Source organism: Amblyomma maculatum, chromosome 9 (genome assembly GCF_055883805.1).
Source record: "Amblyomma maculatum isolate TAMU_Amacu chromosome 9, ASM5588380v1, whole genome shotgun sequence".
In the NCBI taxonomy this organism is placed as follows: domain Eukaryota; kingdom Metazoa; phylum Arthropoda; class Arachnida; order Ixodida; family Ixodidae; genus Amblyomma; species Amblyomma maculatum.
The window spans coordinates 26,597,235-26,669,323 of NC_139352.1; the positions used below are offsets into that span (position 1 = coordinate 26,597,235).

Here is a 72,089-nt window from a genome sequence, read left to right on the forward strand (position 1 = left end):
AATCATTAATGCTATCGTGACTGTCCATAGGGTTTTCTTGGCAGGAAATACTGGAATGGGTTGCCATTACCTTCTCCAGTGAATCACATTTTGTCAGACCTCTCTGCCGTGAACTGTTTATCTTGGGTGGCCCTACACAGCAGAGCTCACGACTTCATCGAGTTTCGCAAGCCCCTCCGCCACGACAAGGCAGTGATCCAGGAAGGGGATATGAGATGGCATTTTTGGTGTGCCACGAGACGTGTCTTGAGATCCCTCCTATTATACGCACCTGCCAAATTTAAGGAATTTTAACGAGCATGAGGTCAATAAACATTACAAGAAACATTATAACATATTTACCTCTGTAGCCCAAATTGGAGCATATACATTTGATCATTTATATAACTATAGATTAGGCAGCAAAGTGCAAAATACGACCGCGTACATTTACATGTCAGCTGCACAACAATACTATTTAAGACGTGCAGTCAGATGTTACACTTACAAGTAAATTAGCCTGGCTGAAACACGCACGGGAAATGTCTACTGTTCCGCTTCGCAAAACTAATTCCTCAAGCGAAAGAGATGGACTGCTACTGCCCGAACTAAACATCTTTCATATTAAAAAACCCTAAGAGCTAAATTCTAGTAAGCGGCGACTGTATGCGGTCCACATAATGAAAAAAAAAACATCATGCAACTAGAGCATATGGAATATTCGGTTTACTTTGGCTTATATATATATATATATATATATATATATATATATATATATATATATATATATATATATATATATATATATATATATATATATATATATATATATATATATATATATATATATATAAGTAATGATTCAGCATCTATGGTAATTAAACAGCACTCCGTACACATAAACGGAGGTTGGTCGTTTATTTTTCCTTTACAACTAATTGCCCGGAAATATAATAATAAAATTGTTAAATCCGGCATAGCACATATTGTCATGTCCTTGCTTGCTGAGATTTGATTCTGTTTTCTATGCATCTTTTTATTTGTTCGCTTCTCATTGTTTTTTCTATCGTTTTCTGCTGTTAATAAGCTCTTTGTGTGCTTGTAAATTCTTGCATGTACAAAGATTTGTGTACACTGCTTGGTAGAAGTATACATGGCAAGGTGAATAATTCGAAAAACAAAAAAACTACTTTCCAGCTAGGTGGAAAAGTTGCGAATGATTGCTGGAATTTTCTGATAGAGTGCTTTGGTGATAGCTTGTTATCATGACTTGCTTTCTGTCGACCCGCACACTTAGACGACGCTTACGGGGCTAGCTAGGTCATGCTTGTAAATGGCTTTAGCATTCACTATATTTGGGTTTCGCCCGTAATTTCAAAGCCAAAAGTACTGCAATAACCTGAAATCTGAAGAATGCAGTTTTTTTTTTTTTTTTTTTTTGTCGCGGGCTCTTAGAAGGGAAAATACAACATCAAGTATGAATAATGAGTCGTTTTCGCGGAGAAGAAGCGAAAGCATTTTGTATAGACTAAAATAGCGTATGGGTCATGACATAAGGGTATGCATTTAGAGAAATATAAAATGTGTGCACAGCATTGTTAAAAACGCAACTGTTGTGCAAACTCTGGTTCACTTCTGATTTCAGTCAATGTGGCAAACTATCGGGTGATATCTGGCTGCTTACAGTATTTATTGTGGTGGTGCATGAAGGTCGTGATCACCCAGCATGTCAGAAAGACACATTTTAGGTCCACATTCCTTTACGTCGATATATTAAGGAGGCAACTACTTAATGACATCCAGACAAAAGCAGCCGTATGACTACAAAGGAAAAATAGCTTCCTTAGAAACTTCGTACTGCAAGAAAAATTCATCGTGATCCCCTGCCAAAAATAAAAAACCTGTATAGCTTTCCTTTGTAGCCGTACGGTTGCACTTGAGTGGATGTCAATTTGTATTTGCTCCCATGTTTCAAGTCGACTCCGCCTTGAGGGTCGCTCTAATATATTCGACCTACGTACATTGTGCAGCGAGGTGAAGGCATAAACAAAGGTAGCCTTGTACCTTTATGTTGACCTCCACAAGTATACGGAGCTGCTAGCACTTGCTTGTTATCAAAACAGCCCTCTTATTACTACCCGTCAAGAGCGAATAAGAAAAATATAGAATTTCCTCATAGCGGTGTGATGTTTCTTAATATTTATGCAAAGGCTATTATTCTCAACCTTTAAGTATCACTTCACCTCAAATATAGCTTCAATACAGCTATATCCATTGACGATGTTTTTTTTTTTACTTGATTACGAAAGTCTCCGATCAGTCGACATTTTAATATGAAATTAGATGAGCATATTCATGATGTGATATCTCTCTAATAATAGCTATTTGCAGTAAATTGAATCTCACGTGCTCCCACTTGCGATCTCTTGGATAATAGTTGGATAGCCGCCATGGAATCCGCTTTTAAAGAGACCGTCTTGCTGGCCTCGTTCAGCCAAGGTCATGGGCGCCGAGAATTTGGCCCTCGGTGCTACATGGGGAGCCATCACCGAGCTTCTACTTCACACACCAGCGTCTTCTTCTCATGCCTGGAAAACTTAATTAGTACCGCATCCTAGCTTCATAAATATACATAGCCTGGCACAGTGACAAGCAGAGTTCCAGACCCTTACATATATCCTTTCACGCCATCATGATCAGTAGTGATCTGATTCGCCTACTGCATCCACTCCCTCCAAATGGCCTCGAGCTCTTTATATCTTTCAGACCCGGATATGGTGTTGGTGAGGCTCGCAGACAGACATGGAGGAGACGCGCGCTGGAACAAGTATTTTGACTGCCTTTTCTTGACGACCGCAGACACCCAGGGCGGAATTAAACCACATCAAATCATACGTCACCATGTTTTGTAGAACAGAAAATGAGTTGAGGCTTTTCATTGATCTAATTATTAGCCTCACCCAAGTCTCTCATGTGTTGAAACTATTTCGGCACATGAAAGATCAGAGTCTACACGAGCATAAATCGCTGAAAGGCATTATCTGAATCGCCATTTCCTGTTTTCCTTCTGCGCTGTCAATATCGTCTCTGGTATCCGAAAAATATGCTCCCAAAAAGAAGAGGCTAAATTATTTGAAGATCTTCATAGTACTGGTGTTAGTTTTGAAGTGATGAAGCAATAGCAACTCCTTCATCGAACATTATGTACCACTTCTCTGCATGACTTTTGCAAGAAAGTCAGCTTTGTATCGACGCGGGCGTTTCGTTTTACGTTACTTATATTTTTCTCTGCTGTCAAATGATTGGCATGAAGCTATCTGCAAATTTCTTACTTCAGACACGCATTGAGCAATCCATATATGTAGAACTTCACACGGTCAAAACTAGGAAGCCTACATGTTTTGCCGCGGCGCCCGGCTTAGGGTGGTGCTATCCTTTGTGTGGGCACTTTCCGCCGCCCGCTAATGACCAGTGTTGCCGGATGAGCTAGCTGCGCCATTTTGGTCCCCAATGTAACCGGCGCGGCCATCGTTTGCGCGGCCGGGCGCTCTGCATGAAGGAGAGCTTTCGCGCTCGTACATTGCGGCGGTCTGATTTTTAACGCGATAGCGTTAAGAAGCTCGTGTCGCAGAAAAGCCGGTGTCGTCGGAGTCGGCGGCGTTGGCCGTGAGCGATAAATCCCGGCATGCACTTCACAAATAAAAAGCAACTTCCAAGATGAGCTGGGTGGGAATCAAACCAGGGTCTCCGGAGTGTGAGACGGAGACGCTACCACTCAGCCACGAGTTCGATGCTTGAAAGCGGTACAAAAGCGCTTCTAGTGAATGCGGTGTTGCCTTAGAAACGTGCCGTAGAACGTTATACTGCTGTGTATATCGGTAATTATGAGCATGTTACTTACAGAAGTCGCAGTTACACGAGTAGCGAAGTACGTTTCCGCTAAATTTCTTCTGCGCTCGGCGCACATGCAGAGCCATCTTGCGGCAAACACAGAAGAACCCCTCCTCGCAATGTGCGGCGCTGCTCTGACACGTGGCGCGCCATTCGCCCTGACGTTTCGCCGTGCACCCTCACGGGTTGTAGAATCAAGCGTCTTTCCTTTCTTTAGATCACCATCTTCGCTCACCCGCTTCTCCCCTCCGGGCCGCGCGGGTACCGGTGCGAGGATGCCCCAATACCCTTGCGTTTATAGAGTTTTCTCGCTCTCTCCCTTTCCAACATCCAGCGTGCGTCCCTCGAACAGTGGTGTTTAGGCAACGCGGCTCCTCTTTCCGCTCACAGCGCGATTGCTAGGTGCAGCGTCTGATGCCGGACGTCTCTGACGTGATCGCTGCGCCGTAGCGCTTCTGCTGGGAAAGCGTCCCCTGCGATGTGTGCCGAGCTGCTTCCGAGGAATCATGCTTCTGCGTGGTGCTCCTAGGCGAGATAGAGGACGATCCCATCAAGGCGTCAGCCCCATGATCGCGTCCGCCTTCATGGTGCGTCGCTGCCCGGCTTTCTCCCTCCGAGACACCGAGTTCTTTGGTTCGTTCCGCTTGCTCAGGCGCACGTTTCGTTGCTCGGCGATCACCGCGTGATTCGTGAGTGCAAAGTCCGACGCGGGGCGCCTCATCAGTGATTGCTGCACCGTAGCGCATTGTCTTACACTCCTTGGCAGGTCGACGGGTGTTGTATTGCAGGGCCTTGCGCGCTCGCTCTTGAGACGCGTGTGATGGAAGCGGCGCCGTCTACCAGTGCCGGTAGCGCTACAGTGTCTTTCTCATCAGTGTCTTTCTCGCCGGCGAGCACTGATGGACCATCTCCGTGAACTGGTGTTCGACCACGAGGAAGGCCACGCAAGACGGAGGCACAGAAGGCGGAGACAACTATGCCTTTGTGTGACTCAAGAGCATACCGAGCGAATGAGTGGGCGGTGCGAACGAGGTGCAATAACGCTATCGCGTTCCACTCTTGAAGGCGAAGCTTAAGCGTCCTCCAAATTTTATTTCTTCGCTGCTATCTGTACGAACTACTTGCGCACTGCGGTAAATTTTAAGTGGTGCATTTTATACAGCTTATTCGGTAGAAAAGCCGTCGGGTTAGTAGAAATAGTAGTAGTAGTTGTAATCTGAACCATGTGCTGGAAATAATCGGGGGTCGCGTAAAAAATCGTATCATGGTAATTTGTGGTTCTAGTGATTGATGATTGATTGATGTATGATAGGCAATGACGAGTTAATAAATTGTAATTAATTAATGGATTCTATATAAAAAGGAAAAATGGGGTTCAAAAGCGTCGAAATGCTCAGAATGTAAAGCCAATGCTTGATGTTAATTATAAAAGCCTAAGGTGCGAAATTGATGAATTATTCAACTACAATAATTTAAAGGAAACACAAAATTGGAAAAGGGGGCTTCAAAGGTGTCAAAATGCTCAGAACGTAAAGCCGATGCTTGATGATGCTAAATAAGTAAATTTAGGGCATGCAATGAATGATATAAATAATTTATTTAACGAAAAATGAGACACAGAAAAAGGGGTTTTAAGTTGTGAGAATGCTCATAATGAAAACCCAATGCTTGATGGGACTACTTAAGAGTCTAGACTTTCTGATTGAACAATTAGGTAATTGAAGTAATTGGAAAAATGAAAACTTGTCAAAGGGGGTCAAAGGTATGGAAGTGCTCCGAAAGAAAAGCCAATGCATGGTGAGGCTAAAATAAGAAAAAAGAAGTAGTTATATTCAACGAATTTATTATTTTCATTATTGATTGAGTTATTCTCAAAATAAAAATTAGTAAATGCGGTTAAAAAGATGTCAAAACGCGCAGAATGAAAATCGGATGCTTGTTGATGCTGAATAATAAATGTATAGCGTGTAACTGATCTATTAATTGAAATACTTTGAAAAATAAGACTTCAGAGAAGGAGGTTCAAAGGAGTCAAAGTGCTCAGAATGGAGAGCCAATGTTTGCTGATGCTAAGTATCGATGTAGAAAAGATAAAAACAAAAACTGCACTTAACGAATTTTATTAGTTACAATTCACTTTATTGGTGGTTATAGACAAAGGCCGCCAATGAGCGTACTGCATTCATACTTGACATAAGATACCCTGCGATATTACTTGGTGTAGCCAAAAGTGCCAATGTTAATCACAATTACCTAATTATCGGCTAATAATTAAGACATGAAATTAGTGTTCTGGAATATACCCCGTAAAAACTATGCTCTGATATATGACTTGACGTAGCTTAAAGTCCTAGCTTTAATCACAACTAGTTAACAGTTCTTAATTAAAGCCGGCAATTAGTATACTGCAAACATCCTCGTTATAAGCTGTTTAATGATATATAACTTCATGCTATAGCCTGAAGTTCAATCTTTAATCAAAGTTAATTAAATAACGAAATTTAACAAATACATGCAATTAGTGCATTGCGATCGTGCCACATATGAGCAGTCCTGTGATATATCCCTTGACATTGTAGCCTTAAGTTCAATTGGTAATCATATTTATCTAATTAAGGGCAATTACATAGACCGGTAATTGCGTATTGCAATTGTGATGAATATGAGCTGTCCTGTGATATATGAGCTGACATAGCCTAAATTGCAAGTGTTAATCCCAATTGTCTAATTAATTGTCTATTTTGGCGTGGAGCACGCGCCCGTCGATAGCCGTGGCCCGCCCACAAGCGTTCCTGCGCTTCTGCGGGCACGAGAATGTAATCTGTATTTATGAATAGAAATAAAATTATGTATGTATGTATGTAACGCTCATTAACTAATATTACTAAAATCACCTTTAACTAGTAACAGTTCTTAACTAAGCCGGCAGTCAGTGCAGTACAATCATGCTCTGCATAGGCTATCCAATGATATATGACGATGCTGTAATCTGAAGATAAATATTTAATCAGTGTTCATTGAATAGTGGTAATTAACAAAGACCGGCAATTAGTGTATTGCAGTGGGGATGGATATAAGCTATCCTGTGATATATGACTTGACGTAGCCTAAATTTCAAGTGTTCATCACAATTGTCTAATAACGGTGATTAACTACCATTAATTAAACTAAAGTTCAAATGTTAATCACCTTTACTAGTTAGTATATCTTAACTAAATCGACAATTAGTGTAGTGCAAACGTGCTCTGTATAAGCTATCTAATGATATATGACTTGATTCTATAGTCAGAAGTTCTATTTTTTATCGCACTCAATTAACGAATGGCAAGTAATTAACAATTGAAATAGTCAACGCAAGGTATTCAACGATATATTACTTGATATTGCAGCGCAAAGTTCATTTCTATTTACAATTACCTAATGAACTATTGTACCTAAAACAATTTTATTGTTATTATACTCGACATAAGCTTTCAATTTATACAGCAGATGAAGTATTGTAGTTAGAATAAACACAACTACACAGTGGCCGTGGACACTATCTATACATTAGGTACACGAAGCTCATCAACAAAATAATGATCCACATTGAAAAAATGCGACGGCTATCGATATTTTCTACTAAGTAATTTCATTTTGGTTTAATAGCCAAGCTGTCATTCCCCCAAAAATCCACGTAATATTCATTATCAGTTAATTCGGCCAGTTTCTCCTCTTAGCTCACCCTGGTTCTACATATACAAAGCGTGCTACTCCTACGCTGGGGACCACAATGGTTACCCACCAAGCTTGACGGTCGTTTTTGCCCAAAATCGGCAACCCTGGCAGGAGATGTCACCACCTCAAGCCGAGCGCCGCGACAAAACATGTAAGCTCCCTATTCAAAACACTTTTCATGTACATTGATATATGTTGGACAGCCACAGTAAATAAGATATGTAGCTGCTAAGCTTCTGCAAAGCCCTTGGTGGAGTTTCTTATAAAACTGTTTCTGCAACTTGAATATATTAGTTTTCCTCCAAGCACTTCCTACTGGATCAAAGCATATCTTAGTTATAGGGAACACTACCTCACCACGGGTCTGTTCTTCTCGGATATTAGATGGTATTTTTGGTGTGCTACGACACCTGTCATGAAACCGCTCCTGTTTTATTTTCTTCAGCGAATTGATAGACGCATTATTACCCAAGCACCTGCCAAATTTAAGCAATTTTAATGAGCATAAGATCAATAAACATTACAAGAAACATTATAAGATATTTTCCGCTGTAGCCCAAATTGGCGCATATAGAGTTGATCATTTATATAACGCTAGATTAGGCAGCAAAATTCAAGATACGAGCGTGTACATTTACATGTCAGCCGCACAACAATACTATTTAAGACGTGCAGTCAGATAAATACCTTGAGGTTACACTTACAAATAAATTAACCTGGTTGAAACACACACGGGAAATGTCCAGTGTTCCGCTTCGCAAAACTATAATTTCTCGAACGAAAGAGACAGACTGCTACTGCCCGAACAAAACATATTTCACATGAAAAAAACCTACGAGATAAATTCTAGTAAGCGGCGACTGCATGCGATCCACATAATAAAAGAAGCATCATGCAACTAGAGCATGTAGAATATTCGATTTACTATTGGCTAATATATATAAGGCATGATTCAGCATCTATGGTAATTAAACAGCACCACGTACACATAAACGAATGTTGGTCGTTTATTTTACATTTACAACTAACTACAAGAAAATATAATCATAAAATTGCTTGGATCCGTCAAAGCACATATTGTCAGTTCCTTGTTTGCTGAGATTTGGTTCTGTTTTTTATGCATCTTCATTTGTTCGCTTCTTATTGTTTCTTTTAACGTTTTCTGCGGTTAATTAGATACCCATGTGCTTGTAAATTCTTGCATATACAAAGCTTGTGTGCATTGCTTGCTAAAAGTATACATGGTAAAGCGAAAAATAAAAATAACACTTTCCACCTAGGTGGAGAAGTCGCTAATGATTGCTGGAATTTTCTGATAGAGTGCTTCGGTGATAGATTGTTATCATCATTTGCTTTCTGTCGATCCGCACACTAAGACGCCGTTTACGGAGCTAGCTAGGTTATGCTTGTAAATGACTTTAGCAGTCATCATATGTGGGTTTCGCCCGTCATTTCAAAGCCAAAAGCACTGCAATAATCTGAAAACTGAAGAATGCAGTTTTTTTGTATCGCGGGCTCTTAGAAGGGAAAACATACATCAAGTATGAATAATGAGTCGTTTTCGTGCAGAAGAAACGAAATCATTTTGTATGGACTAAAATAGCGTATGGGTCATGCCACAAAGGTATGCATTTGCAGAAATATAAAATGTGTGCACAACATTCTTAAAAGCTCAACTGTTGTGCAAAAACTGCTTGACTTCTCATTTCAGTCAATGTGGCAAACTATCGGCTTATATCTGGCTGCTTACAGTATTTATTGTGGTGGTGCATGGAGCTTGTGATCAAACTGCATATTAAAAAGACAAGTTTTAGCTCCACATTGCTTTAAGTCGATATATGAAGGAAGCAACTACTTAATGACGTCCAGACAAAAGCAGCCGTATGACTACAAAGGAAAAATAGCTTCCTTAGAAACTTCGTACTGCAAGAAAAATTCATTGTGGTCACTTGCCAAAAAAAAAAAAAATCTGTATAGCTTTCCTTTCTAGCCGTACTGTTGCACTAGAGTGGATGTCAATTTGTAATTTCTCCCTTGTCACAAGTCGACTCTGCCTTGACGGTCGCTCTAATATATTTGACCTATGTTCTTATTGTGCAGCTGGGTCAAGGCTTAAACAAAGGTGGCCTTGTACCTTTTTGTTGACCTCCGCACGTAGACGGAGCTGCTAGCATTTGCTTGTTATCAAAACAGCCCTCTTATCCCAACCCTTCAAGAGCGAATAATAAATATGAAATTCTCTCATAGCGTTGTGATTATTTTTAATATTTATGCAATGGCTATTATTCTCAACCTTTAAGTATGACTTCAACTCAAATATAGCTTCAATACAGCTATATCCACTGACGATGTTTTTTTACTTGATTACGAAAGACTCCGATCAGTCAAGATTTTAGTATGAAATTAGACGAGCATATTCATGATGTGATATCTGTCTAATAATAGTTATTTGCAGTAAATTGAATCTCACGTGCTCCCACTTGCGATCTCTTGGATAATAGTTGGATAGCCGCCATGGAATCCGCTTTTAAAGAGACCGTCTTGCTGGCCTCGTTCAGCCAAGGTCATGGGCGCCGAGAATTTGGCCCTCGGTGCTACATGGGGAGCCATCACCGAGCTTCTACTTCACACACCAGCGTCTTCTTCTCATGCCTGGAAAACTTAATTAGTACCGCATCCTAGCTTCATAAATATACATAGCCTGGCACAATGACAAGCAGAGTTCCAGACCCTTACATATATCCTTTCACGCCATCATGATCAGTGGTGATCTGATTCGCCTTCTGAATCCACTCCCTCCAAATGGCCTCGAGCCCTTTGTGTCTTTCAGATCCGGATGTGGTGTCGTTGACGCTAGCAGGCAGACGTGGAGAACACGCGCGCTGGAAAGTGTATTTTGACTACCTTTTCTCGACGACCGCAGACACCCAGGGCGGAATTAAACCACATCAAATCATACGTCACCATGTTTTGTAGAACAGAAAATGAGTTGAGGCTTTTCATTGATCTAATTATTAGCCTCACCAAAGTCTCTCATGTGTTGAAACTATTTCGGCACATGAAAGATCAGAATCTACACGAGCATAAATCGCTGAAAGGCATTATCTCAATCGCCATTTCCTGTTTTCCTTCTGCGCTGTCAATATCGTCTCTGGTATCCGAAAAATATGCTCCCAAAAAGAAGAGGCTAAATTATTTGAAGATATTCATAGTACTGGTGTTAGTTTTAAAGTGATGAACCAATAGCAGCTCTCTTCATCGAACATGATGAACCACTACTCTGCATGACTTCTGCAAGAAGAGTCAGCTCTGTATCGACGCGAGCGTTTCGTTTTTACGTTACTTATATTTTTCTCTGCGGTCAAATAATTGGCACGAAGCTACCTGCAAATTTCTTACTTCAGACACGCGTTGAGCAATCCTTATATGCAGACTTTCACTCCATTCAAAACACTTTTCATGTACTACATTTCTATATGTTGGACAGCCACAGTGAATAAGATATATGGTTGCTAAGCTTCCGCAAAGCCCTTGATCGAGTTTCATATAAAACTGTTTCTGTAACTTGAATATATTAGTCTTCCTTCGAGAACTTCCTACTGGATGAAAGCATATCTTAGTTTTAGGGAACACTACCTCACCATGGGTCTGTTCTTCTCGGATATTAGATGGTATTTTCGGTGTGCCACGAGGCCTGTCTTGAGACCGCTCCTGTTTTAATTTTCTTCAGCTAATTCATAGACGCATTATTACTCAAGCACATGACAAATTTAAGGAATTTCAATGAGCATAAGATCAATGAACATTACTAAAAACATACCATATTTTCCGCTGTAGCCCAAATTGGCGCATATTAAGTTTTTTGTATAATGCTAGATTAGGGAGCAAAATTAAAGATACGACCGTGTACATTTACATGTCAGCTGCACAACAATACTATTTAAGATGTACATTCACATAAATACGTTGAGGCTAATCTTACAAATAAATTAACCCAGTTGAAACACGTACGGGAAATGTCTACTTTTGCACTTCGCGAAACTGTAATTCCTCAAGCGAATGAGAGGGACTGCTACTGCTCGAAGTCACACCCGTCACAGGCGGGTGCGATTTCCGCGCCATCTATTAGCGATGGGAGAAAGCAATCTTCTGCCCTTTCTCGCAAAATTAGCAATAATGTCCTCGCCCTCGGCTCTCTTTTGAGCGGAGTGTGCCGTTCTTTTGTAGAGTGAGTGAGGTGGTTCTTTTCCTTTTGTTCTATAGATGGCGATCTTTTGAAAAGCCGGTTCTCCCTCGTTTATTTAGCCTTGTCTGTCGGAGCCGGGTGAGAGTTTTCAGAACGCACAGCGAAAAAGGAACTATACCGTCCTTCCTTGCAGTGTCACAACCAACCTATTGCCTTCGGATCTTCCCGCGGGCACCGCAGGTACACCGCTGCTGGTGACCGCACTTTTTTTTTTGTTTTGCATTTCTGTGGTTTCGTTCCATGCCGACGAGTGGGGACCGGTACCCGTACTCGTCCGCTGTGCAAAGTAGTCTGCGGCAATCCTTATGACTCTGCATGCGTAATATAGTGTGACACCCGATGCCACTGGTGGGGGGAGTAAAGAAGCCTTAATTGGCAAAGAATGGCGTCTTTCATCGCCATGCTGCAGTTCGAACGATGTCTCGTGACACTCATCGGTTGTGCATTGTTCGGTGCTGCAGCAACATCCTTTAAAGATGAAGTCTTTTGTGTCTCAAAAGACAATCGAACGTGCGGTTTACCCTTTTGATGAAATAGCGCGTTGGACGAGGACAAAGAGAGAAGAGGACATAGAGAGCATTGACTACAACAATTATACATCTGATCGGAAGAGAAGGGAAAGAAGTCAGTGGGAGGTATGAAGAGGGAAATAACAACCCTATGCCCGTCGCGCTTGTCGCACAACTGCCGTTCGCGGCAAACAAAAAGGAGCATCGCATCGGCAGAAACATGACAGTTGCTGTTCTGCCATCCAATGCCTCCTTACTAACGCACGCGAACAAGGCGATTCGCCGAAAAGCCAGCGTGCCGAAGCACAATGAAAAAAAAAAAAAAAAAAAAGAAGTGAGAGAGAAAATGCTAGCCAGTGTTTGTCCTATTGGAATTCTTGTCGGGACGATCGAATGTAACAGACTGTTATTCATTACTTCTAGATAAATAATACTATAAGAACGCGTAAAAAGAAAATGGGGTCCACGTGTCCTTCACGGCATTAAATGCGGAAGATACAGCTAGATCGCTGTGATGGCCTCTTTATCTTTCAGCATCGTCTTGTTTATACCATTTACACTTTTCCTCGCAACAAAAGAATCTCGTTTACTAGTCTCTCAGTGCATTCAAGAAATCGGTTTAATGCGTCGTGTTTTATCCATGAGTTGGCTCCGTCACGGGGTTCTAATGACGGAGCTAAGTATTGACAGCGTGCAAAAAGCGGAGAAGAATACTGGCATCTGAAAACACTGCGCTATATTTTTTAGGTTATGTGACAATGTCTGTATGTACTCAATAACAAAGGTCTTTCACTGCTTGTTATAGTTATTGGTAAGTTGGCTATGTCCGCATTTTCTTTTCCTGCCCAAGCACGGACGCAGTTAGAAATATATATGAATCGGGCAGCCTTGTTGGGCGAAACGTAGTCTGGTAGGTGCTCACATGCTTTCTTGAGTGAGTTCTTTAAATATGAATTCACTATGGTCTCTATGTCCCTCTTTATCAGTTTCCAATACAACGATTGAACTGGTCGTAGTCATTTCTTGGGCCAGATGAACAGCACACGTGGTTGCCAGAAAAGCCTATCTTTAACTGCAAAAAAAAAAAAAAAAAAAAAAAACAAAAAAAAAAAACCACGAATCAATCCACCTTCCAGAAGTTCGTGCGTGAAATTCAGTGTGTTTAGAAACACAAAGAAGTTGGGGAGTGTTTTAGGATCATCCTCACAAAATTCAGAGCTATTGTTTAAAATTGATAAGTAGCGGTCAACAAATATGAAAGCAAAAGGACACTACATCCCTCAAGGTTCCTCCATCAGTATAGATGGCCGTATTTAGCTAAACGTAAGTCACTAAGGATAGGAGTAATGCATGGGCCAATAAAAATGCCGTCTTTCTGACGATAAACGCTATCGCACCATTTGGCAAATGATGAATTCGGATAAAAAGGGTAAATCTGTAAAAATCCACTAGCCGTTATTTTTCCAAAATTCTAAAAGGCCAGCACTCCAAGTTTGTGGTGCGTTTCTCGACACACTCTTAAAGTCTTATTTTGAGTCTGAGGTTAATAGAAAGCTTTGATATCAATTGCCATAGCTTTCGTAAATAGCTTTCGTAGTACCTTCCTCAGTCGTCTCAACAGGCAGAAACCGCAACTGCAATCACAACCGCAGGCAGAAACTGATGCTAAATGCCACCGCTTGCTGTGTCACGTACGGGCCAAAATTGATTTTACTTTTTATTACTCATATTATATATATATATATATATATATATATATATATATATATATATATATATATATATATATATATATATATATATATATATATATATATATATATATATATATATATATATATATATATATATATATATATGTGTGTGTGTGTGAAGGAAAGAAGCCAACAGTCGGCGAGGCCAAGGAAAGCATTGGGGATTATGTTTTATGTCTTTTTTTTAATTTTTACTTGGATAATCACAGAAATGAGTAATGTAATCTGCTTAGGGGAAAGATAATTAAACACAAAGTACAAGAAAAAAACAACGTGCCGATGGTGGGGACCGAACCCACGACCTCCGAATATAGCGTCCGGTGCTCTTCCAACTGAGCTACATCGGCTTTTTTTTTCTTTATTGCCGGTCATCACCAACTTAAAACAAAACAAAACCAACAAAAACGCGCTACAAACAGAATGCTCACAGCAGAGCGGTTACCACAAGCATGACACTGTTAATACAGAAGCCGGCAGGCTCATACGAGTTGCCTTTGTCAAGTTAAAATTCTTTCAGCTCGCATAGTGGTTCGAGTCTTGAAATCCAGTCTGGCACAGTGGTCTTCAATTTGTGCATTTCAACCAATGCGAGTATACTATCGCGAAAGTAGAGCCTTGCAGGGCGGGCGTCAGGGTCACAGTGAAATCCCGCCATTCTGGACCGCCATAGACTGTGCAGGCCTATTAGCATAACCGTATCAAGTGGAATCCCATCATTATTTTCAGTTGGCAGGAATCTAATCCCGTATGAGTCTAATGGTAATTCTTTTTTAAAAGTTTGTTGCAGCACATCCCAAAAATAGACACCCTCCCAACAGTGTAAAAATACTCTGTCTATTGTGTCTGGCTGTTTGCATATTAAGCAAAGTGAACCTCATGGCAGATAAAAGCCCTTGCTTTCAAAAAACGTTTGTACCGATAATGTTCCGGTATGTAACTTAAAGAAAAATGTCTTTACCCCAGGAGAAACTGGCATTCTTTTGACACGCTTCAGTACGTCTTGACCTAGACGGCCGCTATACAAGGCTCTGTACACACGAACAGAGAAGTCATCACAAACAGCTTTATACAGGTTCTTCGTTTTCGCTGAACTTAAGTATTCTGTCGAGAAGCGAGCTGTCAGAATTCAAACACTGCTGACAGCCTCTGAAAAAACTAGAAAGACGTCCTGGCATGCTTTCCGTGGCAACAAAGAAATTCGGCAACGCCCGCGCGAGCCTCACTTGGCACACAGTGTGCAAAAAGGGGTCGGTAACGTCGCGAAAGAAAATAAATCTGTTTACAAGCTGGCGCACGAATAAGTGAGCAAGCACGAGACCTCCGTTTTTAATTGGCCGGAACAGGTTATCCCGACTACATCTTTCCCGCAGCTTGATGCCCATACAAACAGAGCAAAGATTCGGTGTATCTTTTGAACACTCAACCTAGAACAATGAAGTGCTTGCATGACGTACCACACCTTGGCAACAATAAATAGATTACACACAGTGGCTCGTGCAAAGATAGACAGCGGCACTCCTTTCCAGTTGTCAGCCTTCTCCCGTATTTCCTGATCTTGGGCGCGCCAAAATGGCTCGCTCTCTTCATAGAATTCTAGAGGTACGCCCAAATACTTCACGGGTGTTGTAACCCATGTAACGTTGGCAAAAAAGTCAGGCGTTGATGTCCAAGCCCCGTGCCAGAAGCCAAGGCACTTTCCCCAGTTTACTGGACTTCCTGTGGTCGCACTAAAATCTTTCACAACTTCAACTGCGGCGCGAATACTTTCTTTGTTCGCACAAAACACTGCTACATCATCAGCGTACGCCAAAAGTCTGACCTCAGACATATACAGTTGAAAGCCCTGAACAGATGGATTTTGTATAATAGACAGGCATAAAGTTTCGATATAAATGCAGAATAGAAGAGGGCTGAGGGGACAACCCTGACGTACCGAACGTCGCACATTTATGGGTTCCCCTAGTACTTTATTAACAATCAATCGCGTTGTGCAGTTTCGGTACGCCAGGGCTACGCCCTCTCTGATAATGAAACGAACATCGATAAAATTCAATATTGCAAACAATGCATCATGTGCAACACAGTCAAACGCCTTTTCTAGGTCGAGCTGAAGAAGCGCGACCCTCGCGCAACGTCACAACATTTCAGCACGCACCTCGCCTTATGAATATTTGTTGTAATGGACCGGTCCTTTATACCACACGTCTTGTGGGAGCCAACAATATGTTTTATCACAGTCTGTAGCCTGGCTGCCAGAACTTTCATCAGTATTTTGTAATCCACATTTTTTTAAAGAAATAGGCCTGTATGACGTCACAAATTTTAGTTTCTCTGTTTGGTTTGACTTAGGAATTAACACTGTGCGTGAGAATGCGAACGAAGGAGGGAGTGCACCAAGTTCATAGCCTTCGTTAAATACTGCAGCTAACAATGGGCACAGATCTAGCTTGAATGCTTTATAAAAGGCTGCGCTCAAACCATCCGGCCCAGGCGACTTTCCTGGGTTCAGATTATCAATGGCGCGTTCAACCTCGTCCTCGGAAATCGGCTGCTCTAACAATTTTCTTTTGTGGTGGCATCCAGTCGTGGCAAGGAGGAAAGAAACACCTGCTTAAACGTCTCCAACTTCATGTCCCGAAAAGCAAACAGCTCCTGATAATAGTCGAAGAACGCACGTGCAATGTCGTTCTTATCTGTCACGAGGCTTCCGTTCCATTCTACTTCGGTTATGTCATTTCGATGAGCCTGTGCTTTTTCAAGACCCAGAGACCGCTTAGTGGGCGTCTCGCCGGCGACCCATCTTTCTGCCCTGGCGCGAACGAGCGCTCCTCGATATCGGTCCTCGACTAAAATTTCTATTTTCTTTTTTTTTTCTTTCTGTTTTCCTCTTTGTATTCTACTTCCGGCCACCGGCGTGTTCGGACGCAGGATCATGGGCTCCACCGGAGCAGCGATAGCGGCCCAGGCTGGCCACGGTAACAGGTCCGATGTAAGTGAAGATAGTGAATATAAGATTGTTTTGCCGCAGCTGCCCACAGGACGTGTTGCTTTAAACACGGTTTTTTTTGCATGGTGACGTTCGAGCTAGGCCCTACCGCGTAGAAGACTTTCGGGATGCGCTAGCCGAGACCGACGCGCTCGCCGAGATTGTAGCCTTGGGGGCGTATCAGGTTATTCACGTGTGGGCTGTCACCTTCAAGACTGCTGAAGCCACGAAGCGTACTGTGGCTTTGAAAAAGCTGGAAGTGAAGGGCAGGCGGTGTGTTATTATCGACCCTCAAGACAGCAAGTCCGACTCAGACTACACTGGATGATACACGATGTCGCAGGTGAGGACATTCGCGCGGCTTTCGTCGCATTCGGGAATGTGACGGAGGTCACTCGAGAACGGTGGCGCGTCTAGGGCGTCAGCGAGAAAGGCTCGACAACGAGGTCAGTACTTCTCAAGTTGAAGGCCGGGATGAAGGCGGACGACCTGCCCCATCAAATAAGGGTAGCAGGTGAGCTGGCCCTCGTCGTCGTTCCCGGAAGGCCTATGCAGTGCCTATACGTTCCTTCCAACTGAGCTACATCGGCCGCTGTGAACACTCTCAAGGTTCGTATACAGACATTAATACCCGAGAAAGTAGTAGGGAGGACAGCGGCCGATGTAGCTCAGTTGGAAGAGCACCGGACGCGATATTCGGAGGTCGTGGGTTTGGTCCCCACCATCGGCACGTTGTTTTTTATTCTACTTTGGGTTTAATTATCTTTCCCCTAAGCAGATTACATTACTCATTTCTGTGATTATCCAAGTAAATATTAAAAAAAAGGCATAAAACAATCCCCAACGCTTTCCTTGGCCTCGCCGACTGTTGGCTTCTTTCCTTCATGTATTATAACGAGCACCCTCATTTCCCCTTCATTTATCTGCTTGTAGCTTACGGGGGTCTCGGTTCTGGCAGTCTTGAAGCCATAGGTAGCGTAAGAGGGTTCTAGCACAGCTTTCGCCCTCGCTCTTGATCACGTTCTATACGTGACGCTGGCGGTAACACAGGACGTTCCACGTCCGCCGCTGTGGTTGAGGGTGGCGCTGGTGAACTTTCTCAAGGTTCGTATACAGACAACATTAATACCCAAGAAAGTAGCAGGGGGGACAGCGGCCGATGTAGCTCAGTTGGAAGAGCACCGGACGCGATATTCGGAGGTCGTGGGTTTGGTCCCCACCATCGGCACGTTGTTTTTTATTCTACTTTGGGTTTAATTATCTTTCCCCTAAGCAGATTACATTACTCATTTCTGTGATTATCCAAGTAAATATTAAAAAAAAAGGCATAAAACAATCCCCAACGCTTTCCTTGGCCTCGCCGACTGTTGGCTTCTTTCCTTCATGTATTATAACGAGCACCCTCATTTCCCCTTCATTTATCTGCTTGTAGCTTACGGGGGTCTCGGTTCTGGCAGTCTTGAAGCCATAGGTAGCGTAAGAGGGTTCTAGCACAGCTTTCGCCCTCGCTCTTGATCACGTTCTACGTGACGCTGGCGGTAACACAGGACGTTCCACGTCCGCCGCTATGGTTGAGGATGGCGCGGTGAACACTCTCAAGGTTCGTATGCAGACAACAATAATACCCGAGAAAGTAGCAGGGGGACAGCGGCCGATGTAGCTCAGTTGGAAGAACACCGGACGTGATATTCGGAGGTCGCGGGTTCGGTCCCCACCATCGGCACGTTTTTTCTTCTACTTTGTGTTTAATTATCTTTCCCCTAAGCAGATTACATTACTCATTTCTGTGATTATTCAATCAAATAGAATTTTTTTATTTAGGATTTTAGTCTGGTATTAGATATATGTTTCTGTAGCTATTATATAGGGTAGCATAATAGATGTATTAAAGGCAGTTACATTTTGTAAATAACCAGGCAATTCATTTAATGCATAATAAAGAAAGCAATGGTGCACCGACTGAACCCTTTAGCCAGCTTGGTAAATAGATGAATGAATGAATGAATCACATTTTTATTAACTCTCACAAGGTTACATGAGTAACAAAGGAGGGAGGACGCAAGGCAAAAAGCTCCATTGTTGCAGCGTGAGAGCCACCCTGCGCCCTCTGCCGGCGTATATAGTCCAGCAGCTGATCACAACAGCAGTGGAAGAGCGCACTCGCAAGTACTAAAGAAATACATCCACAGAATATATACATTAACATTTGCATAAAGTTATGCCTCTATTACCAGTCGACATAATTTGACAAAAGAAACTACTCAACATTTTTATGTTCAGAAAACGCATTTATAATCAACCGAGATACAAATCAAGATACCAGAGATACCAGCTTTACCTTGATTTACTATTTTACTTTTGAACTCGATCAGTAAGAAAACTACGTGTGATTATCAATGTTTGGTCACTGGTTCCCAGAGACTCCACTTTCGAAAAAAGCATAGTGTGATTAATTGTGTCACAAGTTTTAGAAAACTCATTAAAAAATGCGCTCACAGAGAGTCCTCGAATCTGAATGGAATATCATTGAGATCATGCAGATCACTCAGTGATTTCACTGTTCAAGTGAATATGCGTTTTAAAACATATTCCCTAAGTAAGAAAGTAGACTTTGTGTGCATCACCATCAGAGCTGAGCACGGAAGCCAAAACCGGTTTCACACTATGCTCTCAAGGATGAGCTTAAGAGTTCCAATTTTTCATTAAAATTGAGTTATTTACGACGCAAAATACACGTCTGAAACAAAAAAGCCCCGTTGCTTTGACTCTCTACGCATTTGCATAATTTCAGCGCACTGCTAATAAGTTTATTATTGCAATTGCGCCAGTTTATGCTAAGAATCTTAATATTCATTTACTTCTTTCAGCGGCGTTAAAATTGGCAGTTTTCTTTCTGAACCACAGTTATTCCTCCCTAAAGGTTTTATCTGAAAAGAAAAACAAATCGAATAAAATGTGCTGATTTTTTTGTATGCCTCCAGCGCTCTTTTTCACTGTTGTCTAATAGCGTTAAAGGTTTCTTCACCGAACGGAGTGTGTTTTTTATCATGTCAAGCAGCTTTTAAATAAAACAGCGAGGTATTCGGTTTCCTATCATCCATTCTCCTCGGAAAATATTTAGGCAAAATGTGATAAATTCTGAGAGTTTTGAGCGTCTTTCTGTGAGCACATCCAGATTTGCGACTACTATTAAAAGACGTTAAACCAACTTTGCACCACATGTGGCTTATATATTTAGACATGATGTACAACAAAAAAGAAGTGCTTGAAATTTCTTTCGTTTGCTCTTTCCTGGAAAACACAAGGAGGTTACATAGCAGAACACATAGTGTGTTTCCTGAGTTTTTTTTTACAGCGATTTATAACTTTCATAACTTCTCTGAAATTCGGCTAAATGTGTTTTCTTCATAAGGCTCAGTTTTCTTGCGTTGCGGAATAGGCTTTAAACAAACGAGCAATAAAGCTATATTTCCTACATTTTCTCTTTTTTAGAAACTTGAAAAATACCTGTTTGATAAAAATCAAATTATCAGCAATATATGACTGTGTTTTTATTGCGTTCTCGCTTATCATTGTTCATCACTGATAAAGAAGGAGTTATATTATCTACAAGCTACAATAAGCTACTTTTCGAGTACAAAATAAACAACCGTTTATGTTTATATTTTTTATTTATTTTCAATATTATTTAGCACTTGTGAGCTCTTACAGACGGGAAAATGAAGATTTAATGTAGATTAAAAAATTCATTTGCAGCCTTTCCTAAATTTTTCAGTTCAGCACCACTCTATAAACACTAAGGAATCGCGTAAGTTCCAATCAGCAGTCGTTCGAACGATGCATGAAAATTTGAATGCATCAACCTTTGGTAAATAAAATCTGCAGGTGATTCGTATATGCGGATACTCGTACTGGATGCCGCAGATATAGATCTGGGTCTAACTCAAAGAGTTTATTATGAAGCTCGTTAATAAATTTAAGCGGCGGTATTTTTTTGTGAGATACAGAGCGGTAGATCGGCTTTCTTAAGGACATTTGTCACCGATTTCTTGCTATTCTATCTCGATAAAAAGAAAACACGGCTGTAACCTCTGGACCATACCTAATTTGCTAATGCTTGGTGTGACTGTCAGGATTTGAACCGATACCGGCATATTCTAGGAGTGGTCTTTCCACAGTATAATATGCCGGAATGTGTACATCAGGAGTAGCATTCCGTAGTCTCCTATTTGGGAAACCAAGCTTAGATTGGGTGGTTCCACGAATGTTTTCAATATGTTTATCCTGCGTGAAAATAACGGTGATTCTGACACTGAGGTATTTAAGATGATTACTGAGCACGAAGTCTTTCTTATTAATAGTATATCTGAATTGCAGTGAGGATGTGTTACTTGTACTGTCATAAATGTGATTTTTCTAAGTTAATTATCACACCCCATTAAGCAGGCCAGTCACTGGTAAATGTTAGATTTATTGACAATAATTCAGACCATAATATTGTTACGGACGACATCAAGGAAGAAGAAGCGGGCAGTGGCGTGGACAGGAGCGCTCGCGCTAGGCCCGGCAACATTTTCATAAAACGTCATCTCACTGTCATCGACCATCTCTCTGTCCTCTGTTCTCCTGTTTTTATCGGCTCGCCGTATCGTAATATTTTCGCATATAGCAAAACAACTTGCAATTATCCAAAAAAAGTCTCACGTCAACGAACATCAGTAGCAATATCATTGATAAAATCACAATAATACCTGTGCCGAACCTCACCCTTGTGGCATACCAGGTGACAAAGGCAACCTAAAGGAAAGGCTTGCAGACATTTAAAAAAATTGAATACGGGATACAAAACTAATTTTCGTTTGTTTATGTAGTTTAAAAATCATGTAATTTCGTTTTCACACATTGGTATTTCTAAAGAAAACAGCACGTATTGAGAATAAAAGACAAAATAATTTCGTAATGTCATAGTGACCGCGTGTTGGGGGAGGGGGGGTGGGATGGAAGCGAAACATTGGCAGCAAGGCTCTGTAAGAGACGCAAAATTATTGGACTAAGTTGACCCACACAGAAGAGTTGAATTTCGCAGGTATTGATAATATAGGGAGAGCTCGACGGTCGGAGAAGACAACCATACAATCTGCTTCGTCCCAGCTCTAAGTTTTAGGCTTATGACTGAATTTATTGACAAGGCACAATAATCGCCGAAAGCAATCCAAACAATAAGAAACTAATTTCGCGCTTACTTAAGGGTTCTCACCATATATAGTTCCACCGCACAGCCGCAACAAAATGTTTAGTTCTGTACTTGAGTCTTGCAACCTGGCGAAATTAGCAAGAGAGGATAAAGTACTGCAAAAATTACAAATTCATTTAGAAAGCAAGACAAGGTGTTGTAAGCAAAAAGCAATTCAAAGTCCAAAGCTGCACTAAGAACTCAAGCATATTGCGTCAACATGTCCGCTGTTGCATAGTCCTTGTCCTTGGGTCCTTGTGTGCGTAGTTTTTGTGTGCGTGTGTGTGCCTCTTGTGCTTTGTGTTGGTGTCACCTGCTCTGCTGCCTTCTTCCAAGAGATGTGTGACCAACTAGCTCATCGTTCGACTCTATTGCAGCATGAACCTTGTGCGAACTAGGAATTGTATCCTGGCCTTCAATTTGTGCATCAAAGCTCCAGAAAACGTTCCAATAATACTCAAAGGGAAAGCAAATGTTCCATGTGCATCGCTGTACGTACCGCCATTTTGAATTTCCAACAAATGTTTCGCCAAGAGAAATTGGCATTTCGTCACTGTGGGCCTCTCAAAATGATAGTTTGCAAAGAAACTTTACGGTTCTAGGCTTTATTAAGGCCCAATCAAAGCTTTCGGGTACAATCTAGAAGCAAAACCTAATTCAATGATGATTGGTTTTTCAGCATCGGCATCACATGTTGCATCCCTAGATTATGTAATTCCTTTACGATATACCTGTGCTCAGGAAAGTAATGCGCCATTGGGAATTTTTTTTTTTTTGCGAAATTGCTAGCATCTACATTCTTTGACTCCTGTTTGAAGAAACATTACTCTTGAAAGCCGGAGAGATTAATGCATGACCATGCGTGTTTTAAAGAAGTTGACGCAGCACGTTCAAACAGTTCAACTAAGAGTTGACCGTTTCTCATTTTCCACAGCTCCCATCACGTCTTGAGTGCGGGCCTACTGTACCTCTATCTGAGCTAACCGCATGCAGTGGTCGCTTCAGAATTTGCATAAATCCTGTCAAGTTTAGCACGAAAGAAAAATGAAATTGATTTAAAATGAATATTTTACTCGCCGCACGCGTGTCATATATCTTGCCTAGCGTTGATTTTGGAGGGCGCTGAGGAAGAAAGAAAAATAAAAACTGTACTGAAGTATGAGGTGTCTTAGGTCATCATCATCATCAGCAAGATGAGGATGAGAACGACGAAGTGCTGCTGCCCCTGCTATAGATCGCTTGTGTGCCAAGACTGACTTTGTTCTGTTTTGTGTTGTCCGTCGGGCAGCTCACGGATGACTATATTCCCAGTTGAAGTACTCAGTAAAACGACTTTCACTGGATGGGAGTGCGGGGTGTCGATTCCAGTACCTCTTGAATTAATAAATGCGAAAATATTATTGAGTAATATAAACCGGGAGTGAAATATAGCTCAAAATATCACGACGCGCCTTATATCGCAACAGCAGCAGCCGTGCTCACCTTTTTGCATTTCTGAAGGGAACATTATTCAATGCTATGAAAAATTTTCATCTGCCATTCCATATTACCTGCCACCCTCACGTTTTAGTCTGTGGTGTATATGTGAGACACGAAGGGCACACATTTTAGGATTAGTGATTAGTCGAGGAGCGAATTGCAAATGCAGACGGCAGATCCGCAAAAGGTAGATGCATGTGATTCTCTTATGTTGTTTGGTTTATGGAGTTCAATATTCCAAAGATACTCAGGTTGTGAGAAACGCCGTAGTGGAGGGCTCCGGAAATTTTCACCACATGGGGTTCTTCAGTGTGCGCTGTCACTGCACAGTACACGGGCGCCTTGCTTTTCACCTCAGCAGAAAAGTGGCCGCGACGACCGGGATTCGATCCCGCATTTTGGGCACAGTAGGCGTGCGCCTTAACAACTACGCCATCCCTTCGGGGCACAGTCGCATATGGAACCCATGCAAGCTGTCATGGGAATCTGTCAATGCCTGTCAACTCCTTCCAACATTTTTATGATATATTTCAAACATCAAAGAATATAAATATCTGCAAGAATGCTACCAGGTTTTTCTTAGTTCAAACGCTTCTTTTTGTTGTATGGATGACTATGGGCATAGCTACTAACATAGCTACTCACAAAGTTCAATCTAACTTATTTTTACCCCATCGGTTTTTTTTTGGAAACGGTTAAGTTCACCAAGGCTCTGGGAAAAGGCTCAAACAGAAAACCACCTTGTGTTGTTTATTGCACCCGCATGAACAATTGATATTTTTATCTCGTAAGCAATGCTGCGCCAGGTTTCGAGCCATCGCGTACACCCGGCGGACGCCACGCTTGACTGTTTTCGAATGGCGTAAGTAGATTCTCTTCAGACAACGCGTTTTTGAACCGAAAGAGTTCATTTTCATTAAACAATCTCTTGATATATCTACAAGGCATTGCGATTTTAACGAAAATGGTGGAAGGCAACGCGGTGGGATAAACGGAGAGAAATCAATGCATGAAGGAATCAAAGCACTAATATTTTCGTTAGAAAGTTCAATTTGATTAATTATAACCGTCAGTCTCTTTCTTTAGCAACATTTCGTAGAAAAGGTTCTGGAAAAAGGCTTAAACTGAAAACCAACTTTGTCCTTCTATCACACCATTCTTTAAGATCGGTATTTTTTCTTGAATGGCGTTGTATGTTTTCTGATTCAGGCGGCGCGTTTTTAAACACAGAGCCTACTTTAAATATACAGTCCTTTGATTAATCTTCAAGCTTTTTGATTTATCTACAAACTGTGGGATTCTCCGCGTTGCGATAAACGAAGGAAAATATAGATCATTGCACGGTGGTTTGCTTATTCTGCCAACATTTCAAGCTGTCATTACTGTCAGAATACGTTATGGGTTTCTATTTTGTAGTGGTGTATCTTGCTACTGGACGCACAATTAGTTCAGTTCAGTTCAGGCGTTCAGTCGTGTCCGACTCTTCGTGACCCTATGGACCATGTCACGCCAAGCTTTCCGGTCTCTCACTATCTTCTTAACATCACATAGCTTAATCTGCAATGCCTCGAGAATGCCATCTAACCATCGCGTTCGCTGCCTACCCCTTCTCCGGCGACCCTCAACCTTTCCCAACATCAAATCTTTCTCCAGCGAGTCCTCTCTTCTCATCAGATGACCAAAGTAGCTGAGCTTTAACTTTAGAATTTGACCCTCCAATGAGCAGTCAGGGTTTATGATCGACAATATCGACTGATTTGATCTTCTGGCAGTCCAAGGAACTCTTAAGAGTCTTCGCCAGCACCACCATTCAAACGCGTCAATTCTTCGGCGGTCAGCCTTTTTCACAGTCCAACTCTCGCATCCATACATCACAACTGGAAAGACCATAGCACGAATTATACGGATCTTGGTTGCCAGACTAATGTATCTGCTCTTTACTAGGCGGTCAAGGCTAACCATTGCTCTCTTTCCCAGAAGCAGGCGTCTCCTAATTTCATGGCTGCAGTCTCCTTCCGAGGTAATCTTGGCGTCCAAGAACAGAAAATCTGTCACAGCTTCCACTTCTTGTCCATTGATGCTCCAGGACTTGATAGGGCAAGACGCGATGATATTCGTCTTTTTAATGTTCAGTTTAAGCCCAAACTTCTCACTCTCTTCTTGTACGCGCATCAGAAGTCTCTTGAGTTCCACTTCACTTTCTGCCATTAAAGTGGTATCATCCGCATATCTAAGGTTGTTGATACGTTTTCCAGCGATCTTCACTCCAGCTGAAGACTCGTCCAGACCGGTCTTCCTCATGATGCACTCTGCATATAGGTTAAATAGGCAGGGCGACAGTATGCAGCCTTGCCTCACCCCTTTCTCAATCGGAAACCAATCAGTAAGACCATGCCCAGTTCTGACTGTGGCCTCTTGCCCTTCATAAAGGTTCCTGAGGAGACAGATGAGGTGAATTGGAACTCCCTATGAGGTGAATGACTGAAATAAAAGACCACAAACGATTTCTTTCTTTAATATGGATTTCACCGTGATTCTGTTGACACCAATCAACTATAATTATATATTTAGCATTTTAGTCTGTTATTATATCATATGTGTTTCTGTAGCTATTATTTAAGGTAGCATCATAGATGTATAAAAGGCTGTTACATTTTCTTAAATAACCAGGCAATTCATTTAATCTATAATAAAGAAAGCAATGGTCCACAGATTGAACCCTCTAGCCAGCTTGGTAAATAGATACTAACTATACCTTGATTTACTACTTTACTTTCGAACTCGATCAGTAAGAAAACTGGCTATGATTATCAAAGTTTGGTCGCTGGTTTTCAGAGACTCCACGTTCGAAAAGAGCACAGCGTGATTATTTCTATGACAAGTTTTAGAAAATTCATTAAAAACCGCGCTCCCCCAGAGTCTTCAAATCTCAATGGAATATCTTTCAGATCATGCAGATCACGCAGTAATTTTACTGTTCAAGTGAGTATGCGTTGGACAACACATTCACTAAGTAAGAATGTAGACTTTATGCGTGCAGCCCAGCGCATATACGAGAATGAGAATCGCCATCAGAAGCCAATAACGGTTTCTCATTACACTTTCAAGGATGGGCTTAAGAGTTACAATTTTTCATTACAATTCAGTTATTTACGACGCAAAATACACCATCTGCAAAAAAAAAAAAAAAATTACACGTTGCTGTGACTCTTCAGGCATTTGCATGATTTCAGCGCACTGCTAAAAAGTTTAATATTGCAATTGCGCCAGTTCATGCTAAGAATCTTAATATTTGTTCACTTCTTTTGAGTGGCGTTAAAATCAGCCATTTTCTTTCTGAATCACAGTTATTCCTCCTTAAAGTTTTTAACTGAAGAGAGAAACAAATCGAATAAAATGTGTTGATTTTTTTTTTTTATGCCTCAAGCGCTACTTATGAGTGTTGTCTAATAGCGTTAAAGGTTTCTTCTCCGAACGGAGTGTGTTCTTTATCATATCAAGTTGCTTTTAAATAAAACAGCGAGGTATTCGGTTTCCTATCATCCATTCTCCTCGGAAAATATTTAGGCAAAATGTGATAAATTCTGAGAGTTTTGAGCGTCTTTCTGTGAGCACATCTAGATTTGCGACTACTATTAAAAGACGTTAAACCAACTTTGCACCACATGTGGCTTATATATTTAGACATCATGTACAACAAGAAAGAAGAACTAGAAATTTCTTTCGTTTGTTCTTTCCTGGAAAACACAAGGAGGTTACATTGCAGAACACATAGTGTGTTTCCTGAGTTCTTTTTTACAGCTATTTTTAACTTTTATAACTTCTCTGGAATTCGGCTAAAAGTGTTTTCTTCATAGGGCTCAATTTTCTTGCGTTGCGGAATGAAATTTCAACAAACGACCAATAGAGCTATATTTCCTGCCTTTTCTCTTTTTTAGAAACTTAAAAAATACCTCTCTGTTTGATAAAAAATCAAATTATCAGCATATACGCCCGTGTTTTTTTTTTGCGTTCTCACTAATTATTGCTCATCACTGATAAAGAAGGAGTTATATTTTCTAGAAGCCACAATAAGGTACTTTTCAAGCACAAAATAAACAACCGTCTATATTTATATTTTATATTTATTTCCAATATTATTTAGCACTTGCGAGCTCTTACAGACGGGAAAATGAAGATTTAATGTATATTAAAAAATTCATCTGCAGCCTTTCCTAAATTTTCCAGTTCAGCACCACCCTGTAAACACTAAGGAATCACTAACTCCAATCACTAAGTTCCAATCAGCAGTCGTTCGAACGATGCATGAAAATTTGAATGCATCAACATTTGGTTGATGCATTCTAAGAAGCATAAACTAAGAAAGCTATGGAAGAAAAAATGGTAGGGGTAACATTAAGAGATTCGAAGCGTGCAGAGTGGTTCAGAGAAATAACTCAAGTTATCGACATTCTAGTGGAAATCAAGAAGAAATGGGTATGTTCAGGACGCAGTGCGAAAAGAGGGTAACCGATGGTCGCTTAGGGTAGCAAACTGGATTCCAAGGGAAGGAAAGCGTAGCAGGGGGCGGCAGAAATTTAAAGGAGAGGGGATGGGGGGGGGGGGGGGGGGGATTGAGGTTAGGTTCGCAGGGGTCAAGCGGATGCAGCTAGCACAAGACCGGATTAACTGATGATGAAATTTCTCCATGTTATAATTCATTAGGTAGGCCGCTTTAGGCTTATCTATTAGCTTTTTATCTCCATCATTCCTATTCTGTCTGTTGGACTGGAAGCTTGCAGACGTTTGACGATTCTTTACGAAATGATTCTTCTCCTTACACAGTTGACTGGTAGTCTATGTATCCTTTCACTTACTTCTAACGCGCACTTTGTAATGATATCTCTGAAATTATTGCTCATTGCTTCTAGGCTATAACGTCGTCATCCCCGGTCAGAGCTGAATACCTATTCTGTAACGAGATCCTGAACTCTTCTGCTCTCCCCTCACAGTTATTTCGTTGATGGACGTCTTTCATGCTAATCTGTTCCATTCCCTATTCATATTCAGATAAATTTGAGACCTTGCCGTCCTGCGGTCGCTGTATCGTAGCTTTCCGATTACCTCTACATCCTGCATAATACCGGGGTTGGAACACAGTATGAAGTCAATTTCATTTTTAGTCTCCCCGTTCGAGCTTTTACATGTCTACTTCGGGTTCTTCCGTTTGCTGAAAAAGGTATTCATAATTCTTAAGTTATATCCCTCTGTTAACTCTACTACTAACTCCTACTGCTATTCCTAGAACCATGCAATGCCATAGTCACCCACTGCCTAGTCTCTGCCTTGCTTTTTGCCTACCTTAACACTGAGGCCACCAATTAGTAAGGCATACTGCGTCTTGTCATTTCCCCATTGTTAATTCTATATCTTCGTAGAAGCTTTCGGCTGTCTGATCATCATGACTACATGTAGGCGCATAGGGCTGTACAACCTTCCGTTTATACCGCTTATTAGGCTTATTACGATGCCTGCCACCCTTGTATTCTTCTATATTCCTGGTTATACCCTTATTAACAAGGCACCCACTCCTAGCTTCCGTATTTCCGGCAAACATCGATAACAAAATATATGCCCTCCCTTCCGTATATTATACGAGTCATTTGGCCTCGTAACCTCACTAGGCCTTATCCTATCCCATTTGATTCCCTCAAATTCCTCTTACAGTTGTGATAAACTGCACTCACAAGCTATGGTTCTATCATTAAACGTTGCCAGGGATAGTTTACAATGGCGGTCTACTCAGAGCCAGAGACTCTTAGCACCCTTTCTAGCGTTGCAGGTCTGACGGCCACTGTGGTCAGTTGCTTCGCAGCCGCTGGGGACTGTGGGCCTGGGGTTTGTTAGAGTTTTCATATCAGGTTGTGGCCAATTACTACAACATGGTGGCGAAATCCTGTTCTGGTGTGGGAGTGCGCTTCCAGATGTGTCTCCGGATAGGTCGTGCCCCAAGCCTGTTTACGAAGTTCCATCGCCACGTGTATTTACGGATCCTAATCGCGGTCTTGCAAGAGAGGCGAACGTTTTACCAGTTCTACGCGTAATTTATAAGTAAACAGTTTACTATCTTCAAAAGTATGGCGTGCTCTCTAATCCTTTCATTGAGGCATCTTCCTGTTTGTCCAATATATTCCTTTCCACAATGCAAGGGAATCTCGTAAACAACCCCATGAATACACTTAGAGTACCTAGTCCAGTTCCAGTTTCCAGTTAATGTAGTTGTCAGTGCAGCGTAGTCCTTGTGTGCGTGTGTGTGCCTCTTGTGCTTTGTGTTGGTGTCACCTGCTCTGCTGCCTTCTTCCAAGAGATGTGTGACCAACTAGCTCATCGTTCGACTCTATTACAACACGAACCTTGTCGGAACCAGCAACTGTGTCCTGGCCTTCAATCTATGCACCCAAAGTCATAGAAAACTTTCCGATAATGCTCAAAGGAAAAGCATATGTTCCAGGTGTATCGCTGTACGTACCGCCATTTTGAATTTTTCAACAAGTTTTTCGCAAGAGAAACTGGCATTTTGTCACTGTGGGCCTTTTAAAATGATTGTTCGCAAAGAAACTTTACGGTTCGAGAGTTTATTAAGGCCCAATCAAAGCTTTCGGGTGCAATCTTGAAGCAAAACCTATTTCAATGATGATTGGTTTTTCAGTATCAGCATCACACGTTGCATCCCTAGCTTATGTAATTCCTTTACGATATACCTGTGCTCAGGAAAGTCATTTGTCTTTGGGAATTCGTCTTTTACAGAATTGTTAGTAGCTGCATTCTTTGTCTCCTGTTTGAAGAAACATTAATTTTGGAAGCCGGAGAGATCAATAGATGACCATGCGTGTTTTAAAGAAGTAGGCACAGCACGTTCAAACATTTCAACTAAGAGTTGACCGTTTCTCATTTTTCACAGCTCCCATCACGTCTTGAGTGCGGGCCTACTGTACCTCTATCTGAGCTAACCACATGCCGTGGTCGCTACAAAAATTGCATAAGTCCTGTCAAGTTGAGCACGAAAGAAAAATGAAATTGATTTAAAATGAATATTTTACTCGCCGCACGCGTGTCATATATCTTGCCTAGCGTTGATTTTGGAGGGCGCTGAGGAAGAAATAAAAATAAAAACTGTACTGAAGTATGAGGTGTCTTAGGTCATCATCATCATCAGCAAGATGACGATGAGAACGACGAAGTGCTGCTGCCCCTGCTATAGATCGCTTGCGTGCCAAGACTGGCTTTGTTCTGTATTGTGTTGTCCGTCGGGCAGCTCATGGATGACTATGTTCCCAGTTGAAGTACTCAATAAAACAACTTTCAATGGATGGAAGTGCGGGGTGTCGATTCCAGTACCTCTTGCATTAATAAATGCGAAAATATTGAGAAATGTAAACCGGGAATGTAATATAGTTCGAAAAATGACGACGAGCCTTATTTATTTATTTATTTATTTGAAATACCCTAAAGGCCCAATAGTGCATTATATAGGGGGGGGGGGGATGTTGAAGCAAATCAGGGTAGAACGAAAACAGGATAACAGATGATATGGTGGTATGTGAGGAAAGTATATAACTAGTCATAGTAATCTTTATACAAAACTAGGAAAACCTAGTCGGGCAAGCAATATTTCAACATAATAAGAGAACCGTAAAAAGATAAAAATGTGCGGCGATTTCAGCAAAAGGGAAAAACATGCATATCGCGCATGACAGACACTACAAAGCTGACCATGAATACAGAAAGTAAAACAGAAAAATAGATAATAAATGAAACAATGAAAAAAAAAGATATCGCAAGAGCAGCAGCCATGCTCAGCTTTTTGCATTTCTGAAGAGCCCAATATTCAATGCTATGGAAAATTTTCATCGACCATTCCATATTACCTGCCAGCCTCACTTTTTAGTCTATGGCGTACATGTGAGATACGAAGAGCACGCATTTTAGGATTTCTGATTAGTCGAGGAAAGAAATGCCAATGCAGACGGGCGATCCGCAAAAGTTGGACGCATATGATTCTCTTATGTTGTTTGGTTTATGGAGCTCAATGTTCCAAAGATACTCAGGTTAAGAGAAACTCCGTAGTGGAGGCCTTCGAAAATTACCACCACATGGGGTTCTTCAGTGTGCGCTGTCACTGCACGGTACACGGGCGCCTTGCTTTTCGCCTCAGCAGAAAAGTGGCCGCCACGACCGGGATTCGATCCCACATCATTGGGCACAGTAAGCGTGCGCCTTAACAACTACGCCATCCCTTCGGGGCACAGTCGCATATGGAACTCATGCAAGCTGTCATTTGAATCTGTCAATGCCTGTCAACTGCTTCCAAAACTTTTATGACATATTTCAGTCATCAAAGAATATAAATGTTTGCAAGAATGTTACCTTTTCTTAGTTCAGACGCTTCTTTTTGTTGTATGGATGACTATGGGCATAGCTACTAACTTATTTTTCCCCACAAAGTTCAATCTAACTTGTTTTTACCCCATCGGTTTTTTTCTGGAAACGTTTAAGTTCACCAGGGCTCTGGGAAAAGGCTCGAACAGAGACCCACCTTGTATTGTATATTGCGCCCGCCTTAACAAATGATGACATTTTTATTTCGTAAACAATACTGCGCCAGGTTTCGAGCCGTCGCGTATACCCGGCGGACGCCACGCTTGACTATTTTCGAATGGCATAAATAGATTTCCTTCAGACAGCGCGTTTTTGAACAGAAAGAGTCCATTTTCATTAAACAATGTCTTGATATATCTACAATGTATTGCGATTTTAACGAAAACGGTAGGAGGCACCACGGTAGGATACATGAAGAGAAATCAATGCATGAAGGAATCATTGCACTAATGTTTTCGCCAGAAACTTCAAATTGATTTAATTATAACCACCAGTTTCTTTCTTTAGCAACCTTTCGTAGAAAAGGTTCTGGAAAAAGGCTTAAACTGAAAACCAACTTTGTCCTTTTAATACACCATTCTTTAAGATTGATATTTTTTCTGGAATGGCGTTGTATGTTTTCTGATTCAGGCGGTGAGTTTTTAAACACAGAGCCTACTTTTATTATAGAGTCTTTTGATTATTCTTCAAGCTTTTTGATTTAACAGAAAACGGTGGGATTCTCCGCGTTGCGATAAACGAAGGGAAATATGGATCACTGCACGGTGGTTTGCTTATCCTGCCGACATTTCAAGCTGTCATTACTGTCAGAGTAAGTGATGAGTTTCTATTTTGTAGTGGTGTATTTTGATACTGGACGCAAAATTAGTGAGTTTATACGTAATTGGTGCCTGTGCCCTTTCTTCAAAAAGAATTAAAAATGAAGGTTACCGGGTTAATCGAGCTTCGTCGTAAGAGTTTTTACGGCTCTCGGCATAAAGAGGCTGAGCACCGACCAGATGTGTGGCCAAATGCAAAGTTCTTAATCTGCAGAAATGTCGGAGCGCGAATCCCTGAGATGGACATACTTGACAGCTCAAGTGCGAAATCTCTACAGGCCCGCGTGCTGCAATGAGGCGAAATTTCCCTAAACGCTCAGGCGAACCCCTTCGAACAAGGAACCGGAAAAAGCATAACAAAAGCACCATGTGTCTTGCAAAGACGCTCTGCAAACGAAAAAGCGAAAAACAGTGCTTCAACACCGAGGACCAAGTGAAATGAAATCAACATCACAGCGCGACCGTCAACCGCATCGCCTGCAGAAATAGGGCGCGACGTAATGAAGGACAGAGAATGAAACGAGATCATAGAGTACCATATATATAAAGAGAGGACACTCGACGCCATTTTCGGCCCAGCTCGAGGTTCAACGACTATGCCAGACGGCGTTGCACCTACAAAAAAAAGCTTAGCTTCAGTACTCTACGTAATTAAAAATAGACTGTAGACAGGTCGAAGAAACTGAATATAGAATATTTGCTTCCTAAAAGTAGGGCAAGAATAAGTGGAAATAGTACTAATTGTCCCGGCTAGGTAGCATGCGCCGCAGCCTGCCGAATCAAACGGTCCTGCTTTATCTATAGCCCTATATGCCCCTGAGAACACTTTTGCGTCCCTGTCGGGCAATATAAAAGGGCGCAAGAGTGGGTTGATGACGAGCAAGATCGTTCTGTATTGCTTCAAGTACTGCCTCCGCTTGTTTAAGCAATGGTGGTAACTACTTTGCGTAAGTGGCGCAAACACTTGTGTATCAAACTACGAGATGCACGCAAAACACCGAAACTGAAAGTAACATTCCAGTCTCCGAGATTTGGTATTTTGAAGCGCCCCGCCCTGAGGCTGACATGCTTCGCCGACTCCGCTGGGTGCACAGCGGGCCGCTGGGGCCCTATGGGAGTGTCCGCTCTCTATATATATCTTACTCTATGGCGAAATGTCTATCGCGGGATTAGCCCGATGCCACAGCAGAGGGTGGGCTGCTAAAGCAGCGTCCCCGCAGGGCTGCCTCCGTTACTGCAACAGTAAGGAACAAAGGATAACCGTTTTAGAAGAATGTAATTTCTTCAATCTTTTCAAAACGCAATGCCACGACGAATAATCAATATATAAAGCAAAGTGTTGGGAAAATGTCACCAGGAAAATGTCACCAGGATATTGCCTCGTTATACAAAGGCAATATCTTTGTTCAAAAGTAAATGAAAAGGTCATTCATGTCAATAAAACTATTCAGTGCCTGACATTATTCTTCTTGGAAAGTAGTCAAGCCTATGATAGAGAAATGGCAAACACAACAAATGGAATTACGTAAGTGCATATTCAGAACAGTTGAGTTCAGTTACTGTTGGTGAGAACCAAGAAGTATAAAAGCGGATGCTCAGGCTATACTCTTCACTTCAATCTGTGGTCCTGAAGTGTCTCAAGGCGTTTTTCACAGGTAATGAAAATTATTTTCTGAAACTTTTCAGCATAGACTGAAACTTTAACGCTATACTAGAAATGGTATTTCTAGTATAGGTGTGAAATGGTATTTCACAGCTGTAAAATGTCCTTATCTGTATGTTGTGTTAGTAAAATAGAAGCAAAGGTGGGCAAAACTATATTTTCAAAATGTGTGCTCAGGGAAAGAATCATGTAATATTTCTATAAGTAAACCTAATACGCCACTTCGGATAAGGAAACAATGCATTGATATCACAGCACCTGAATGAGAAAAGCATGCCGTGAGGACTCTTTTGCAAACATGGGAGGATTAGGAATCCAAATATCGCCAGTGCTTTGGCGAGTCTTATGCGAAGAAAAAATACACCTGAACCCCTCCCCGCAGGCAGAGCTCAGCTACCCGGAGAAATTTGCAAACCCTATAAAAAGATGTTCTTAGAGCATTGTAAAACAACAGTCCGTCACATTATCAAGGAAGATAAGTTTGCACATGTGCTGAAAGGCTTCGGTTATATGTTGACCCTTTCATGATAGAAAAAGATGTCCTGAACGCCAACTGTGATGTCATTCGCCGCTTCCCTACTTTTGTACCATTGTAGACTAGTCGCATGATGCCAAGGTGTGGGCTGTTTGCCAACACTACAACTATAGTTAGCATTGAAGAAAGCTTCAAGGGCTGTCATCGGCGATCCAGCAAACAGCTCGCAAGGAACTAAAGTGATTCGAGGCATCTGCACGATGTCCACAATCTATGGCAGCTGACATCGCAGTATCTCGAGAGGCTCCTGCCACGCATCCCTTCATACCCCGAATGAGTCCCGTCCATGGGGCCCACACTGACGCCTGATCTCTTAAAAGCATCGAGCGCTCATGGCTTACGAATCCCCACCCACTCCCAAAGAACTCGAAAGTTTTCTCGCGTTTACTGTCTATTTCCGTCGCTCCATCTGGAACGTTTCGAAGCGAAGCGGACCTTTGAAGCAAAACTGAATAAGAGCGCTGCTTGGAAATGGACATCAACCGAACAGCGCACTTTTCAGGCATCAAGAGTGCCTTCGTTCATCAGCCTCCTACCCTGGCCCATTACGATGAATCGGCCCCAGCTACTTTACCTACAGACGCGAGCCAAGATGGTGTAGAGGCAGTTCTCGGGCAGGAAGACGAGTCTGGTTACCAGAAGGTTCTCGCTTATGTCAGCCGGCAACTTTCGGACGCTGAACGCGTCCGCCAGTCTTAATCAGAATGTTTCGCCGTCGTCTGGGCCGTCGAAAGGTTCCGGGCCTCCCTATATGGGCGCCACTTCACTATCGTAACAGATACTAGCGCTTTTACTTGCTTCAGTCCTGCAAACACCTGAATGCGAAGATTGCCTGCTGGTCCCTAAAACTCCAGAAGTACGATTTCTCCATCGTGCATCGGCGCATTGCTGCTCATCAAGACGCCGACGTTTTTTTCTCGTCATCTTCGCTTGCGGACCGACTTGCGGGCTGCTTAAACTCGGGATGCAGCCATCGCTACCATAATCCGCTCTCTCCGTTCCAGTTATGAGCGAAGCAACTGGGAGCTGCGCCGGGTCTACCGGGTGGAGGATGGCCTCTTGTCCCATGTGAAGTAGCTTGATACCGTTCCTCACGCACTGCTGTTACTTAAACTACCTTGTCTCCTTATACACCGTGCAATATTGCATTAAACTAGAAATTACTTGTCTGAGTCAACACAGCATGTCTTAAACAGAACTAAACCACCACATGCCACCGTAACCTCTGGAATGCCCCAGATGTCAGTTTTGGGGTGTCTGCTATTTTTAATCGTTATAAATGGCATTGTGCAAAAACTGAATTGTGAAGTGCGATTATATGCGAATGATTATGCCATTTACAACAGGGTAGACAATGATAAAGATGTCAGCAGTTTGCAGAGTGATCTGAACAGACGTCATGCTTGGTGCGATACGTGGGGCTTGTATTTGAACAATTCCAAATCTCAAAATGTGTCATTCAACCGTAATCATTTTTCTCTGAAATCAGTATATAATTTGGATCAAACAAAGGTCCATCATTAAAAATGTCTCGGGGTCTATTTTTCGGAAAATGTAACACCGAACAAATATGTTGAATATTTCCCCTCAAAGTCGTTACGACTCTTAAGCCTCGTTAAATCTAATCTTTGTAAATCACCTCCTAAAGTAAAATAACTTCTTTACTTAACAAATGTTCGTCCGGTACTCGAGTAGGCTAGGGATCCTGAAAACTCTAACCTAATAAAAAAGCTCGAACACTTCCAAACCAACGCAGCAAGGCTTGTTCCTGGTAACTATAACTTCCATAAGAATATAATATCAATTTAAGGAAATTTTGGTTGTAAACCTCCAGCACACCACGGATTAATTGCATATCTAGTATATGCTCCGAATTTACTATGGCCTGTAAGGAATAAACAAGAACACGTACATTTCTTCTGCCCACTTCACCTGCAAACCCCGCTTTCACAAGATGATAATTCTTGATATGCGCTGTCGTACTGACTTGTATCTTAATTCAAATTGCCCATAATTACGCGCAATAGAACACGCGTTTGAAGAATATTTGTGAATGTAATATGTGTGGCGAGTTTTAGTCCTTTTTGTCGCACAGTCTGTCATCATTCCGTTTAGTTCACGCGTTCAGGCAGTGGCACTGCACGTGATATTATAGTGTACTGTCTACACTTAATATGATACGAATTCTTGAAGCACGTCACTTTGAAGATTATCAACTTGGAGATTATTTCAGTGTCCCGTATTTTATATTTTCGTTTTACAGCTCTGCTTAGCTGTTTTAATTTGCTTAAACATTATTCAATTAAAGCATTAGTTTCCTGCAGTTTTCCTTCATACAACAGTGTCATTGAGGCGGTGAAGGCACCTGTATAGAGAACCAAATAAATAAGTAGGAATTTGTGGTATTTTCGAATTGCTAGTAGACGCTGAAAAAGTCCTATTTACAACTAATGTATTGTTTCCCACAGGACGGTGGACGGTGTTTCGCCCGTCTTCTGTGCTTATTGTGATGCAAATATGATGTCTTTTTTCATAGCAAAATAATGATAAAAATGTTCCCTTTCATTTCTGTATTGAAGCCTAACAAAATGACATGTTCCGCGCCCTGAAAGCGTTGCGCAAATGGAATGCAGACTAGGCTGCAAATCAGTTACAAGGAATTTAGCAAGAAAATGAAGCACGGAGGTTCTGGAACGGAATTCTATGTCTTCATAAGAAAAATTCGCTTACAGCAGTCGGGAAAAGCGAAGAGGAACAAAATATATCTGCGTTCCCATATGCCGATCCCTAAACCTCTGTGAATACCAAGAAGACCTAAAATTTATATTGCGGGAAACAGATACAGCAGGAACTTAAGAACCCATCCAGTAACAAAAAGCAGACGACAGTAAAAGTATGGCGCCCCATTTTCAATTACCACTACAGTAGAGGAAAGGTAAATCAACGTCCGTGTCCATGCCCATTTTAAATAGTTAGAGCGGAGCTAAACAACATTGGGAGCATCGGAAGGTACTGCTTAGAGAAAAAAAGAATGATGGGTTATTGCATAAAAGTAAATTTTTTTAGGAGTTTAAGATTTGTTTCGGTATTGAACTGTAATTCCCTGTAACGAGACTTCATGCTTGTGCTCAAAACGTCTGCATTCTTTTATGTGGACCTGTGTTTATTGCGGCTGCAGGATTAGGTCACATAATCTAAGCAACTGACAAAAATATAACCGCGATGAAAAGCGCTACCCATAGCATCGAAAGTAGCCCGAGGAGCGTTCATTATTATAATATCTTTCCAAATTTTCAACATTTGTTGTGACCAAAGTAAACATTCTTTTCTGGCTATTTGTATAGGCTTGCTGTTTTTCGCAGACAATTTGAATTACCCGGATTTTACACTTTCTTTAGGGTGGGACAACACGATGAGGCCTGCAAAATTGAACACGACAATACTGCTACTAGCTTTCACATCTTTTGTGATGTGGTGTCCGACATGTGATGCTTCTCCACCGCAACCCAAACGTAAGCAGGAATTTTGTTTCTACATTGACGTCACAGCCTGAACACTTCATGAAATAATACAAAATCGTACCTGATGTATTTCAATATGCTCCAAAATTTCTCTCAAAAGCCTCTAAACATCTCCGTAGATGGAATATTTTCAGATGTAAAATGAGCACTGATGTTCGCTTTTTTTTTCTACTTCTGCCTCAGACGAATCTTCCTGAAGCTTGATAAATGAGCAGTAAACGATTGGTGTTATGTATTTGTTCGCCAGTGTATTTGCCAGAGTGGAGTTGAAGAGGCCGTTTCACAGAAAATTAGATTGCCGTACTCGACTCATCATCGAAAGTTAGAGAGAAAAGTTACAAACATTGCAATAGCATGGGGAGAGCTAAAAACCAGTGCACTGATTGACGGTCAGATTGCTTGACCACGGGAGACTGCATAACATCTCTTAAGTTTTCGCATTCACATACGAAGGTGAGATCCAAATATAAACACAATGCTTCAGTAAACTTGGATCCTCGGTTAGACACGGTGATCTTATGCCCACAACCGCATTCAAACGGCTTGTTTAAAGTGGCACTTAGGATATATGCTGTTTTTATATAAAGTTGCATTTTAGGAATTTGGGCTGCTGCTTTTGTGCTGGAATAAACAGGCCCAAGTAAATAGATTTCTGAATAACCTAGTAGCAAGCTGCATGCACACAAATTAGGATCTTCTCAGGAATGCGGTAATCGGAGCCGTATTTTACATTGTCGCTTCAGACCCTTAAATTTCCTATTTTAGTGCTTCCCCAATTTTTTCCTTCCACCTGTACTGAACTTAAATTCTAAAGACGCCATCGAACAATTAAATTATCGTTCGCCATAGCGATCACCGCCCTCTGAAAGACACGATACATATGTCCAGCTTTTCAAAAATATGCCTTTAAAAGACAACTGTATTATTGGCGACATTTTCAAAATATCTTTGAGACACGCACATCTCACACTTACGCTATATCACATTTCTGTGCATTCTACTATATCCACATTACTCGAAGTGATTTAAAAATGATAAATTCGTCCACCATCCAGAGTGGATCTGAGGAAGAAAAATTGAAAAATTCTTGCGGCAGTTATTTTGCGATTTTGTTGTTGTTATGGGTCGTGGTACCATATAAAAAACATTAGAAAAATACTTTTTGTGATTCAGTCGTTACGTAGACTACTGTTGCCGATTTTTACTTTAATAAGTTCTTCTGAACCTATTAGTGTTAAGATATTTTGTTCGCGGTGCTGTAGACTCTTCTTTCGGCTGCTTGTTCATATCAGGTGTGGAGGCCCACAGCTTTCGCCACCTGCCTAATCTGATTTCTATTCACAGGGCTAGGGCTATGCATGGCTACGGCTTTTGTGAAACAGTTAATTACGTTATTTCTAAAATACGAGCTAAACTGGTAGCGGCACGAATTCGCTTTCGACGTTGTGCACTATGTTTCTAATTTACTCAAAGGTCGATATTATGAAAATTTTTCTCCTTCAGCCTCTAGCAAACTCGGCCTATGAGCGGTTATAGTGAACACTATCATAAACGACTTCTTTAGTCTTAGAATGCCTTGAAAAAGTATTTCATAGTGATCCAGCTGGTATAAAAGCGTCGGTTGTCGCTTTAGATATTCAGTTTTCAATAAAAAAATGAGAACAATAAGACACGCATTTAAGCTAAATTCCTGTGCAAAAATATACCTTTAAAATTTCCTGTAAGCATACTGTGCGAAATTGCGAGCATTACGGATATCCTCAAGGAGTTCTGATAGGTGCGCAAAAAGTCCTATTAGTGTCATTGGAAGAGACTACCAAAGAATGAAAGATGAAATCGCAGCATCATTAATGGAGCATATATCTATTAGCTTTTTTGTTGTTTGCCTCAGCTGCATAACCGTTTGCTATTGATGTTAGGCTAAGCAGCGTGGCAGTGCAATCAAGGAAGCTGTAATCTTTCCTGTTATAGTACGACAAAAGTGCTTTGCTATCTAACAGAATGTTTACAGCGCCTGGACCAACAAAAGGACGATTCATCGGCCATTTTCGGTGTTCATGCTCGTTTTAGCGTGTTTCAAAATTTTTGCCTAAACTTTTATCTTCAAATGTTGTGCTAGGCAGGTGAAGGCTGGCTAATAGCAAAGGAAAACTCGGGTCAAAAGAGTGGTAATCGTCAGCTATTAGGAAAGTTTTAACCCATCTGGGTAGATTATTTGTTCCAGTGGCAAAGGTTTCCATTATTTGCCTTTTTTGACATTTGCACAGAAATTTATATTTTATTATCTTCCTGTCGGCACAGCTTTAAAGTGAATATTTATTGCTTAATTCAAAGTTACTGTAAAGATAACAAGGCCCATTTACATTTCTTGTGACAACCGAAAATGTGGTAACTGAGTGTACCGACTCAATCCACGCAGGATATAAGAGTCGTCACTCTTTAGGCTGCTGAATGGTGTGGCGAGGTACCTGATTCCTCGCGAGGTTTGACCATGAACTTTTTGTGTTGTGTAAGTTTTTTGTCAGTGCGAAATAGTGACATCATGAACTTGTGAGGGTTAAATGGGCTATCGCCTGAGCTTTTCCAGTATCGTAAGTAACCTGGCAATATTTTGAAACAGAACTTAGAAGGAGATACGCGTAGGAAGGGCAATATTATAAGCATAATGAATTAAGCACGAACGAGGTAAGAAAAATTACCGTGATGTTGAAATATATATATAGTGACCAAAGCCAATATATCTATAATTGTGACACAATCTTCGATCACCATAAATAAAAATGCATCATTGCAGAATGATCTCTACAAAAAACAACCTGAAAAACACGCTTGAAATTCACATAACAACAGGGAGGGTTAATACTATACATACGGCAAAAGAGGCTCTAATAACATGGAACATGTCGAGTCTCAACGGTACTCTCGACGAAGACGCGAGACCGGCTAAAAAGTTGCCGCGAAAACACGTATTTGAAGGAGGATTTATGTTCGAAACTCCATACATGCAGCATAACATGTTGCACTGGAAATATTTTTCTTAACTTAGGAGCAACAAAAGCGTTTGGTACTGGACGCTTTATTTCTACTGAATAGCATTGATAATGATAGTGAAGTGTGTAATAGTAGTATTTCAGGAGCGCGGAGCGAAACGTAGAGGTCTATTACCAATAGCGACGCATGAGTCTAATGCACTATTGTTCCATCGCTTCCTCAGCTACTTTCAAACTATTACACGATCAGCAAGAAGCATCCTTTACTGGATGGTGATGACGAGTGAATTCTGTTCGAAATATCCAGTAATATGCATATAGGTAGGCATTAAAAGCACAGAAGAAGCGAAGTACGCTTTATTGAGCGGTATCAAGCTTATATGGTCCAGTTTGGCATTGGTTTGCAAGATAATTCCTTTCAAGTTCTTTCCGCTGCGTCAGTTCTGGAGAGGGAAGGTAGTTCAGGAGTTCGTCAGATATATGTAATTTCGTGAACCACGTTGTTATACCACCTAAAAGCAGACATCACGTGGTGGAGTAACTTCAGTGCAGTTTATGAGCTTGGTACAAATTGTGCGCTCAAGGAGCGCTATGTTGTATGTGGTTTATTAGAAACCCTTTGCTGGAGGTCTTGGGCGTCATTTTCCATTCTGCAAGTCAACACACACCAGCATGCCACGTAAATATTATTTCGGCCTTGCCCGCTTCTCTAACCCGCTCGCGCTATCAAAATGCAGCGCCTGATAGTCGGAAGTTTTCCGGACAATTTGCCATTTTAATTTTTAATTTCTCGAGCGTATTCAATTATCATTGTCAATAATATGAAGATGCTGGATAGCAGCACCTATGCCGACACGAGCTTTCATCTAAATTCTCTCTACTAATCTGACTGATTTTGTGAAGCTGGTCGTGCATACCTCATTATGCAAGCGCGTCTCGGTACGGTCTTGTTCCGACGATGACGACCTTAAAGGCGAGTGCGAGCGTAGCTGGTTGCCCGGCGCTATGTGTAATCTATTCGAAGCGGCAGCCAAAAATAGCGTTTAAAATGTAAAACAGCGCTAATATGTTGGTACTATAATGGTCTGTGGTGTAAACCGCTCGGTGCATTGATCATTTATTGACATTTGTACAGTCTTTGCTATATCTGCATGAAAAACTTGGCGCTATAATCAAAAAAGCCGTATTTAAACCATCGCGCACACCAAATAAAGAATTTCAATGTCTCCCGACAACTTTAGGCTCGAGATGTTTAGGCTCTATGCCCTTTCCACATTTGCCCCACTAGGTATGAACCACATTAAAAGCAGACGTTAAAAAAACAGCTCATCTTCTCGCTGCAAGCAATGCATATTCTAAATGAATGTAAAAAGCATTCTGTTCCAACACTATATGTTCAGCTGGTGCCATAGGGGCAATTTGTTTTAAACTTGGTCAATGTTCACCGTTCACAAAACACAGGAGTATTAAATAATATTCAAGGCGCTTATCTTCTGTTGGTGGTGAACATGCGTGCTAGTTTTTTTTTATTTTTCGAAGGCTGAAATGAAATCGACATAGCACAGCACTTTAACCATCGAATTTTTTTTCTCTGTTTAATGAAAAGCTTCCTGTCTCCAGTTTTGTCTTCAGTAACGGTTTTGGTCAGAAACACTGTAGAAAAAATAACGGAGAATTATTTGTGCCGTGCATTATCCCGTTTTTATGTCGTATGAAGCTGAAACACGAGTATTCTCCGCAATGATGATTGCGGGTTATCAAAAACATCACCCTTCAGATAGTATTTACCATTTTTTAGCAAAGAGTAGCATGCATTTATGTCCGCACACAAAACTGCTGCGGCACAGGAACGTATGCCTTACGCACGGAAATTTAGTCCTACATAGTCGCCGTCTCATCCAGGGAATTAAAATAACTGTGTCGCCATCAAAGGACAAAGCGAAAGAACGTATAAGAGGCGATACGAAAGGAAAGTGGGTTTTGCTCACGCGCGCACCAGAGAGAGAACAAAATTTGATATTGTGGAATTGTAAAGAGGACCCGCCCCTGCAATCTGTAATACAAGTTCCTACTCTCGATCAATATGAGGCCGTGTTGGTAAGCTCAGACATGGGAGCTCAAACCCGGGTCATTCTAATGGGCAACTGAGGTCGCTGTCAGCCGGGCACTGATAGCAACTTAGCACTGACCATCTGCATTCTGCCTTTAATGTAGAAATAAATGTTTTCCAATCCAATGATAGAACAAGAAGGACGCTTCTCCAAGAATAGAATACAAAAACCATTAGAAAAACCGATTACGGAAACCAGTGACATTTTAATAAGATATAGTCACGTGGGTGACTACAGTAATATTTGCTGCATGTCGCCCCAAGGGGTCACTTCACTCGTTTTTACAGGATTACAAGCGCCAATTTAAACTTGCGTATCCTTGTTTTATTGAATATTGCATCGCTAAATCCATATTATACGAGGCAAGATCGGTTCATTTTAACCATAATTTCAAGGTCTGTTCTTTCCAACCATAAGCTCATTATTTATTGTAGTCAGTGTTCTGTACCTTTGAATTATTGTTAGCAATCATTTTTTTTTAAAGCCGCACTCATATATATGATTTGAAACAATATATTATTTACACCTTTCACTTACTTCTGCGAAATGTTTGTTTAAAATGTTGATTTGGTTTAGGGGATTTGTCAAGATGCGCATCTTCTGACGGAGCAAAGTTCGAGAACGGAACAGGAAGGTTTCTTGGACCAACCCCTTGTGAGTTTCATCGTTGCGATGCGCCAAACTGGAAAATTACAAAGTAAGCCGTACTGCTACTACCTTATGTTAACCGTAAATAGCAATGCTATCTTGGGTTGTACTCCCTGAGCACAAAATAAGGGCGTCAGGACTTCACCACGTTGTCACTTAGTCAGAAATGTTATTGATGAAGAATTTCCTGTGAAAACACTGCTCATGAGTGAAGGCGCGAAAATATTATGGCGGGGAAGTTCTCGCGATAGAGCTTGCCTCTATGGTTATGAGCTCTTAGAATATTTAGTGAAGTCAAATTTATCATTTAGCTACAATTGCTACGATATCTTGCACTTACAAAGCCTAATTTGTTTGCTGGTGAGGAAAAATTTGTGAATGAAGTAAAATCCATTTTGAAAACTTCGCAGGTTCTTTAATGCACTCGAGAAAAAATGAAACGATTAAATGCAGCCATCAATCAGCATGTTCAAATAGCTTAGCTGCCAAAACCTGCGAGGTTACTATGAATATTTCTGGCTGCTTAAGTTTCTTCCGCCATAGCCGGAAAGCGTGGTTTGTTATATTAATTTGATATGAGTTGGCAGTTCATTTATTAAACACAGTTGTATTGCATTTACATTTCGGCAACACTGTTGACGGCATACAGTAATTACGAACATGCTTATTTTAAAATCAAACTGTTTCCCAACTATATTCTGCCAAATTGTTGTTCCTCCACCCAAGCCATCTGACGATTTTGATGGGGGAAATAAATGCTTTAACAAGCAGGCCACTAAATATAGTAAGGAATCTGCTGAGGGAATAAACGAAGGGATTCGGTTCTTTTGCTCCGCACGTTCGAATATTCTCATTTTCAGAACTTGACATTTAAAAGGAGCGCGTCGAAAAACAATTGTTAATGTTTTCTAGCGATCATAGAGGATAAAAATGTAAGCATAACCTCCAATAGTATTTTATATAAATAAAGCAATGCCTCTTAACTTTTTTTTTATCATAGCTCTTTCTTTATTTTGTACAGCACTACGGCTGCTATCAAATTAAAAAAAAAAAAACTTCAAGCCGCATTGCACCCGAAAATCTTCAACATAAGCGCTTCTTTAGTCTCCTAATCATTTTAGTTCTAGAGGCGCACTATGGTGAGAAATAGGGCTAGGCGAAATAAAGTCTTCAAATTTATCTAATAACTTGTATTCGTCCTATTCTCTGGACTATACCTTTACGAGGAGGACAGCGAGAAAGGCTCGCTATTTTTTAAATAATTTAACGTACATAGCGGAGTACTCTTTTGAAATTCATAAATACTAGGATCGTGTGCTTGACGTCGAACAGAAAAGACGCAGTTAAACATATTTGTTGGGCGAATATTTAAACCATCTATTTATGAGGCGTTGGTGTTCACGAAGGCGCAGCTCCCATTACGTTAATTTACTAAGGTACGAATTGCATTGAGCTTTTAAGAATTTAAGCCTCGTAAATGAGCTGGATTGCTCCAAAGCGACAGATCTATTTGCCGGGAGGAACATTTAGACGTATAGATGCCTGTATTAAAGGCCGTACACTATGGTCTATAAAGCACTTGGGCACTATTGAACAACACGAGTTTCGAAAAATGCAATGCAGAGGGGGCTCAAAGTTACGCATATAATCACACTGCTGGTGTTTGACAGATATCATCAGAAGGCACAAAGTTATATTACTCACATCGATTTGATTTCATTCTCGCACTTTTGAACATCAGTGTTGAAAAAAGCAAACTATAAAAAAAATATGGGAGTATTGTGCCATGTAAACTATCCTCAAAATTCGAGAAACAGCGTTTCGTGCTTTTCTCGGTCTAATTGATCGCCTTCGAAAATCGAAGTGAAAGCACATTTGGTGGATTTAGATATTGTTTAAAAAATATTAGCAGGGAGGTCTGATTGATAGCCACTAAATCAATACTGTGACAACCCTGCTCAAGGGAAGTACAAGAAGGGTATTTTCGTGCTAGTACGGGTAATTATCTCATAATAGCAAAAAACATTTTTTGGCATGTTTATCGCCCGTAACGTGTTGCCTAATTGTTACAGATAGGATTGAGCGAACAGCAGTTTTTTCATAGTGGCTCCAATATGAACATCCACTTTAGATACAGAATAAAGTCTGAATAGTGAAGAAGAAATCGATCTATACCTCTGCCAATACTCCTAAAAACTTTGAAATCCTAACTAGCAGCGAAGATTAGCAGCCGCACAGTAGCACTTTGATGAATGAAATTTATGGTAATGTATGTGTACTAATGAAAGCTAAAAGTCGAAACCTTGTCATCATTCGACGAGGCGGTGCAGGTGTCATAAATTGGCTTCCCTAATTCATGACTGCCGAACTCTCTGTGTAATAGAATTTAACTATGATTTTAATGAGGGTAGAAAATGAACTAACTACTTATTGTAGCACATCAGAGGAGTGAAGGCTGCGCACAATCCAGAGTGCTCGGAGGGGTTTGCTAAGTGACCCGATAGACCCTAACATTCGAAAATAAATTTCATGGCATTGTGACCGACGCCACAATTAAGCATTTTGTCGCGCCAGAGAACCCTCCATCCCGCACATATTGATTTATTTTGGTGGGATTCTGCGCGGCGATATATTAGCGCTGCGTGTGGAATAGCCGCTGAGATGCAGGGTGCATCAGAAGATAAAGCTAGCACGCAAACGATTATCACTATAGTACTCTAATGCATACGATTGCTTACTTGACATATCAAAAATGTTTTAAATATGGCAATAAATAAAATTAAACACAAAGATTAGCGGTCAAGAAAGATCACAGAATTTAAACCCTGAAAACACGTTTAGGTTTTATGAAGGAATTTTACTCCTACCCCGAAAGTATTTCCAAAATTTACACCTGCAAACTATAAAAGTAGTGCGAAATCTATTGATACCGTCAAATATTGTTCACAATGTAGGCTGACACTAACTACATAATATTGATCCCTCTTTCATATCCACATACATAGGTGTGATAGCAAGGAGGCTCCGAAATGTCTTATTCGGCATTCGAATGACGGTCAAAAGTTCCCTCATTGCTGCAATGATATACCTGATTGCACGGAAGAGCAAATCAAGAAAAAGAATGAAGAATTAGCAGAGAAAGAGCGAGCATGGAGAGAAGCTCAGGAGAAGACTACCTCATAGAAATTCTACTGTTAGTGACAGGCAGTATAAATAAAATTTCAACTCTTCATTGCGTGTTCCCGTTATTTCTTGTCTTCCTAATAGACTATATGAAATGAATCTATTAAAGTCACCGTTCAATAAAATAATTGCGAACGGTCACAATTATAATAAAACGCATTAGAAGTATATATATATTCACCGGTAAGGAGCGAGCTATATATACTCTTCAAGATGCGTGAGGTAGTGCGGAAAAGGAAATTAGTGTTCAATAAAAAAAATCCGCAGATTGCAGCAGGCCTTATATTAAAATGATTTGTTGCATATGAGGGAAGTGTAATATGTAGCGCTTTCATTCATTCGTAAGTATTCTATACCGCTGCCGGGAATTCAAATATTACGTCACAAAATTTGATACCTTTACAAGAAGTTTGAATAATTAGCTCGAGCATTGAGTCCACAAGCTTCTGGTTAAGTATTTATGCTGCCGCGTGAGGATGTTATCGGAGGGAAAATCCAAATGACTAGGCGCCTGCTGCAAGTTTTTTCATGGAAGAGCAAGCGAAGCCCTGGCATAGAGGTTAGTAAAATGTGGAGAAAGGAAATCTCTTCCAGACGCCAGACGATTTCAGAAATTAAAAGGCATTTAACAATGTAGCCTCGATGGGGTATGCATTGTGTACGTGCATCGTGAACTGCGTACGTTTGTGCGGCAATGTGTGATATTTTATTGTGCGTGGCCGCGCACTGCGGCTAAGAACGCGGTTCTTGTAATTTCAAATCGCCTCATATTGTCACGTAGTGGTGACAAGGCCATACAAACCAAAAGAAGGCACAGGTGTGATGGTACTGAAATCAACTCTTTATTGGGCTCACTTGCACCCGCAAAGGAACATAGCAACTGAGCGGTGACGGTAGCAACGCACGTGCTCGTCGATCGTCGAACTAAGAATGCTGTCGCGCACATGAACGCTCAATGCAAAGGCTGCTCAGAACCATCTAGATAACATCACAAACTGTCACTAGCACAACCTCGATCATTGTAGAACCATAAGCGAGTGGCCGAAATCTTCGAGACAGATCTCGCGCATCTTTCGCGACCAAGAAACTGATAAAGGTGCGTCTCGCGACATCGAGCATTAACAAACAAAGAATACAGAATTGATACGCGCGCCGGAAACACAGTGATACGGCTGCATGCCGACGGCTGCTGAAAAACGACAAATACAGTTTTGAAGGTTTCGCGGCAAGATAATGTAATTTAGAGTTCTTCAGTATTTTCAAAACGAGGCAACGTTGAATGCTCCTTTATTAACAATATGTGGCATCGGTGGCAATAGGTGGCATTATGAGCAAATAGAAGCGTGCCTCTACAAGCCATGTGTGAACAGTTCTTGGCTGGCAGGACCACCGACCTTACGTTCTTCTTTTGAGATTCAATGTTGGAATGGGAATCGAATGCCAAAGCCGAACAACTACACTTTTGCCCTCGTACGGCCGGGGTAAAGTGTTTACTTGTACTAATGCTAGCGGGATGTTGAAAAGCGTGGCAGCTTATGACATTATTTAATTTTAAATATATGAATTACATACACGCCAGTTAAACCATCGTGAGAGTGGAATTAGCTGTGTCATTTCCTTAGTCCTGTGAGTAGCATTGTTTCACTGCATGTGAAAAAAATGGTTACGAGTGAGTGACAAAGAGTAGATACACGAAAGTATTTTCGCGAGAGGACTCCCGGGCATTCATTAAAAGCTTTGCGTCATACCGCTCAAGGCGGATCATATGCGTCACTGATAATGTTAAATATTTATAAGGTGTCGGATTAAATGTCTACCTCTAGCCACGTTATGATGTCCAGTCCTTTCGCTAGCGCGCGCCTATGACGCGATCTTTTGCGTATGAATGCATGCGAAAGCTAAGATGTTTCAGTTACTCTTACATTGACCGGCTGTTATACAAGTGCGTGTCCAGATATTTCTATGCAGTCTGTTTTTTCATTTGTCTATAATTTCCTGTTTTCGTGGAGCGAGATTTTCGTTAACCTCTCGGAGGTGCGGGCGTTTGTTCTATTTTATGTTACCACCTTAAAATCATCGATTTCGTAACGTTGCATTTGTGTTTGTCGCGTCAGCTGCACTTCACAAAGCGATTCTCGAAGGAACACTGTTCTGCCGTCTATGGCTCTGTGTTACTTTTACAAACCAATGCTCTCCTGACGGGGATGGCTGACAGCCCTGCTTGTGAACGATGTGGCTGCGAAGAGACAATCTAGCATCTCTAGTGTTAGTGCCCTGTTTTCTCTAGTAAAAGACAAACGCTATGTTCTGCTTTAAATAGCTTCGATCTATGCCATTTAACAGAGGATAAGATCCTAGGTCCGACTTCTCCTAAGACAAGACGCTGTTTTGTTATTGCTATTTGCTTGAATAACAAACTACGACTGCGTTTCTAGCCTCTCTTCCCCTTTTTGCTCTCCTCATTCCTCTTCCTTATTGCAGGGTAGGCAATCAGAACACCGTTCTGAGTAATATCTCTGCCTGCCATTCTCACCTTTATCTATCCATATATCTATAAATGTCCTCTCAGATGAAGTTTGTGCCTTTCTTAATGTTTATTCAATTACCTCTCAATGAAGGTGAAATTTTCTGTGCAACTTCATTTCTGCCACTGAAACAAATGCCAGGTGGATTGTATCAAACTTCTCATACTCTCAAAAGAGTAGATATCACAGGTAACACAAGTATAACTCTCTGCATCACTAGAACTAAGTATTTCAAGAGGTACGCCCAAGAGCAGCAAAGAATAATAAAAATAACGCGGCCGCGTAGGATAAAGCCGACTTCCAGGATGATCTCACTGCAATGACGCCACATAACCTTGCACAAGCCTTGTAGTAATCTCGGTGGTGTTGGTCAAGCCCACTATATTCCAGCTTTCTGTATGCAAAACATCGAATTCTTAGTTCTCACCAACAAAATGCTTAAACAGAGAATATACATTACTCGTGAATAAACTGAACTACCTGTAAAAACAGCGATTTTAGTGGCATACCTTTCTTAAACCACCTAAGAGAAAGCTTTTCTATCCCTGAACATGTTTTACGGTTCCTCACACAAAGAAGGGGGATCTATATCACATTCCTATTGCAGATCTGCCAGTACGTTTTATGATCGTGTTTAAATTAAAATATTGTGTATAAGCTCCGCGAAACCACCAAATCTAAACAAACCGGACCAATGCCATGACCTCACTTTGCGCCTCTTGATTGTTGTGCACCGCACATCTTGCATAAATACCATGCATCTAAAATGGAAGGTATATATTGCCGCCTGGTTTACCAGCTGGCAGAGAAAGAAGGCGCATGATATTTCTAACAATTAAAGCAAGAATACCTTTCACAGCAAGAGAAATATATCAACTCTGTGATACAATATATAACCACTCTCAGCAAAAGTACATGCAGTGAAGGGCAATTGCCTCTCCCGTAATCCTCCAGTCGACGGGTTTTGTGCATGCTGCGTCCACTTTACACCAGCAACATTCTCACCTTTTTCTCCAACCTAATTTTCTGTCGCCGCCCGTTAAGCTTTTCTTCACTTTGAATCAATTTTGTAACCCTTAGAGACAATCGGACTACATGTCCTGTCCAAGTCATTTTGATTTCAAGTAGAATATTTTTTACCAACCCACAAGCCAGCATGTGCACATGGGGGTGAGAGCTGTGCGAAAACTCATTTGCGCTACCTGTGGCGCCAGGGGCAGCAGATATGAAGGCTGCATTTGTCTAAGCAGCATTTAATATGTATTGCATAGTCGGCTTCAGTGTTACACGAGCATGGCGGGAACCGTGCACCGCGAAGAAGTGCTGAATGACTACCGACTAGCGGATTAGAAAACGGTGATCCCTCGGAAGGAGACATTACCTCCTCGCTGCTCGTTAGACACCTTAACGTTGTCAATGTTTTTACTGCAGCAGACGTCAGTAATCACGAAATGATTTGTGCTGGCGCTTTAGCTTATTGCTTTTTGATGTCGCTTCACATTGCTCATACAGAAAATACGATATTTGAGATGGCACATGTAGAAGCTGCATCGTCGCGGAGCAGGACAGAGCTGATCGTGTAACACTGGCGCTTGGGCTGCTGCACGGGCGAGGCCGGTCCATATTCACGGTCGGTATTTAGTCCTTTTTGCTGCCCCCAGGCGCTGCTTTCGGAAGATGTGGTCCTTGGAGGATAATTATGTGATTGGAATTAAGTTAACTTTCGCCCTGCCTCCCGTCAGTGGTGGTGGCCGACCTTGCATGAAAACAGGCAGGCCGCTTCCTTGTGTCACAGTCCTACAAAGGGTCGTGCCACTTGAGCAGTCCTTGTAACAATACCGACTTATTTTTGAGATCTCGGGCATCACTGGTCTGGCAATGACGTTTCACAATTCACGAACACTTGTGCGAGTCCTAGGTAGATGCTTTACAGAACATTTTGCCACTCTACTGTTTGTCTTCGTAGATTCGTCTTGTTGCTAATAGCACAAAATGATAATTCTCCATCACTGCGTGCTGTATGTTTTGTGCGCGAAGCTTTCATAGTTGTGAAACTTCACTTGTGACATAAAAGGGTTGATTTGGGGGCCATAAAATTGCATTTCGCTGGATGAAGCCACCATAAAAAAGCGCGGTTCCGAAGGTGCTGGTGCGCATGCTCCATGGGATGCGATATTAAGACATATTCTTCATGAGCTCGTAATAGCTTATATTGCCCCATGTAAAACAGTTTCAACGAATTAAGGTGCATTGCAAGGACTTCCGAAAGATGCTAAATAAAGTAAATATTCTATGCTACCAAAAATCAATCCGTTCATTGCGAATAAATGCTATGGAGAGTTAGTGGTTACAGCAGATAGACATCAGTGATCATAGAACCAAATTTTCAGTCGGTATATATATATATATATATATATATATATATATATTGCCACATGCCAGGTGGCGCATGACTGAAGGCAAATCGTACAAAATGCCTTGAGAAGTATGCCATTTGACTACTTACGCATAAGAGCGCATTTATTCCCAGAAATCAGGCAGGCACCATTCTAGAAGCACCGCGCCTGGTCCATCTCTGACAAAGAATAGAATTTTCTCTAAGCTACAATCGATCCATTTTCTACGGCCCTCTTCAGCCCGGCATGGTTAACTGATTGATTAGCCAAAACATACCGTATTAGTATTTTACAGCTCAGTTCTCACTTAGTCTGGTTACTTCCGCTTTGTTTGTTATGCGGCAGCTAAATAATTATCCCTGCCAAGTAATTACACATGCATCACGTAATACATATTACTTTCCACTAAAATCTCATATGTAAAATTTTGTATTGCTTACACAATTATTGCATGCGCATTAGTGAAGAGAACATCGGAAAATTGTATAGCCAATATGGAGGAAGCAGCACAAAAGGGCTATTGTGGGCAGTGGTATGCTATAGTACTGCCCATATGGGCAGAACACTTGACAATCGGGTCGGTGGGTGGAAGGGTCATGCAGGGGCAATGTCAATATTGATGGAACAGACGACAAATGGGTCAACAGTGGATATGCATTTGAGTGATAATGTCAATATTGTGAATAGAAAGGTCTAGTAGGGCTATCACTCGAACTGTGAGAGAGCGGCATTGCGTATATTCGGGATCTATTGGCAAAATAGGTCCGTTATAAACCGAGACTGTCAATACAATCCCACCTCATTCCCGATATTAGCCTTTGCTTATGCTGTATAAACATGAGACGCCACAGCAGCAACTTTACGCGTGGATTCACAATGGAAAGCTACCTAGAAATTTCGCTTTCAAAACGGGGTCAAGAATGCACTCAAGCTATGCTTTCAAATGCGAAACTGAAGCTGCGGTAATATTTTTATGCCGGTAGCTTTAAAGATCCCCGTTCTGCTGGAAACCTAGTTTCGGTAATGCTAGTGAAAACTTTCAAGCAGGACTATGAGAAGAGGTACATTACGGGTCACGTACGTTGCGAAAAAGTACAATCCCGTTCTCAATAAGACCTGAGACCACCGGCACTCTTGAATCACGAGTCCCACGGCTTATCCCTTGGCCCTGCAGGCACGTTGCAGAATTGGTTAAAGTGGGGTATTTTAGCTATGTGGTTTTTCTTGCACACAATTTATAACTTATGCCTTTATGCTATACATGAGTATGAATGTACAAACAAGCACACAATAACTAATTAGCGACTAAGCGAGTAGCAAAGCGTACACAAGCCGAAGGTCATCAATAGGCGAGCCATTATGCTGTCTCCCGCTCCACCCTAATAGCACTGATTAAATGACATCACCATTTTCAATTTCATCTGATCTTACATTCTAGGAAACAATGTGCTTAGCAGCAAGGCTACATTGCGAAGTTACTCAGGCGTTTTTCAAAAATAGTTCTATGAGTGATACTAACACCGTTATCATACTTCGCAACTTTGGCAACTGAGCGCGAAAGATCTATCACAAGAAAAAAATGTGCAATGCTTTTCTGCGCCTACTTTAGCTGCTGGGCAGAATTGTTCCAGAAGACGGTCTAACCTTTTCTATCCACATGTATCGTATTGGTAATTTAGAGAACTGGGTTGCAAAAAGTAAACAGTCGCCTGATTCTTTACACCATCTGAAACTCTCGAAATAATGACAATGCAGCAAGGAATGGTAGGGAAATAAAATATTGTTTAAAAATGTTTTTGATGAAACCATTTAGATTTATTACGGCTGTTAGAAGGCGCTAAACATGTGTATTCGCCACAGTGGACGCTTTTCATAATGCATAAGTAGTGATCCAACAACCGAGAAGCGGAGTTATCTATTTAGAGTTCGCGCTTTCCTAGAAGAAAGATGAAAGTTACGAGTCGGAATAAATCCGTGATATTTATTGCGTCCATTATAACTGTTTATTACTGCTGCAAAAGGTTCTCAGATTTCTTAGAGTATGTCAATGTTTCCAGCAAGGCGAATGCCTTAACAATGGAACGCCTTAATACTTAACACTTAATACTGATACGAATGCCTTAATTATTGTTGATGTCATTCGTGGTCTAGCATGTATCATGCGTTGTAATTATTGATGGCGTCATGTCGTACCTTGGAATGAATGACATCATCAGTGCTGTAGTGGTGGCCGGTTCTTGGAATGGGGTTGTCAATGCCAGAGCTTAAAGCTAAGAGCAATATGAGTAATATCTATTGCGGTCACGGCCGTAAAGAATTCAGCAGAACACGCCATTACTGTAACTATTCAACCGTCTGTTATTCCTATCGTTCATTAAAGAACCATACACATCTGATTAAGCTGCTTTTTCTAATCCCAAATGATTTCTTAAAGAATTAGAATACGTGGATCGCTGCTTCGGTTTCATAACTTTTGTACGATGGCTATTATGTGCACTATTTCGGACGATATGGTCGTCTCATACCAGAAATCTATTTTTTGTACAGTGTGTCCCGCGTGCACGTTGTTTATTTTGCAGGGACCGGGGCGCAGTGCACACAAGGCTTGTGCGCCTTTTTGCTTGTTTTGTTATTTTCTTCCGCCTTCTAAGCGCGGCTGCGCTCGGTGGCGAAACCGGTCCGGTACAACCCCCCCCCTCCCCCCCCACCCCCCCCCCCCCCCAACCCGCCGTGCCCTCCCGCTCTCCTATTGTCGCCCCTTCCTGTCAACTCCTTCGCCTGAAGACGCGTGCTCAGGAGGGGGGCGTCATTTAAGAAAACGGGGCTCACTTGCGCTGTTCACGGCTTTCAATTCCTCAAAACGATGTTAACCATTATAAAAGAGGGGGTTCATTATGAAGAAATTATAGCCTAATTATCAAGCGGCATCACGCGCATAAGGTCCACCCGATGTAAAATTCGCGTGCACAGACCGCACGGACAGTTTTCGAAACATCGTTTGTACATGTGAAAACAAAAAAACCGCCCAACTCTTCACAGAATACAAAAACTGAGTGAGCATGGGTTCCTGCACCCAGAACAGAGGCTGTCCGAAATATATGTACAAAGCCGCGAGCGTAGTATCTTGGTACTAATATATTGCGGCGCGCCGCGTAGTCAAGACACTTTCCGCGAATGGCTACCTGCAGTGTTCTGTCGCGCATTGGTGGCACACACACACCTGTTATGCACGGCTTCTGAATTTTCAGCGCAAATGCTGTTCATATCGCAGCCAGCAAATAAATCCACGCACTCGCTTGCACGTAAGACTGAGGAAAATTCGCCTAGTTCTTGATGTCACGCTTCGCGCAGTTGTTTCGAGGAGAACAGAGAAGAACGAAAAGAGAACATTTGAGACTGGTAGGAGATTATATAGAACCAAATATGGAGCAATGACAGGCTGCAAAGATACATACACATGGTCTAAGATGACGGCGTTCACTGAGTCCAACAATGCCGATGGTTTCCTGCCGTTGCTGTAATCTGTATTCCGCGACATTTCACAGCTTTGCTTTCACAGATATGTAGCAAGCACAGACTGGAGCACATGTAACTATAAACCCTTCTCTCTCATCTTGGCGGAAACCATCTGCATCCGGAGAGACGACGCCGCGAAGCCGGAGCACGCGGATGCTACTATGACCGAGGATAAAAATTTGGCACTCCCAATAAACAGCTTGTCCCGCAGGCTGTGCCTCGGTGTTTTGTTCTTCCCTGCCACGGATGTAGTCAGAGCCAGCGGTGATTCGCTCTGCTATGAGAGCAGAGCCCGAGCCCCGTGAGAACCGCACAAATGGCGCCCAGCGTGGGGCCCCTCTGGTAGTCCAGTTGGGGAGGCTAGCTCACGAAGGATGGTGGAATTCTACGCAGTAAGTGGTCCGATGTCGGCTGGGAAATCCTAGCCAATATGCGAAGCCTAGCCCGATGTCAGGGGATTCCAACCGCTATTGCGATACGCCTCGAGTGAAACCACTGTTGTGGTTTACCAAACGAGTCAATCTCAAGATCATGAGCTACTCGTCAAGCTACATCCATTTGCCGACGTTATCCTTTACACCCGCTTGGGAAAGCCGGTTCATTGGTTTCTTTCATAAAGGACACGGTAGCACTGACCTAAGTCGTCCATTTCCAAACTGTTCTGTCCGGCTGCCCGTTCTGTACACAACACAGGCTTCCCATTCTGCACACAACGACGGATTTGAATTATCTCTGTATCGAGAGTTGACGAAACGTGTGGCCGCCGCTCTTTGGTGCAGGAGCTGACACTTTCATCGAGGAATAAGTTTTTTGCAGCTGTCGCTTCGGCATTAGACTCTGGACTGCGTCTTCGCCTTCCACATAAGATAGCGCATTGAGAAGGAACATTGTTGTACCATGTATGGCTTTGTGTTGCATTTACATACCAATGTGGTCCTCAAGGGGATGGCCAACCGCACAGCTTGTGAAAGCTGTGAGTTCGAAGAGACGATCGATCATCCCTTGTGTTAGTACCCTGTTTTTTCGAGCGAAAGACAAACGCTGTGACGTGCTCTGAACGGCCTCGACCTTCTCCTTGTAACAGAGGATGCGATCCACGGTCCGATTTCCCTGAATACATTAGGCACTGTTTTGTTACTGCTATTGGTTTTAGTGACAAATTGTGACTGTATTTCTAGCCTCTCTTCCCCTTTTTATTCTCCTCATTGCTCTTCCTCATTGAAGGGTAGGCAACCGGACCACCGTTCTGAATAATATCTCTGCGTACCATTCTCATCTTTATCTATTCATCTATCAAAAAATGTGTTCTGAGGTGAATTTTGTGCATGTATATGTGTATTCAAGTAACTCTGATTGAAGGTGAAAATTTCCTCGAAACGTCATTTCAGCCATTGAAACAAATGCCAGGTAGATTCTATCAAACTTCTCATATACTTCAAAAGACAGCCAATATTAGATAACGCAGGTAACACAAGTATAGCTCTCTGCATCGCTAGAACTAAAAATTCAAGTAGTAGCTCCAACAGCAGCGTTAAATAAAAAAATAAATAAACTTGACCACGTAGGGTGAAGCCGACATTCAGAATGATCTCACTACGTTGACGTCACATAACCTTGCACAGGTCTTGTAGTAGTCTAGGTAAGGTTGGCTGGACTCCATTTCAGCGCATTTTCTCGCCACCGGCGTGCAGCGCGTATGTGATAGCAGCGCCGCGATAGCAGAGAGAAGCTGTTCACAGGCTATGCGGAGCAACATGGAAATGTTTGACTGCGGAGGGAGTCTGTCGTTGGACTCCATCTTACCCTGTACCCCTGTACATTTTGCACGGCACCACCTGCAGCAACGGAGACGGAGAAACAGAACAATTTCGTCAAAATCCCCATCGCTGCTGCAAGAAGTCCTTCCTCGCATGCCCGAATGCACAACTAAGAGCCGAGAGAGACAAAATGAAAAAGCAAGACTGCAACATTTCTGAAAGATGCAATAAAAGACGACGTGCCCGTAAATATGTGCCGTCAAGGCAGTCATTGACCGTGTATCGAGCTTGAGTGCCATACGGCTGTCGGTGAGCGCAAGCAGCCAACAGCGTCCACCAGTCCCAAAGTTCGAAAAAATGTCTCGTCTCCAAGAAACAAGCGCTTAGGCAGTCATTCAAGCGAACATATGACGCGCATGCGCCTAGTCATTACCCAGCGTAAACTCGGCGCTATCACAGCGCCGCCTAGTAACGCCAAACCACTTTTAAGGCGGTGCTCTAGCCACTAGCAAAATTTTATTTACTACTGTATATGGGCCGCGCTGCTCACTTCAAGCACGCATGCACTTCGAAGACACGCACGCAGACGCCCCCCCCCCCCCCCCCCCCCCCCGCGCACAAACATCCGTCCGACACTTGGTGTGCATACATGAACGAGCGCGCTGGGTATGCCTCAGGCAATCAAAACAATCAACGAATGTCGCTCTATTGAAGCAGCCGAATGTAGAGCTAATTACAGCCTTTTCGATCGCATTGCTTTCTCCAGCTTTTGGTGACAGGGAGTCGGCATTTCTTACATCGGAAGCATCTATCCTTCCTATTTACGGTATTAATAAGATCTCGGAGTGAATGGTCGATATTCAGTCGATATTCAATCGATAGAATCAGTCGATATTGTCGACCATAAACCCTGACTGCTCATTGGAGGGTCGAATTCTAAAGTTAAAGCTCAGCTACTTTGGTCATCTGATGAGAAGAGAGGAGTCGCTGGAGAAAGATTTGATGTTGGGAAAGGTTGAGGGTCGCCGGAGAAGGGGTAGGCAGCGAACGCGATGGTTAGATGGCATCCTCGAGGGGCTGCAGATGAAGTTATGTGATGTTAGGAAAATGGTGAGAGACCGGAAAGCGTGGCATGACATGGTCCATAGGGTCACGAAGAGTCGGACACGACTGAACGCCTGAACTGAACTAAGATCTCGGAGTACATAGCGATGTGCCGGCACCATTACAAGCTTGATTCGGTCTCGATTTTCGACGACTGCGCATAAGAAAACACTTAATAAGTTTTCGCGACATAATCCTCTATAAGCTTCTGTCAAGAGACAAGCGGAACAAGATATCACAAAAATTGGCGCGAACATTAAAGTTTTCGCCAAGTTGGCCATTTTATTTTTCACATCACCATTAGGATTGCTTGTTTTCAAACGGGTACAGGGACGTTGTTGCTAATTGCACACCGAAGGAATGCCAACAGCTGTGTCAAAACTGTCACATCTGTGTAACCTGCCCAATGGAAGAACATTTTCGTTAAATGAAGACTTTCGCAGGCTTCGGCACAAACAACGAGACAAAAAATTTGTTGTGCTAAGAGGGAGATTGGAAGCTAATAAGGAAAAGGAAAGAAACACTGTTGCTGACAGAGGAGAGTGGCATTCAGTCCCAGAAAAAAATTTGGGCGAGGCATCCTAGTGTGAAAAACAGGATCAACATTGCATATTTCGGTGTGAAAATGCAGGAGGCTTTTAATAATTATTGTTAAGATTTCATCACCACAAAGCGCTGCTCCATCGAAACAAGATGACAGCCGCGGCCGCAAGAAGGAGCTGCCCCGGAGCCAATCGCGCCTTCGCTGATCCGCTGCAGTCGGCGAGCAACAGGAGAGCATGTTCACCCCTGAAGAACACCGACTTGGCCGATTTCAGCGGCAAATCACAGTCAGATGTAAATGAACTCTCGTAGCAAGTCATTGCGGCTTTCGCAAGCCTGAAAATGTAATTAGAATATAATGTATAATACGCATCATATATCGCATAGTGCAGCAAGCGAAAGCAGGCATTGTAAATAATGCCGAAGGTAAAAGAAACAGGCGCGTCAAGGACAGGCAGGACAGTATACGGATACATAATGAGTATAAACGAATGCATGTATTCAAAACAGGCTTTAACATGAGTCGTCATCGCCGCAAATATAACAGGTCTCGTTATTTTCCTTTTAATAACTTGTGCGTATTGTTTTCTAGCAATATACTGTCCTCAGTTTTGTTACAAAATGTAGCGAACGACTCCTACATGCCGCACTGGCTCGCAATCTCATCGGAAGACACCTTGCACCAAAGCGGGATTTTGTAAAGTTATCTGCCCAAAGGGAAGGACTTGTACAGTTGGATTTGCTATGCACTTGATGCTGTCTTTTTTGAAAGGCGATAGGTATATTTCTCGTTTTCAGTGCCGGCCGGATGAAATTTTGACAGAAAAAAATTTACAAATACCGACGAACACAGCTACAGGCCACCACCAGCAACAAAAAGCTTGATCTTGGCAAACATAATTTCTCAGGTCGCCTTCGCTAAGCGCTTTGTTGGGAAGGACCGCTCGGTGGCTGTTCTAAATGTTCGAGCTAAGACGTAATTCCTTGTCAAGTACGAGTTGCGCCACATCGCGATGAGCAATTGGACATAGGTCAATAAAGGAATCACACTACGATGCCCCCACTAAAACTGGCATCGAAGCAGCGCAGGCAGTAATTAATTGAATAAAAGTACATTACACTAGAAAACGACTGTTCACAAGAATAAAAAGAAGACAATAGAGAATGCAAAACGGAAGCAAAATCTATCATACCTAAATATTTTCTTAGAACATAAAGACTTGAAGACCAATAATATGAAGTGGTGCACCAAAATAGTAAAATAATCAGGTAATGAACACAAACACAACCACATGACTAACCGTCACTGAATTTGTGGACATAATTATGAAACGGCTTTAGATGCCATAGGTACTTACCCACAGCTGGGATCTTGCATGTAATCATGCGGTGAGCTTTCCCTGTGCTTTTCATCGCAAGTGATCGCCTTCAGATCATTTTGACACCGTAAGGCCGTGTAGTAGTCTGGAATAGCAGGTAGGTATATGACGGCAGGAACTTATCGTGACATGTTGAAGTGAAAAACGAACATATATTTATTGGGTAAAAATAAGAGCTTTAGTCTAAGCATAAACTTATTATTTCGGTTTTTTTTTTTAAAACCAGCTAGACTCCAAGAAAAAATGAACACGATGAGCTACAGAGTCGAGTTAGGATTTCCAAGCCGCGGTGGAGTGAACAGTCGAGTTTCGCTGGCCAGTACATGACAGCATAATGATATTGCCGCTATTCTAACATAGTGTTCATTAAATTTCATTTCACGTAGTATTTATTTATTATTACTAGCTTTTCCGCACAGCATTCTGTATTTTATGTCGGATTCGTCTTTTGAATATATGAGACTTGATAACCTATTCCAGCCTGTATGCGCTGGCCGCCATGGTCTAGTCCACCTGCGTGTCCGACAGATAGCTTTGTGTTTCAAATTGTTTTGTGAAACTTAACAAGAGACCATCCACTCATTTTTGCAAGTAAACTTAGTTTACGCTTTTTCGAAGTTTATAATGTTCTAAGGCAGGTATTCGGCTCTGAAATGTTCAGTGCCTGATGCTGAAGAGAACGACGACGACCATGTTCAATGTCTGACGGTCAGAAAAGACGACGACGACAACGCTCGTTCCGACGCTCGCGCGTGTGCTGACACAAGCTCTACGACTGATCGCCGAACGTTCTGTTCACTGTTCACGGTGTAGCGCCCTGTGCAAGGTCTTCCATTACAATATGTCATGACGTTTCTGATCGTCCGTGCTTACGGGACGTAATGCAGGAGCTGTAAGAAGATGAAAGCTTTTCTTGGCTCATGATGGCGCGGATAAAAGTGTGGGCAAAAGAGTGATTGTGGACAGAGCGTAACCGTCACGCACGCATGTGCGCACCCACTTACCCACTCTTAGGCACATCTGTGCATATTATCTACACGTTGTTTTCGTACTGCTGCGATTTACGTACTTTCAATTATTGCCCATCTAAAAAAAACCCCATAAAACACAATATCAACCACGTGATAGAGTAGTAATATTTACGCTCCAAGATCGCCAGCGAAGTGACGAGGTTCACATTTCTGTGAAACGCTGTCCCGGATGGGGTTTGGCGTTTTGCGGTGTGGACAAGGTATGTACCAGAGGCTGTCGCAAATACGGTGTAAAAATGGGAGTGAGCAGAACAGTATGAAGATGTAATTTGCCTTCGCAAAGAGAGGGTCTCGCCAACAGCGTAATTATTTAAAGCTGAGATTTTTATATAGCTTCGAGCGTTCGGACTTCATTGAACGACTAGGCCGCCTTATGAGATTACGTCGTGTCACTTCAAAACGCGACGCGTCGTGATTACTGGGAGGCTCAGCGCGGAACAGAGGATGACAAGAGAGGCACACAGGACGAGCGCTAACTTACAGCTGAAATTGGAAGGGGATAATGTAACAACTCGAGGAAAAATATGCTATAGAGCATAAGCACATATGTTGATGTAGGCGTTCCTTTCACGGCACCTCGAAAACTGTCTAGTCTTTGCGCTCTGAAGAGCCAAAGCCCCAGGAAACCGGCATGTAGTGTGAAACATGTAACTAAGTTCGTTGCTTCTAAAGTAGTTGCTGTGTATGAAGTCCCTCTAAGCTGTGGCCGCGTCTATATAAGCCAGACTGGCCGATGTACTAATGAGCGCTTAAGGGAACATGCTGCATCGTTTGAATCGTCCCAATCCAACAACCTGCCTAGGCAACAACCTGCCTATCTATAGATTAGGGACCGATAAGTGCGTAAGTGAAGTCGGTTGTTCTCTTGAAAAAGGAAGCTTCGTTTTTAAGCGCTGTGTAAGTTCCTTTGTTTGCTTCCGGTATATTTCTTCTATATTTTTCTGTTTTATCTGCCTTTGGATGGCCTTAGGTTATCTTGGTTCAGTTTGGTTTATCTTTCCAGTCATGCAAATTCAGCGCTTTTTAGAGCATGCGCACATATTTTTCTTCGAGTTCGCACATTATCCCCTTCTAATTTCAGTTGTAAGTTAGCGCTCGTCCTGTGTGCTTCTCTTGTCCTCGTCTGTTCCGCGCTAAGCCTCTCTATATTCATGTCTTACCAACTAGCCCAGAAGTCTTACTCTTTTCAAGCGACGCGTCGTCATCGCCGCTTGCACAGTGCGCCCGATAGTGACGCTCTATGAGAGCTGCCATCCTCAAAACGTGGCGCCCGCTTCCTTTTTATGGTGGTAAGAGTTCCTGGTGCACTTGGGAAACAACTTCAGTTTCATACCCTGTTCTGGGCAGAGTTACAGAGGTAAGCGTATTTCGTTACTTTACCGGTCGTCTATGAAAGCTGAATTTGCTACCCTACCACATCGTTGCTTCTGTATTTCGCGTTACATTTTTTTTGAAAGCCAACAAATAAAGTCACGTAAATTGTTGATTGACGGAAACAACTTATCTATCGTTCTTTCGAAGCGATCTCACAGTAATGCTCTGACACTTTCTTCATCGTGTCAATAAATAAAAAGTTAGATTATTTTTCTCTAATATAACGTAACGTTATAGTCAACGAAAAAACAGTGCCGACTAGGATATCGAACTTTCAACACTTCTCAGTAGATTTCACGGCCTTGGCCGCACAATATTGTAGCGTAGATACACGCACACAGAGAGTAGATGTATTCACAGAGATTTACAAAGAAGTAGCTGACCACAGCATACACGAACAACTTCAGGCCAGAGGCGCCCGGCACAAACCACCCACACTTCGTCGTCCTTGAGTTTCACATGTTCCACACGCGAGCGAAGTACTTTGTCCTCGTTGTTATCCCTTGACATAACTGCCGGCGGCGAAAACACCGTCCCGGTGCTAAGTAGAAGACGGATCAGGTGCATGGTACGGCTTTAGGCGAACTTCGTGAACAACAGACTACGTACGTTGATCGAACACATCCTCTTTAGTATGAGCCAGAGGAGGGAGCAAAGAGCGCAGGTTCAAAAGAGGCAATATGTAGTTTCGGGGCTTCAGTTTATTTTGCATACTGCTGTCTTGGCAGGTATCACCGGAAGGCTTCCAGGTAGAGGGCATAGAGAGTGTGCATTGTGGTGAATAGTACGTGACACGCTCTAATTTAAAGCTTACGTATTTATTTTGTTTTGTCCTACAGCATATCGTGGAAAAAGGGCAGTAATAAGAAGGTATGAGAAGCTTAACACGCGAATGTCCAAAAGGTTCGCGACTCCTGAAAGCGAAGAGGATAATCCCCTATTCGGAAACCCCGCACCTGGGAAAGTTTTCACATGGGTAATTATTTCAACCCCTAGTTAATCTATCAGCAGGTAACGTGCAGAGTACAAGTCACACTATGCGAGTTTCACAAATGTAACTTTAATGTATATGGGAAATAAAGCGAAAATAATATGCGCCAGTAATTTTTATCTAGTGCTAGATGCAGTACTTTTACAAGTGTCAATCGGTATTTGGTCAAAATTCCAGACTTTTCTTGACTACTTAATAATTTTCAGTTTAACTTCGGTATAGAGAAATACCGAAGACCGTTTAAACACTGTGCGCTTGTGCGCTTCGGAGGTATAGCTTGTTTGAAATAGGAGGATTTCAGCACACTCTCAAAACCTTACTCGACACCTTGATCCCAACAATATGTTTTGATCACGCCTCTAATATTAATGTCTGTGAAGATCACAACAAGTTCACCGAATAACTCGTCGTGGACAACAAATTATTTGCTAAGAAGAAAAGGAATCCAAGGATAGACCGGATGATCTCAAAAGCTTAACATGGAGAAAAAGCACACATGTCACCTCGGGCAGCCTTTTGGTCGCAGAGGAGGTCGAGCAGAGCTTCGTAACCTTTTTCTGGAAGGCTGAAGTTTCTTTTTACTTCCTCAGGGCACAGTGCTATCTTCTGATGGCAATACGTCTTTTCTGTGATGCCACTGAAAAGAAACAAACAGTATTGCTCTCAGAAAGAAGGGCTTTGCGCGAGAGAAAGGTGTCCATTTCAGCGTTTGCCTATGGCTGAAAAATGACTACGTATGTACGTATATTAGGAGCTCGATCAACTGCGTATTTCGACTGCTTCTCTACGACACCGCACCTCTTCGACGCAGCGCAGCCGACACCGGACACATCGAGATTACCGCAGCGAGACGCCACCACTGACCGATTTAGACCTTTCAGTTGACGGCATTGCCGTAACCGCTTTGGTTGATAATGGAGCCCATTAATCCATACTCTGTGGATCATTCGTCACGGCACTCAAGAAGGTTACGACAGCTTCGGACAGCCGACGGATACGTATTGTTGGATGACATTTGATTACACCTAGAGGAACGTGCACAGCGCGAGTCACAGTGCGTTGGCGAAACTTCCTGGCAACATTTGCTGTGCTAATTGCTCCAGAGACGTTATCCCCTTCAGCGCCAAATAAATTTTCTGAAAGGAATATTTTTTTTTGCGCTATGCATGATCAGTAGGCCTAGCAGAATTCAAACATAAATGATTATGCTAAAATATTTATATTTTATTCGCGTCCACATATGTAGACTTGGCACCTCAAAGCTGCTACATGAATGAAAACGTTGCTACATTTTCTGCATTTTATAACTAATTATTAAGCGTGAATAAATGTTTTCCTCTGAGAATACCTTGCGCCTTCAAGACTGTGAAACCTGCACGCAAATAAGTGTATTACGCGGGCTCTTGCACGAAATAATGAAGCACTGCAGACACTTTAACAATTTCAGCAATAAGACGCCGTGTCCACATGCGAAACTCCGAAAGTCCGCTGAAGAACTTTTTCTATGTCTAAGATCATAATAAAATCTTTCATGCAACATCTACATTCCCTTATTGACACATTTATTACAATGAATAGTATTATTAGGCATCGGCTTAGAAAGAGGCATGCGAAACTAAAACCTGCTGATTCGCCCCACCATAAAACGCTGCGACGTCCATCTTTACTTGCTGTTTAGAAACACATTTTGCTGTAGCAACAAGATATGGTGCCACGCACTTGACAGGGCAGGTCCAAATGTTACGGGTGCCAAATTCAAAGGCGGAAATTCGTACTCCGTGCAAAGATATAGTGAAATTTGGGTCGCGACCACATATCTGGACACAGTGCTTGAAGGGGTTATACTTGGTATGGACTTCCTAACGGAAAACGGCGCCGTCATCAACCTGCAATCTAAGTCGGTTACGTATTCGACAGAGAATGCCGTCGAAGATTACTGTGTTCTGCCGGCGCCACTCCACATTCTCAACGAGCACGTAGCTGTTCCTCCCCGCTCTAGTGTAATGTTGACCGTCGGTGCGCACACCCTCTGCGAGTTGAAGGTGTCGTCGAGAATAAACCGCCTTTGCTTTTCGACTGCAGCATTGCTGTTGCTCGGGCTGTTGTCACCCTCGAAGAAGTCAAAGTCGACTTACTTCTCAACAATTTCAGCAACGAACACCGGTATCTCAATACGGGAACAACTGTCGCATATATTGATGCCATCGCTGTAACTAGATGCGCGCACAGTGTAACTTGTTATACTAGACAGGAACAAGAGGAAGTCGCCGACGTAAAGTACGGCATCAACACGACACTACCGTAGAACGAGCAAGATATCCTGAGGAACCTCTTCAATCCTTATAGAACTGCGTAGGCGTCGCTGCCGCGTGTCGGTAGAACACATTGTAAAATATTGTATTATCTCGGACGATACGGTACAACCACTCCGACAGTCAACCTGTTGTGTCTCATGCAAATACACGTGCCGCAATTCCCACTCAAGTTAAGAAAATGCTAGATCATTCGACCATCTCAGAGCCCCTGGGCAGCAGCTGTCGTCCGTGGCAAAAAGAAAGAAGGAACATTAAGGTTCTGTGTTGACTACCAACATTTAAACAATGTTACTAAGAAGGACGTTTGCCCCTGCCCAGAATCGACGACGCTGTAGATCGCCTATGCAACACCTAGTATTTTCTTCCATGAACCTCAAATCATGTATTGGCAAATCGAGGTAGACGAGAGGGACCACGAGAAGACTGAATGTATCACTCCAGACGGGTTGTACGAGATTCAAGTTATGGCGGTCGGCTTATGCTCCGTGCCAGCGAGCTTTCAAATGCTTGTGGACAGCGTACTCGTGGACCTGAAAGGGCAGACGTGTCTCGCATACCTGGTCGATGTGATCGTCTTTGCCCGAAGCTTTGCAAGGCACATTCATCGCCTCGAGGTGGTACTACAAGCTATAGGTTCTGCGGCCTTGCATTAAAGGCCGACAAATGTCACTTCACTTACGAAGAATTCAAATTTTGAGGCCGCGCTGTCAACAAGGAAGGGGTCCTGCAAATTGCTAGCGGCAGAGTTCGTGCAGCTTACAGGGGATGTTTATCCTCTCTTTCTGCCTACGCGATGACGTGATTTTCAAAAATCAAGTTTATCCCCAACAGTCCCCATTACTTGGTCGTCGTTCCTACAAACCTGCCCAACAAAATTGTGCATTCCTGCCACGGCGAACCAGCTTCCGGTCGCCTTGGAATCACTAGAACGCAAGCCAGAATTCGATAAGAACACAAAAATAATACTGGCCATGACGTTACGAATTACGTCCGTACCTGCCGTGACTGTCAGCACCAAAAGATTCCTCCTGTCATGTCAGCCGGCTTCCTAAAACCCATAGAGCCTCCTTCACAGCAGTTTCAACAGATCAGGATGAATTTGCTCGGACCATTTCCTGCCTCAATCTCCGGACAAAAGTGGATAATAGTCGCCACCGACTACCTGACATGGTATGCGGAGATAGCGGCTCTTCCGAGTGGAACCGCTATTGAAGTTTCAAAATTCTTTCTGCTACAAATCGTCCTGCACAACGGTGCTCCTCTCTTTGTGATCACGAATCGAGGTGCTGCTTTTTCTGCTGAGCTTATGCAGCATATTCTTGACTTAAGTCACAAAAGTCACCGCAGGACTACTTCCTACCATCCCCAAATGAACGGAATAATCGAACGTTTAAACAGAACGCTTGCTGACATGATTTCATGTGGACATTCAACACAAAATGTGAGACGCAGTCCTACCTTACGTAACGTTCGCGTATAATACAGCAATCCAAGAACGACAAATATGACGCCGTTTATCCTTGTTTATTGTCACTACAACACTCGACGCCATGCCGCCCCATGTCGGCGACCACCCAAATGACGACGTTGCGTAGTTTTCAAAACGTGCCAAAAAAGCCCGCCAACTCGCTAAGCTGCGCATCCGTGACCAGCAGGTGCGGGATGCGCGACACTACAACCTGCGGCACCGCGAGGTTGAATATAAGACGGGTGATGTTGTCTGGGTTTAGTCTCCATTCGGCTACACGGACTTAGCAAAAAGCTCTTCCGTCGCTACTTCGATCCTTACCGAGATTGCGCTGCGTTGGCACTCTCAACTACGAAGTTGTTCCTCTCGAGGCCCCACGATCAAGTCGTGCCGCACGCCCAGAGATGGTCCGCGTCGTTCGCCTCAAACCTTATCACGCGAGGACGCCCTCGCTGTGAGTCCATGAATTGCCTCGAGCATCGGGTCAGTGCGTCCTCAAGGGGAAGCTAATGATGTCAGTGTGAAGAACCATGACGAGAAGCAGAAGACGGCGACGTCCTCGTCTCGCGTTCGAACCGGACGCCTGTGGCGTACTCCAACACTGGCTCTCTGTGTTCCTGGCTCTGCGGCCTTCAGACCCCTTTTTGCTAACGTGACAATGTATCGATACAGTGCTGGTTACAAGAGGTGCTGCCTTTAAGAGAGGTAAAAATAGAAAGGATCCTTGATGTCTACTAAGAACGCCCTGAGAGTTTTATGCGGTGAACACTTAAGGTAATCCAAGACGACATCAGCATTCTTAACGAGGAAATGATCGTCAATGCGCAACAGGCTAAGCTTTTTTGAAGAAAGTGGGCAATGGACGCTTGCCAAATGCCATTTTCAGGCAATTGGCCTGAAGAGCGCGTCAACCTTCTGTTTTGACATTAAAACAGACCTCGAGATAATCTCGGTGACTTGCTTGTACGCTCTTAATAACGTTGTCTAGCTTCAGCCTGGTGCAGACCATGTTTGCTTAGGCATTTATGAGAACATTTAGGTATAAAAGAACTCCCAAACAGGCGAACGCTTTATCCGTGTCAGTTCAACGAACCACGGACATGAATTCTAGCCGCGTCTGCTTTTACATTAGAAAGGAAAGCCCTGGGCGGGTGATTACCTGCACTGTTTGAGGAGATCTCCTTCACTGACAAGTGCTGGTATTTCCCTGGGCCTCAACAAATAATCACGGTAGCGATCGTAGCACTGGCGCACGTTGTGGGGCTCGCATTCTGTAATGATGAAAAAGAAATGGGAAGCAGTAAAGGAAATGACATGCATTTTAAGTGCGAATCTTTTAGAAAAAGTATGCAGCCAGATGCAGACACTGCAGGTCAGCTGCAGGAAATTTTTATGCAAGATATAATTGAATGGCAAGGTATTCCTGGCGATAAAAACACTTTTATTGGCAATACCCCGCCAACCTATTCCAATCCCGCAACGCAGAGAAAGGCTTCGTGATTGTCATTTAGGAATGTTGGCAGTTCGAGGCGTCTTTAGGAATCAGCTCAAAATTTCATGTCATCGCAGTTTTGTTGCCAAAAAAAATCCCGCTGATATTTCGACCTGTATTAGGGGTTCTTTTCTACAAACGTTTAAAATTCGCCTCTGAGATGTGAGAACATTATAGCTGAGCAAAACGCCTCTTCTGGAGACGCTGGTTTTCCGCCAGTCGACTCGAACAAGTGTGGCTTATGGTGACTTTGAATCGCTTGTGCGCTTCATCATCAAGGACTTGAAAAAGATTGCGGTGTGTCTTAGTCTCTGAGAGCCACGTGTCGAAACTGTACTGATCATAGCAGATTGAGGTCTTCAAAATGCTTTCACGGGTGACACCTCTACTTATTTTTGTTTTGGTTTTTGCTCTTTCTCCTGCGTAAAAACTAAGTTGCAGTAAAATTACAAGAACACTTAAGCGTCGCTTTATGAGTGTACATAATAGCATCTTCAACACTGCCTTTTCATTCCGAGAATTTCTGGTATTGAAAGAATGGAGCAGATTTTTGCAAAGCGTTTAACTTCTTTGGTTGTTAGGGTTTGGAGGAAACGAAGGCGTAGTCTCTGTCTCAGGTCTCGGTGAACAACTGCACTTACTACCTACGACATAAGTTGGAGGTACATACGTCATCGGCTCAAATCGCTATCGAATGCCAGCCTCTAATTTGACCAGCAGTGACGTGAATTTTGATTTGGTTTTGTGTACGGGGTGTAACGTGCCAAAGCGACTCAGTCTATAAGAGACACCGTAGTGGAAGATTCTAGAAATTTCGACCACCTCTGGTTATTTACCGTGCACTGACATCGCACAGCACACGGGATGACACATAGTGTGAAGAGATCCTCTCTTTAATTTTTTGTTCGCCTTAAAAATTAATAAAAGAAGTAATGTGTTTTGTTTTTCGTTCATCCCTATATTCGAATTAAGGTTTTTATCACGGACGTGAGTAATGTTATTTTAGGCAAACAATAGAGTTTCACGAAACAAAAGATAGCGCTCTTTCCACGTAATGATGGCTGTACTCCTCGGCTGGCCATTTTAGCAGTGATCACAGAAATATATTTCGAACATCTAGGTCCTAACAAGTATATATATCAAGCAGTGTCGGTGTGCGTATTACGAAAGCGCATGACTTCCGCACAGCTTCTGCGCTTCGCGGATGCCCTTTGCTGGTGATAGCTGTAAACACATATATCTGAAACTATCCATTTTACCTCCTGTTATACCTGGACACCTGAAAGGGCTCTAAAAGTACCAAACATGCTACCCGGCTCCATTCCTAACAGAAGTGCCGACACCGTGTATCGTGCGTAATCAGCGTATGTCAAAGAAGACCAGATGGTCTAAATTATACGGAGCTCTCTACTACAGCGTCCCTCGTAGCCTGAATCGCATTGAGACGTTAGATACTACAGACTTAATCTCACCAAAGCAAACCATACTCGACCTCTTCGATTTGGGAGGCCGCCCTAAATAACTCGAAATTAAAGTTTGGATGATGCAAAGGGTGTTAGCAACTGACGAAGCCGACGGTAGCTTTTATTGAAGCCGGTAACCTGACAAGTCTACTTGCGCCTATGGAGTCAGTGAAGATTTGATCATTGGCATCCGCCATATGCATCACCATTTACCACGCCTTCCAGTTTACTTAAGAAGCAGTGCGAGCGTGGAATTTGTGGGCTATGATGCTCAGAAGCGGCTAGCTACGGCAGATAGACAGGTCATTTTCATTAAAGCTGCGTAACCCATGTTTCCCAAGCACTATAAAGAGTCGGTCACTTTCCTACAATCGGCAGCCACTAATTAAAAACCGGGGTGATTCTACCGCCAAAGTATGCATCAGCTCAATGGAACTGAGTCTACGAGCAAAGAATCTGTCTGTAGCAATAGGTTAGAGTGGATTACGACAATGTACGCGATACTCAACAGCACTTCTAACCTCCGTGACTCACTGCTCCCAGTTGCCAAATATTGGACAGACATGGCCTCACTTAAGGACAACGCTACTAGTAAACAACGACCACCGTGTCCGCGTGATGCGCATGCATGATTGATATAGACGATTAACCAGTCCGCTGAAGTCTACAGGCTTCCAAAGGGATCGAGTGTTGAAGGTTAATTGGACATCGTTTCGACAAAAGCCACAACGGGATAGTGAGTGCCATCCCATCATCGACCATTCGTCCCCCCCCCCCCCCCCCCCCGAGCAGAAATGTATTATTCGAGAACCACTCTGATCCCCCCTCCTCCACGCACGCAAAAACTCTTCATTTTCGGTGTTTATTGTTATTTGCTCTTTTGCGAAAACAAATAGTCTCAGAAAAGTCAGTTCACATTGATTTCCGAGCACCTACCATTAAAGACGCATTTCCCAAATACGAGAGCAGGAACTCCAGTACAAACCGTAAACACAAAGCTGGCAAATTATAGTACCTAGAGCTCTACAATAGTGCCCTAGCAATTTTATTATCT

At 42.4% G+C, this 72,089-nt stretch overlaps 2 protein-coding genes across 3 annotated transcripts in view; one reads left to right on the forward strand and one right to left on the reverse strand.

Moving 5' to 3' along the window:
- The first annotated feature begins 17,499 nt into the window (after window positions 1-17,499).
- LOC146178633 (uncharacterized) lies at window positions 17,500-47,697 on the forward strand. 2 transcript variants are annotated; one of them, XM_084579789.1, is made up of 3 exons: window positions 17,500-17,596; window positions 44,427-44,547; window positions 47,504-47,697. In XM_084579789.1, exons 1-3 carry the CDS (start codon window positions 17,557-17,559, stop codon window positions 47,679-47,681), a joined length of 339 nt encoding a protein of 112 aa, XP_084435915.1. In that variant the 5' UTR covers window positions 17,500-17,556; the 3' UTR covers window positions 47,682-47,697. The 2 variants fall into 2 exon arrangements, with proteins under 2 accessions (XP_084435915.1, XP_084435914.1); XM_084579788.1 differs by lacking the exon at window positions 17,500-17,596 and adding an exon at window positions 38,631-38,740.
- An 11,538-nt stretch (window positions 47,698-59,235) lies between these two features.
- Window positions 59,236-72,089, reverse strand: part of LOC146178634 (uncharacterized) — a 14,378-nt gene continuing 1,524 nt past the window's right edge. The window contains exons 2-5 of the mRNA XM_084578431.1: window positions 69,240-69,351; window positions 64,801-64,934; window positions 60,881-60,986; window positions 59,236-59,858 (exon numbers count right to left, since the gene is read on the reverse strand). Of these exons, the coding sequence (XP_084434557.1) occupies window positions 59,642-59,858; window positions 60,881-60,986; window positions 64,801-64,934; window positions 69,240-69,351 (569 nt within the window). The 3' untranslated portion in view covers window positions 59,236-59,641. The remainder of the gene's footprint in view (window positions 59,859-60,880; window positions 60,987-64,800; window positions 64,935-69,239; window positions 69,352-72,089) is intronic.

What these genes read in the sequence shown, in the direction of transcription:
- LOC146178633 (XM_084579788.1), top strand. Translation starts at nt 38,641, where the DNA reads ATGAGGCCTGCAAAATTGAACACGACAATACTGCTACTAGCTTTCACA. An exon ending in TTCTCCACCGCAACCCAAAC is followed by an intron (nt 38,741 to 44,426) that starts GTAAGCAGGAAT and finishes GATTTGGTTTAG; the next exon opens with GGGATTTGTCAAGATGCGCA. An exon ending in CCAAACTGGAAAATTACAAA is followed by an intron (nt 44,548 to 47,503) that starts GTAAGCCGTACT and finishes CCACATACATAG; the next exon opens with GTGTGATAGCAAGGAGGCTC.